Source organism: Patiria miniata, unplaced genomic scaffold (assembly GCF_015706575.1).
Source record: "Patiria miniata isolate m_02_andy unplaced genomic scaffold, ASM1570657v1 HiC_scaffold_15, whole genome shotgun sequence".
NCBI lineage: Eukaryota > Metazoa > Echinodermata > Asteroidea > Valvatida > Asterinidae > Patiria > Patiria miniata.
In genome coordinates this window covers 235,653-307,741 of record NW_024037053.1, presented here as the reverse complement: position 1 = coordinate 307,741, position 72,089 = coordinate 235,653, and the positions used below count along the sequence as shown (strand labels likewise).

Sequence of the window (72,089 nt, the reverse complement as noted above, 5' to 3'; positions counted from 1 at the left end):
GGGTTTAAACATGCTGGAAAAGTACAGGGATTTAGTGGGGGGGGGGGGAATGTGCTTTTTTGCCGCCCTCTAGAAAAAATCCTGGCGATGCCCATGCCTGGAGAATCCATGAAACCATAGAGTGCTATATTGGGTTAAAGGTAGAGCAGATCATTTGCAGCTATCCAAAAAGTAACTGTAGCCTACCTAATTGTTTATAGATATTAATGGCAATAACCTCCCTGTGAAATTATTCTTTCTGGCATGCTGTCATTTTGAAGAAAACAATAAAAAGAAGGCCATTACCAAAGATGCGTCAAGTGACGCACTTTTGGAAATTTCCGTCAGTAGTTGGTTTGTAATTCGGCGAATCTGTAAAATGGGTGCACGCAAGCGTTGACACGACGCACACACACGTTGTTACTTGTATTTTTCGTCGGTTCAGTGCGTGATAATATGTAGCTGTAATCAGCTGAATGAGAACATGTCCGGGATGCTGATTACGGGCGCAATTCAAAACATGACTGAGCAATTTTTATTTGAAATCGAAATCCTAGGATAATGTTTTAGGGAATATACAGCATTCACAGAGTTAAACCTTCACCAGATTAGTTGTTAAGCACCCGTCTTTAGATTTTGAGCACTTTTGTTGCTTCAAACGAAAAAGAAAATGCACAAATGACAAAAGATCCCTACCTTTAAGCATGTATTTTCTGTGTTTTATAGAAAATTTTGTTTTTACAAAGTTCCGTGCCTAAGCAGCGCCATGAAATTATGGCGCAAATCTGCCAGGGTGTACCACACAGTTATTGTCTGCTGTGGTGTGGTTTATGGCGTTTCGTGAACACCTGTGGGAACGTCTCCAATTAAGACGTACACCATTGATGCAATCTGGCAATTATACTGATCGCTGTCTGCAAACTCTGCTGTGATGTATGTGGCCCATAGAAATTTTGCAATTGCCTACTAGCTGTATGGGGGCAAGTTGCAAATTTAGACAGCATTAATGTAGTCTGGCTTGCAGCACTTAACCACATGTAGCTTTATGTAGTTGTCTGCTTTGATGTGGTCTATGGAGTTTGGTATGCCTGTAGGGTTACTACATGTATGCAACATGGTTAAAGGGAATATACAACATTTGCAAACATCGAAAAATAAAACTACCAAGTTTTTGCGAAATACCTTAACAGGATGTTGGTAAATGACAGTCTAAAGCATCCTGTACAATTATGGCACCTGGTATACTGTCATTTTCAAGAAAAGTGGTATTTTTGTATCAATTTCCAACGCTGATCGGCCGATCAGCGTTGGAAACAACTGGCTTTTTTTCAAATACTGGCCCCAACTGACCATTGCACTTGTTTGCAATCGATTACAAACCTATGAACGGGTACGAGCCAGCTAGACTGGTTCCCTGACCTTACAATTCCCCAATGTATGTAAACTGCTCTGTTTCTTCTTATATGGAGTCAGGGAACCAGACTACAGGAAAATGATCGTTTTTCTTGGTTTTTATAGCATTTTCGAACCCAAAACCTCCAAAAAGTCAGTGTAACTATATTTGCTTTATATTTCCAACCCCCCAATTCCATCCATTTCTGAAAATTACAGCAAAAGCAAATGATGTATATTCCCTTTAACTGTAATTCAAATCTACATGTGACTTGACTTGGACTGTAAATCTAATGGACTTATTGTAGCACTACCCTGGGGAGCATGTACAGTTGCAGCGCTGGTTCTCAATAGCATTTTTTTGGTGAAGCGAGAACCATTTACATGTGAGAAAAGTGCAACAACCAGAGAGTGAAAGCGGTGGTCGGTGGTCGGCCGACCACCGTTGGAAGAACCTAACTATTTTTTAACTACTGCTCCAAATTTACAATTTCTTTTCAGTCCAAATTTTGTTTGCTATTGGTTACATGTTCATGAATGGGTGCAGGCCAGCTAGACTGGTTCCCTTACCTTACAATTTTCTGACATCTATAAATTGATCTATTTTATCTTTAGTGGAGTCAGGGAACCAGACTACTTAAACAATTTTTGTTTTTCTTGGTTTTTCAAGTATTTTCGAACACAAAACTTCAAACATGTCACTTAAACAATATTTGATCTATCATAGTAACCCCTCATATACTTCATTTCTGAAATTTACAGCAAAAGCCAACGATGTACATTCCCTTTAAAACAGTCACAAATGCCATAAATTCCATCCACTTCCCTGCCATGCCTTCTACACAGGCTAGTCATAAACAGTCAGATCATATTTCAAGCAAGCATTCTGACTAGTCAAATTCAGTCAACAGACAATATTACAAGAAACTGGTGGGCACAGCTGTCTTATCAATCAACTACAGTCAAAGCAAAGCTGTTTCAAGTTTTATAAACAGTCACTGCCAGTCAATCCTGCTCCATCTATGTAAGCTGGGAGCTCTTCAGTGTTGAAAACAGTCATTTGATTGATTTTGACTGAAAGGGCAACTTGGCACAGAATGTATGTTTGGACAGGATGGTTAATGCAATAAGCAGACAATTAATGTGACTGTTAATTTGCAATTTGACAACAGCAGTTTGACCACAGGTTAAAGCTACAGTCCATCATTTGCAGCCATCCGAAAAGTAACTGGTGTAATTTTTGTTGAAAAACATACTTGGTTGAAAGATAATAAGTGGACTAAACTCCCTGTGAAATTATTCTTTCTGGCATGCTGCCATTTTGAAGTAATCAACGAAAGAAGGCCTTTCCAAGGGTGTGTCTTAAGACGCACCGTAGGAAATTTAAATTAGTAGTTTGTTTTGTTATTCGGCGATGCGCGCGCAAGCATTTGCACGATGCACACACGCGCGCACGGTGGCTATAATTCGTCGGATCAGTGCGCGACATCGCATATAGCTGCAATTCAAAACAATTCAAAACATGATTCAGCAACGTTTGATTTGAAATTGAGATCCTAGAATGCTGTTTTTCTTGGAATATACAGCTGAAGCTGAGCTGAAACTTCATCAGGTTAGTTGTTCAGTATCCTTCATCCTCCTGAAGCAACACTTTTGTTGCTTCAATCGAACAAAATGCACAAATTACAAATGATGGACTATATCTTTAATTGAAAGGAGAAATATAAATGTGTATAAATTATGTGCACACATTGTACATATAAAAAAGACATTAGTAATTACGGTACATGGACAGTGCCATACATTATTGATGTTTGATGTTCAAGTAGCGCTGACATGTGAGAATGTGAAATCGCGTCGTATCCTCTCGGCCACGTGCATACCCCGTCCCCGGTCATCCAACCGAAACTCGCCGCTAGGAAAAAAAAAGAAGTGCACGCGCCCGTCGTCCTCACATAATGCCTCGGTTCAAATAACCCACTTCACGTGTAATGAAGTCCGAGCAAACATATTAACGGGAGTAATTATTTGCTGGCATCGCGCCCTGGCCTTTCATGTTATTCAGTCGCGAGCCACACGTGCCTGGGGTTGTGCACGAGATGGCAATCTGGACAAAGGAAGTGCAATAATAGGATTTTTTTTTTTTATTACCGAGGTGATAATACAGCTATTTAAAAAAAAAAAAAAAAATGCTGTTGTAAACAAATGCTGTGTTGTTTGCGTGGAGGTGCTGACAGGGCATTGCTTGCTTGAATGCACTAAAATTTAATAATTTCGTTGCCGATAACCTTTTTCATTTCACTGTTTGGAGATTTATTTTGAGCGATAAACAACATCTGGTTCACACTTTATAAAGTACGATTCAAGTTGGGAAGGATGTTATTACAGGTATACAGTATGTTAATTCCGACAGCACTAAAATGGGATATGAAACACACTGGCTCCTCTTGATCCAGTGCCAATAAAAAATTATCATAAGAAAGCAGCATTTGTATAGCGCATCTTCCTCAATGCACTTTATGATAAAAAGCGAAGCAATCGTTATAACTAGCCAAATTGACGATACAAAACAGCATAGACCAGCTGTTACATAAAAATATCCAATATAAACATTTTTTATTTTACCAACACTGCAATACTAAGGTAACATACAAAATTTGCAAACATCCAGAAACAAAACTACCAAATTGTTATGAAATACCTTACATATACTTGATGACTGTAAGTGAATAATAGTCTCAAGCATTCTGTGAAATCATGGCACCTAGTATGCTGCCATTTTCAAGAAAAGTGGAATTTTGGTGTCAATTTCCAATGATGGTCAGCCGACCATCATTGGAAAAAACTGACTTTTTTTCAAATACTGCCACCCATTTACCAACTTTGTTTTGTTAGATCCACATTTTGTTTGCAATCGGTTACACATCCATGAATGGGTGCAAGCCAGCTAGTCTGGTTTCCTGACCCAACATTTCCCCTGAAGTAGGATCAGGGAACAAGACTACAAGAACAGCATTATTTTTTCTTGGTTTTTCTAGCATCTATGGACAAACAACTTTAAACAGGTCAATATAACACTATTGGCTATAAAATGCTAACCCCCAAATTCATCAAAATCTGAAAATTTGCAGTAAAAGCAAATGTTGTATATTACCTTTAAAGCCCTTTTTTGCCAGCATTTTTGGTGCAGGTCCGTGCACTATATATTACACAGAATGCTACAAAATATAGTCAAATATTGATTTTAGTATCACTTGTAAAATGCATCCGGGGTGTACATTACAATGCACCCCCAAGTTGCTTGAGGTTGTTTTCACTAAATTTCACAAACTGAAATTCCCATGGCAGACTCCCAGACTAATAGTAGCCCAGTGAGAAATTTGTCAACTTTTCACAAACAACTGAAATTTTTTGAGCTGGCCACGAAAAATTCAGAAAGGGGACCGAGGAAGATGGGGTAGAAAGGTGGGGTGGGGTTCGGGAGGAGGGGGAGGGGATTAGGATGAACTACACTTGATCAATTGGAGATGCTGTTCATGACTTAAAGGGAATGTACAACATTTGCTTTTGCTGCAATTTTCAGAAATAAATGGATTTGGAGAATTAGTATGTGATAGCGAATATTGTTAAACTGACTTGATTCACGTTTTGGGCTTGTAGATGCTGGAAAAACCCAGAAAACCTATCATGTTCTTGTAGTCTAGTTCCCTGACCCCACTTAAGATGAAACGGAGCAGATAATATTCTTTGGGGAATAGCAAGGTCAGAGAATCAGTCTAGCAGGCTTGTACCCCTTCACAGGTGTGTAATCAATTGCAAAGAAAATGCAGAATAACTAAAAATGAAAAATCAATAACAAATTTTGAAAAAAAAAAAAGTTTTCTCCAACACTGGCCGGCCAACCAGCGTTGGAAAAATGCAATTTTTCTTTAAAATGTCAGCACGCCAGGAGCCACGATTTTACAGGATGCTTTAGGCTGTCATTCCCTAACAATCCAGTAAGGTATTTCATGATAATTTGATAATTTCGTTTTTTTGATGTTTGCAAATGTTGTATCTTCCCTTTAACACATGTAATGTATGTACATTTGTAAGGGAAGATTGGAGGGTGGCGACCAAGTCCCGAAATGGTGTAGGTTAGGCTGCACCCTGGAATTGCATCTCATGTAGGGTACATTGCAGCCTTTTACATGAATGTCCCTTCCAGAAAGATTTTACTGGGTTTTTTTTTAGTGTAGGAAGTTTCCTTTGCTTTCTTTACATATGTTTGTTTCCCATTTCTTTTTCTCCCTTTTTTTTCAAAGGGTCATAAACTCATAGTGGTGGAGTCACTGTGATATAAAAAGAAAAGTTCCAAAGTTTTCATATTTTTTTTCTCGAAAATCTTGACTTTGCCACTGGTCATTGAACATCAACCACTTTCATCCCTTATTATGTAAAATGTACGCCGTAAAAAACAAACAAAAAAAATTCAGTGAATGAAGAATTTTTTTCGGTTCCTAACCAACCCACCCACTCATTACATTAACAAGCAGCATGCACAATTCAAAATTGCCTTTTATATAATTAAAGGGAATGTACATCATTGGCTTATGCTTTAATTTTCAGAAATGAACTATTTGAGGGGTTAGTATAATAGATCAAATTATTGTTACACTGACATGTTTGAAGTTTTGTTTTCGAAAATGCTGGAAAAACCAAGAAAAACAAAAATGTTCAAGTAGTTTTTTTCAAGTAGTCTGGTTCCCTGACTCCACTGAAGATGAAATGGATCAATTTACAGATGCCGGAAAATTGTACGCTAAGGGAACCAGTCTAGCTGACCTGCACCCATTCATGAACATAAAACCAATTAACAAACAAAATTGGACTGAAAAAAATGGTAAATTTGGAGCAGTAGTGAAAAATAGTTAGGTTTTTCCTAAGGTGGTCGGCCGACCACCGTTGGAAATGTAAACAAAAATATAATTTTCTTAAAAATGACTTCACACCAGGTGCCATAATTTTACAGGATGCTTTAGACTGTCATTTACCAACATCCTGTAAGGTATTTCGTAAAAACTTGGTCATTTTATTTTTCGATGTTTGCAAATGTTGTATTTTCCCTTTAATCCAGGTTTTTTAGTTTATTTTTTTGGAAACAACAACTACATGGAACTCCATAAAGAAATTACAGCTAAATGTATTAATCCCTTTGCTTCAGTGTGGATGCAGTTGTATATTTGGAAAATGACTCGGACCCTGCCACTGTAACTGCGGGCATGGTGTGGCACACTTGCGGTTAAAATCACAATTAGGGCATTCGGTCCCAATAATTGTGTTATCCCACCTTGCAACAGGGTGAAACGAGCTAACGTCATTCTTTGTTCGGCTCCAGTTTAAAAAAAAACAAACCACAGGCGTTTTCATTAATTAAGCGCTTGCATGACCCACATTTGAATTCACCTTAACAAATGGCTTTATGGTCTACAGGTGCTAATCGATCTGTCGTGACAAATTGTATTTAAATTACTGAATTAGTCTTTAATAAAAAGCGGAGAAAAATGTCAGCCTGATTTGTTTAAATTGCTCTGACATTTGATGTGAAAATTGGAAATCAATTTGTAATTTTTTTGTGAATGACAATTGCATTATTATCCAACGGATTTTTTTCTTCTAAATTACTGTCCACAAAAGTTAATTTTATACTGTAAAACCACGCGTGGGTGCTACATAAACTTGCAATGTACAGGGTAGTGCAAAAAGAAAGAAACACACTTTTGACAGCAATTTTCACCTAGTTGTGGAGCATATTTCACAAATTTTATTTAATGGTATTAAACTATATTGATCTTTAAACACAAGTGACGGAAAAAAATGACACCCAAACGCATATTTAGTCTCTGAGATATGGTAGTTTAAAAATTTCATGTGCCAAAAAAAAAAACACCTCAACGCACGGCTTTATTCCATCTGCTTGACCGAGCTCCGGAGCTTGATTTGAAGACAAAAAACACTACACTAGACTTACACGCGAACAACAGTGATTTTGGTGACTTGTATTCAAGTCGAACACGGAACACACTTCGCAAATGCAGCGCGCGGCGCATGCAGCGCGCAGAAGGCCAGGTATACGCGCACTGTTGTCAACAATATTGCAGTGGCAGCTTCAAATAGTTTGACGAAAAAGATGAAATGAAGACAGTGTCTTGAATTGTATTTCTTGCGGATCAAGTCAGTCTGATATAAATACTACTACTATTGGATGGCTTTTTTTCGGTGGATACAAGAATATATTGCACTCCCTACGATAATATTGCACTCGTCTTCGACTCGTGCTTGTTTTACATGTAGCTCGTGCAATATATTCTTGTATCCACCCCGAAGCCATCCAATATTATATAATTATAATCATACCATGAATAATTGGGAAAAAAATATGCAGAACCCCCATACCTATCAAGCAGAAAAATTTTAACAAGGAGGAAATGGTCATTAGAGAACCCTGGCCCAATGCCGAAGTAATATGGAATCTTGATTAACAAAAAAACAAAAAAAATAACGAAAACAAAAAAGAATTCAAGCCTCTTACTTGCCTCTCAACAGCCATGTGGTTGCGAAGGCCGATTTCTATAGGTTATGTAATACTTTATTTCGAATGAAACAACATGCACACATGTTGATGTTCGCGGGCGAATTCTTTGAAAATAAATTTCTCCCGTTTGGAGAAATGGCGCGATTTTGTTTCATCAAATGCCACACTTTTGTCAGCAGCCACTTTCGCGCATGATTTGCGAGCTTCCGTGAGGAACATTCGCTCCGATTTCTTCGGTCAAGTCGGTCAAATATCAGCCATTCCCCTACCTCTTCTTAGCTCTTTGTCCATTTTCGTCAAGCGCCGGCAAACGCAAATCACGTTCGGCAGCCAATTTAGGCTGAAGCATGAAAAACTTGATCAGCGCATTTCGAAATCAAATATTTGAATATTAGATCAAGTTCAAGTAAGAATAATCAAATATTGAACCTTTTCTTTTTTAAGTAGAACAAAGAAATTGACTGAAGCGGGGTTTGAACCCACAACCTCCAGACTGCTATTCCGGAGCTCTACAAACTGAGCTATTAACCCTAACCACTCCAACTCCATCAAAATCCATCCCCTCATTTTGGTGGACTTGGTCCCCTCACTTTGGTGGACTTGGTCCCCTCATTTTGGTGGACTTGGTCCCCTCATTTTGGTGGACTTGGTCCCCTCATTTTGGTGGACTTGGTCCCCTCATTTTGGTGGACTTGGTCCCCTCATTTTGGTGGACTTGGTCCCCTCATTTTGGTGGACTTGGTCCCCTCATTTTGGTGGACTTGGTCCAGAAGGCCTGGCGTGACTTAATATTGATGGAGTATGATGGACTTGGGCCTAATGGCCTGAAGCAGTGCTAGGGGTATCCGATTGATTTTGCCTGGCTTCCTGCACTGCTATTGTGATGAAAGCCATGTGTAGCAAGTCCATGAATGTCAACCAGTGCGTCAGTGGTGGATTCCATTATGTCATGTACAGTTTTGTATTGGACGCACAGTGTTTGATGGATTTTGATGGACCAGGTCCAGTTCCTAGTAAAAGATGCTAGGGAGTTCGGGCTAAGCCCTTTTAGTAGGCGGTTCCCCATTTTGTCAATGTCTTTGTTCAAGGGCGCCAGTCACAATCCATACACTCGTGAAGGCCATATAGCCAGGGATCACGCCCTAAGTCACGACGCTAGCAATATTAGCAATGCTGCAAATCCCGGGAAATAGCAAACGGGGATCACTCATATCAAATTATTAGTGCTTTCTTTAAAGAAATAATCCTATTGAGTATCGACTCGTGATTATCAGGACCTCATATTGAAAAAAATATATACAATAAAGAATCACATGCATGGCGAGTTTCTAATAATGTCTGTAGACTAGGCAGTCTCTGTGTAGTGTTCTTGACAATGCCCGAGTCGGAAGTCCAAAGTTCTGTTTGCTTTGGCTGCCGATGCCTCAACGACTCTTCAAGAACACGCACACTTCCTCCACAGTTACGCCGCAGCATTATGATGTCATTTTTAATGAGATTGATCAGCTCTTTGCTTCTTAGCGAAGGGAGTGTAACGTTTCTCCGTCTGTCTAGTTTCAGAGGTATTTTATGCGACTGTAAGTGTATGGAGGGTTCTGGAAGTCTTAACAGCCAACAGTCTGTAAACTTCTTGTGCAAACATGGTTCTTGGCTAAAATGTTGCAACCTGAGGCCACTTCAGCAGTTGTGTACAAAGTCTATGGAGAGTCAAGACAATTTTCAAAGTACTTCCAAACAAAATTGGAAATGTTTCTCCGTCCCAGATTCATGTCTTATCATCATATTTGCAATGACTGACCTTCATTGAGATGATATATGAAGGAAAAAGTGGTACCAGGTTGCAACATTTTTTTCGCAAGGTTTATCCTATAGAACATGAAGTCATTGTAAACACCGCAAAAAAGAAGAAGAAAAAAGTCCACATACATTGGAGGGGTCATAATTTTAAATCTGATCGTAAATATGATGACGTCATTTATATAGACCTTTGGGGAATTTTGTTAGCTACATTTTGATATCCTGTTTGCTACCAATGACAGTAAATCATCCAAGATTGACAATGGCTTATGACAAATGATGCAGTTTGAAAAGTTGCACATTTAAAGATTACGCGAGGAGAAATTGCTAAGCGTAGACACACATGCTTGTAATTGGCCCCTATCGACTGCACAGTGCCTGAACAAAGCTTGCATGGGTAATTCAATTTGCTTGCTCCCATGCATGCAAGCACTGTGCGATCGGTATTCCTTGCTGTTCGGTTCAGGCAGTGTGACACTGTCACCAAGGGCGGATCCAGGGGGGGGGGGCCAAAGGGGGCCATGGCCCCCCCCAAAACGAAATCAATTTTTTTTTTTTTTTATGTGACATCGCAATAACGGCAGGCAATGAGTGCACCCCCCCCCTCCCAAATTTTCACAACTTTTTTTAAGGAGGTTCCTCTTGTCTTTTCCCCGTTTTTTTCCTGCTGTCAACTGGTAATTTAATCACTAAAATGACAGAAATTCTCACCCACACAAGCAAATATATTCGCCACTTGTAACTTTGGGTTTCGCCTCCATTTTCGGCACCCCGCCCCCCCCCCCCCCTTTTCCGTAAATGCTAGATCCGCCACTGGGTCTGAACAAACCTCAATCTACAGGGTGGATAAAAAACGAAACCGAGATATTATTGCTAATTGGAACAGAAGTAGGGCAAATGTGAATCAAAAGGAGGTATCTTCTGTTAGGGTTGAATCTCCTCATTAAAATGACACCCTGGTCATGTCATTACATTCATGATTGACTGAGCAGTGACCAATTTTATGAAAGGGTCTATTTACAGGCTTGCCCCACTTTTCAATTGTGGTGTCATTTATCACAGAGTGAAAAGCTATGGTTGCCAATCAAGGCAGGTGGGGGAAAAAGAGATTTCACCATGAAAAGTGGGGCAAGCCTGTAAATAGACCCTTTCATAAAATTGGTCACTGCTCAGTCAACCGTGAATGTAAGGACATGATCAGGGTGTCATTTTAAAGAGGAGATTCAACCCTAACAGAGGATATCTCCCTTTGATTCACATGTGCCCTGCTTCTGTTCCAATTAGCAATAATATCTCGGTTTCATTTTTTTTTCCACCCTGTATATCAGATTGAGATGCAATCTTTGTTCAGTGGTGGACCACCCACATTCGATAATTCAAGGCTCATCCCATTTTGTTTGGGTACCGTTATCTTACATACATGTACATGAACATTGTGTACATGTAACTACATGCATGCATGATCCTGTATTGGACTGGCACATAGATAAGCAGACAGACAGTCCAACAGACGACAGACTTGAAGTGAGAGTGATAATTTCTCAATAAAGTGTAAAGGCATCAGCCAGGGCATAAGAGGCAATGTAACAACCCGCCCCATCAATCGACTCCTCGTAACACATCAGCCTTTCTGAAGTCTCCCCCCCCCCCCCACACCGGAGGTCTCCATCATCTCGATTTTTTCAACTCTTCTGATTGTCGCTCCCCGAGGTGTCTGCATCGCCTGCGCGCAGGAATTAAAACGAGCAAATTGAACGCAACTGCGTCCAGTGCTGCTGCGACACTCTGCGGAATACGGCCCTGACAAATTCAACTCGACAGCACTCAAGCTGTGAGCTACAAAATGTTCAAGATCCTACTGGGTTCAACGACCTCACACTTTCATGCCCTCAGTATTACTTGCTGTTAAGTCTTACTGCGCTCAATCAAACTTGTCTTTAATACCATTTTGAATGCTAGCCAGTTACATATATTGGGTTTTGTCTTTGACTGATGTAATTTCAGAGTTGTAATTTGACACTTTTATCACTGCTATACTATAAAGCGGAAACGGTGAATGTGTGTACACCATTGCAGTCACCCTGCGGACCAATGAACAACAGACGTCCACACGATGCAGGGACTTACTTAGACATTTTTCGGACTTGCACAGGTCAACACAACGTTTCTCACTTTTTGAAAAGCAATATTAGAGGCATTTTTTGGTCTGGGTATAATTTGTCGCAAAATGCTGAAGCAGAGCATTCATGGAAATCATGGTCAAAACATCAGTTTCAAAGAGTGTTAACAGTCCAAGTGGTAGCATATTTTCTCTTAAAGACAGAGTCCATCATTTGCAGCTGTCCAAAAAGTAACTGGCGTAATTATTGTTGAAAAACATACTTGGTTGAAAGATAGTAAGGGGACTAAACTCCCTGTGAAATTATTTTTTTCTGGCAAGCTGTCATTTTGAGGAAATCAACAAAAGAAGGCCTTTCCAATGGTGCGTCTTAAGAAGCACCGTTGGAAATTTCCGTTAGTGGCTGAATTCAGGCCCAATTCAAAACATGATTCAGCAACTCTTGATTTGAAATCGAGATCCTAGAATATTATTTTTCTCGAAATATACAGCTGAAGCTGAGCTGAAACTTCATCAGGTTAGTTGTTCAGCACCCTTCTTTAGATTTTGAGCACTTTTGTTGCTTCAAACAAACAAAATGTACAAATTACAAATGATGGACTATACCTTTAAAGGGGAGATACAACATTTGCGAAACATCAAAAAACGAAATGATCAAATTATCACAAAGTATCTTACTGGATTGCTAGGGAATGACAGTCTAAAGCATCTTGTAAAATCAAAAAGGGCTCCTATTTTTACATATTTAGTTATTCCACATTTTCTTTGCAATTGATTACACACCTGTGAAGGGGTACACGCCTGCTAGACTGATTCTCTGACCTTACAATTCCCCAAAGTCTATAAATTGTTCCGTTTCATCTTAAGTGGGGTCAGGGAACCAGACTACAAGAACATGGTTGGTTTTCTTGGATTTCCCAGCATCTCTGAACCCAAAACTTGAAGCAAGTCAGTTTAACAATGTTTGCTATAACATACTAATCCTCCAAATCCATTTATTTCTGAAAATTGCAGCAAAAGAAAATGTACACATTCCCACTTTAACTGCACACAAAGCGGGTGAAAGAATCCCGTTACAGATGCTTATTGCTTGTGAGCAAAAAAAACCCCCAAACCCCAAAACAATTGACAGGCTTGCTCAGTTGGGACTCGAACCCACAACCTCCTGATCAGTATAGCAGATATCTGAAAGAAAAAAAAGGTAATGATCTCTGTTCTACCGGTATTTACCATGGGGTCAAGTGTGCATCCCAATCAATGGGCTTCATACAACCAGCAAAATTCCTAAACCATATGGACATTTTAGTTTAATTAAAACTGGACGCATTGAGTGACCACATGGTGGTCATTGAATAAGGTAAAGTACTCTCACAAAACACGGACCGATGATATGGGAATATATAAGCTCGCCAGAAATTATAATCCTGGCAACTACAAATTCTAGCGGCACGTGTGGTCTAACAGAAGAGCACAGGCCCATGATCGTGGGATTGTGGGTTCGAGCCCCACCGTGGCCACGCGTGTTGTGTCCTTGAGTAAGGCGCTTTACCTCAATTACTCCTCTCAACCCAGGTGTTAAATGGGTACCAGCATTATTCAATGCTGGGAAGGTAACAGACTCGCTGTGGAGGAGGTGTGGCGATCCCCCCACAGCAGCATATGAGTCTGGCCCAAACGCTTTGAAAGAGAGATGGGCACTCCGTTCCTGTGAACACAGGTTCATCCCCTTTACTTTTTTTGTTACAGTGTAGATTAGAAAAAACAAATGTGGCCAATATAATAGAAAATTGGTTTATATTGGACAGCCAGACCAAGTCGAGAGAAGCAGTAGTTTAGATAAGCTTGGAGATTTCACATGACATGGTACTCATCACAATAGATGATCCCTACGCCAACCCCCTACATTTATTTCTGAGTTTTTGTTTCCCTCTAAACTGTTTTTGTTTAAATTTTGTTTCATGTAGAGCCTCAATTAATTTTTTTGATGAGACTTTATGTAAATTTTGACAGTTTTTATTTAAAAATTCCAACATACGTTTCTGACTCCAAAAGTTGGAGTGAAATTTCTACTAAAAAATAATTTCTCAGAGTAAATACATGTCGCACGTACATGTACTACATGTATTTCATCTGTATAATATGTTATCTCAAAGTGTATTAGTCCAAGAGTCTTCTGCTTGCTGGTCCCAGAGGGCCGGTCTAGTGTCCTCTTTGTACCTGACTTTCTGACTTTCTGACTTACTCCCCGACTGACTAACTGACTGACTCCCCCCCCCCCCCCCCCACTGATAACTAACTTTCACTTTCAATATGGGCTCCGTGCGCCAACAAAAGAGGGCGCACTTTTACCACTTCTGAGTGCCCCTTGGACGGGCCACTGCATGTGCGCACTGTAGTTCGCGCGAAGTAGGCACAACTTTTTTGTTTCATGAATTTGCACAAAGCCAAGCCACAGTATCTTCACGCATGAGCGTCAGGCGTCGTCGGCATGCGAATACGTTCCATTACATTCAAATTTATCTTGCAATGGTCTCCTCCCTGCCCCCAATAACTTTAGATACCATTTGAAATACACAGTGGATGGATTGGGAACCAGTCTAGGTCACCCCCAACTCTCCTTTTCTGGCCGTTGATGGGGTACTTGTGCACGGAGCCCATAGGGTTTTGCCCTTCACTGACGTATTCTATAAACAATGTATACTCAGTGTTGTCTGAACATGGAGCTATAATCTGAGTGCTTGAGAGATATACTTCACAAAGTACTCAGGTGAGACTCGAACCCAAGACCTCCTGCTTTCTAGTGCAGACTGCCACCTTGTGACTTAGCCTGGCTGTTGGGTTGGCTGGTGAAGGGAGCTGAGCAGTGCTATTGTATAGGATTACCCCATAATGGGCTAAATCCGGCCCATTGTGTGGGCAGGAAAAGACTTCCAGTGAATAGCCATTCTGACTCAATTTGTGAGATTCACAATGCAGTGCGCCACCAAGAGTTTGCCATGGAGAGTCCATTTTTCAAGTTTACGGTCAACAAAACATGGCCCATTTGAATGAGTATAAGTAGACAAAAAATTGAGCTAATTTGCTACAGATTGGGGCACAGCGTTCTGTCGCCCTACAAAAAAAACCCACCATATTGATTAAAAGAAAAGAAAAGGGCAAACATATACTCGAATCATACGCTTACGAAACTACTGGCCAGAAAAACCAACAATTTCAAATGTCCTGCGCTGCGAATTTCTCGACCATCTCCCACAATGCACTGAGAAAAATGAACTATCCGTGGCAAACTCTTGGTGGCGCCCTGCATTGTGAATCGCCCAAACTAAATCTAATTTTCTGTGCTCTGGAACAAGCTTTTACAAGGCTTGCCTTGTCTTATGTTCCTGTAATTTCAGGTCTAGCAGATCTCTTTGCATACACGAACTGGCTTCCTTCTTCAGTTGATTTGAATCCTGAAATTTGACACCCCAGCCAAAAAAAATTCATTTTGTTCGTCTAGGGCAGGACTTTCATATCTTGCAAAGCAAACAAACTGCTCCACAGCTGTTAGCGTTAAGCACTGGCTATCTCAAATTTCACAAAACGCTGCATGTTTTTGCATGAAAAGTGATCTGTGGTGGAGATTGCCCACTGCGATAAGACAGATGAGTGTGAACCTTCATATGACGTCAGATTTTGATATTTTCCTGGCATAATTGTGTGAAAAAAAATGTCTGGATTTGCAGGAGAATAAATAATAATAACAATAGGAAGAAGATTATTATTATTACGGGAAATGGTACCTTTGGAAGACATTCCCATAGGGTTGTGCACACAATTTTTCAAACTATAATTACCCCTAACCACAATTTTCCTTTATCCTACCCCAACGAATTTTGGTCAATTTATGTTTTGGACCGTAAACATGACAAACAATCAATCTAGCCTATTTGCGACGGTAAAATTTTGCATCTAAATAGGAGTTGTGACATTAGGGAGAAATTGAAATTCGTTGTAGCTGTAGATTCTATACATGGGGCTGATTTCACGAAACTCATCTTTATAATACATGTATCTTATGACTCATCTTAGGACATAAGACGCTTCCCTGCTCTAAGATCAATCCTAGCTCAGCCATCCTAGACTGATTTCAGTATGTACGCATCTTAAGCAAGACACATCAAAAGAAACAATTTGATGGCTGTTTTATGTTTGTGTTTAGTACTTGATGAAACAGTTGTTGAAAATGTGCAAAGCCAATTTCCCGTGCGCATGCATAGAACACAATTTTTCACCTGAAAAATTTCTCAACAGGTTAAATTTCCCACGCAATTAAAGTAGGTCTACATAAGATACAAAAGAGTTATTAATACCCTTATGACCAAAGGTCTTGCTCCCCGTCTCATCACTCTATTACGAGAACCCAAAGTATTTCATTTTAAAAAGTTGACTAGGTTTTGGCGTATATTTTAATTTTGTAAGTAAGTTATTTTTTATTAACACTATTAAATCACATATCAGAAATCTGTTTCTACAGCGGTTTTCTTTTCTTGAAACTATGGCTCCAGACCGACACTTGTCTTAAATGAGAAGACATTGCAATGGTGTCCAGATGATATACAAATTAACACAGTATTCAGAAGATAAGACAACCCTATTCCCGATCTTAAGTTAAGACAAGTTCAGCCACGTTGCTGAGGAAATTGGGACGGGTTGAACGCGTCTTAAGTTTGGTGAAATCGATCCTAGGACGAGTCCCTAGATAAGATGAGTTAACGTTCCTAAGACGCGTCTTAGCATTTCGTGAAATCGGCCCATAATGCCCGGATAAGCTGCATTCTCGTAAAATCTCGCCGCTTTTTGAGGTCAACTTGCATGCTCTATTTCCAAGAGGTCATTTTGATGAAAATTCTGGTAGCCAGTGGCGCACCCAGGGGGGGGGGGGGGGGGGGATCGGGGGTCTTTGTCAATTATTTTTGTTTGGCCCACGATAAGCCATTTGCGAGTTAAATTTGAATAAAATTTGGAACGCTGACTTAATCCAATGCTTTGCACATTTTAACTTTGCATTCTCCCGACCAAAGAGACTGTTACTACATCACGTGATTTGGGGCAAGCCTTATGCTAGCAACACCCAGCTCTGGCATGGTCTGGTGTCTTTGTGCCATTCTCACCCATTGTGAGCGATGTATTGATGCTGAGCGTCTCTTATGTAACTATGCAAGAGCTTGCCCCGAATCATGTGATTAGCAACAGTGTCTTTGGTCTGGAGAATTCAAAGTTAAAATGTGCCAAGCATTCTGAGCAAGTCAGTGTACCAGATGTTATTGAAATGTAAATCCCAAAGGGTATAGGTTACTCGCAAATGGCTTATTTGACCATGGTGATATGTATGTGGCCTATTTTCGAGTAGTATAAAAGGGGTCTAAATGGTGGCAACAATGTCAAACTAGTCCGTCCCCCCCCCAAAAAAAATTCAAGGGCCAAAAATTGTGGGCAACATTTTTTTTGAAAAAAAATCTAATTTCTAAAAAAAAAATTTGAAAAAAATTATGAGCCACTGCTGGTAGCACCTTTCTTATAACAGAATTGCACAATAGCATTTATTAAGGGAAAAACCTTCATTTTAGCGGTGTAAGGTGGAGGAAATTGCATGTGGAAGAGATAAGATATTGGTTACAGTGGTCAATTTTTTTTGGGGGGGGGGGTATATAGATATAGCTGGAACACAAAAAGGGCTGCAGCATTCGACAAAAATTGATTAATTTCTGAAAGAAAATTGCAGTACTCTAGTTGTTTACAACTGCCGCTGGATTTTTCCTGCCTTTTCAAAGCTGCTGATTGTGGTACATACGGTACATGTGTATCTCAATTTGCGAGAAACAAACCGGTCATGTTCTTCATGATGGATTACGGGCAGAGGAACAAGTGGATCGGGGAACTGAAGTAGTCGCATGCACTTTGCTAGACACTTGTACGTGCAATCTCCGGAGATAGTAGGGGGGGGGGGCGGCGAGGGGACGGAGCAAAGAACGGAGGGCACAAAGTACAACAGGCAAAGGTTTCGATAGCAAATTGGAATGGCTGAGAAACTATTAGGAGTGACCATATGGAGTTTCCAACCGACAAGATAACACTGTACTGTGGATACCAATACACCCATCTATAACTTGATTATGGAGTTCATGGTCTGGCGCCCCCTAGTGGTTTGTCGACGGATATTGATTATATATTGATTTCTTATTTAGCGTAGGTACAGGCTGATCATCCGTGCATTAGTGCGCAGTCCCATGGGGGCTTAAGGTTTTTCCCCACCAATTTCAGAAACGAGAAGAGAATTACATGTAAATCTCCATAGAACACCACTGGGAAATAAATACACACAATCCGCGGTAGTCCTGTGCATTTTCGAATAATTTAGTATTTGATTATTCTAAAATGGATTGGATTGAATATTCTAAACTTGCCAATCAAGTTTTACATGCGCCAGCCAAAACTGGCTATACCTACTGGGATTTGTGTGTTCCTGCGCTTGTCGAAAATTTACAAAGAGTTTATCAACCCTCCTCTGTGCCAAAAAAACATTCTGTGCCAAGTTGTCCTTTCAGTCAAAATCAATCAACTGACTGTTTTCAACAGGTAAGAGCTCCCGGCCTACATATAAAGCAAGACTGACTGATTCAATATGATTCAGCAACTTTCGATTTGAAATCGAGTTTCCAGAATGTTGTTTTTCTCGAGATATACAGCTGACGCTGAGCTGAAACTTCATCAGGTTAGTTGTTCAGCACCCTTCTTTAGATTTTGAGCACTTTTGTCGCTTCAAACGAACAAAATGCACAAATTGACGGACTGTATCTTTAAAGGGAATATACAACATTTGCAAACATCGAAAAATAAAACTACCAAGTTTTTGCGAAATACCTTAATAGGATGTTGGTAAATGACAGTCTAAAGCATCCTGTAAAATTATGGCACCTGGTATACTGTCATTTTCAAGAAAAGTGGTATTTTTGTATCAATTTCCAACGCTGATCGGCCGATCAGCGTTGGAAACAACTGGCTTTTTTTTCAAATACTGGCCCCAATTGACCATTGCACTTGTTTGCAATCGATTACAAACCTATGAACGGGTACGAGCCAGCTAGACTGGTTCCCTGACCTTACAATTCCCCAATGTATGTAAACTGCTCTGTTTCTTCTTATATGGAGTCAGGGAACCAGACTACAGGAAATGATCGTTTTTCTTGGTTTTTATAGCATTTTCGAACCCAAAACCTCCAAAAAGTCAGTGTAACTATATTTGCTTTATATTTCCAACCCCCCAATTCCATCCATTTCTGAAAATTACAGCAAAAGCAAATGATGTATATTCCCTTTAACCTTACAAAATTTCCAAAAAGTGGAGTCCATTTGAAATGCAAACTTAAGCTTCTGAAAACAGGGATGCATGGACTGCAGTGCCGATGACTGCCGACATGAACAAAAAAACAAAACAAACAAAAAATTGTTCCAGGTACCTGGACAATCAACTCCGCAGACGAGTACCCGCCGAGTTCCAAGGAACGACCGACTCCCCGATGCATTAATCCCCTGATCAAATGTGTATTATTCAAAAATGGGAATGAATCATTCTGAGGTAACGTTCTCCAATCTCCACAAGGGAGAGATAAGACACGGGGAAAAAAAAAACAGGGGAGCAGAGGACAACAAGAGTTAGAGTGGACAGATGAGGACGACGCAGCAAGACAGAGCCAAATGAAGGTAATCTGTAAGACTCAAGTAGGATGAAGAGGGCAGGGTGACGTCAGGTGTCTTTGGATGACAGATTCGGGCGGCGATGGTGATTACTTCATCGCAGACTGGCAATGAATTCCTTTGAAGGCTAGACAGAAGAATATGTCAATAAGGTGCAGTTCGCAATTGCTGCCAACAGCGCTGATCTTTGTTGCAGCACTGATCTTTGAATGAAAGGTTTGGGAATAATTTGAATAATTTTAACGAAGAGAATGGTTCTAAAAAGAACCAGAGGTATAGATTCAACGTTCCCGTCAGTATGCTCTGACCGTCTTCAGGAGAGTGCCTAAACTCTAAGAAAGTAAAAACACCAGGCGTGGATCCAGAGGGGGGGTTTTGGGGGTCAAACCCCCCCTCCCCAGCTCTGTCAAAAAACAAAAAAAAATTCATACAAATTCCTAAAAATAAGTCGAACCCCCCCCCCCAAAAAAAAAATACTGGTAAAATGTCCGCCTGTTCAAAATACGGTACACCATTCTGTAATCTAGTGTTAATAATCGTCAAATTTGAACAGCGCCCCCTGTTGTAATATGGTACCAGCAAAAAAAAATAGTTCTGCTTCCAGTTTCTCTACCTACCCTATTCTGACATTACCTACCCATTTTTTTAATGGGAAAAATGTCAAAAAAAAACACTCAAAACTATCAATTTCTACCTTTTACCCTTGATGATCGTCCACAAAAAAAATGGCCCCCCCCCCCAAAAAAAAATTCCCTACCTACATGTACCTACTCTATTTTCAAATGCCAGGCAATTGGAAGCAGAACTATTATTTTTGGGGGGCCTTACTCTTACAATTTAAAAATGATATCTGGAGTAGACAAAAAGAAAAAGAACAAAAACAAAATAAAGCTATAAGATGTTGAGGAACTCACAAGTTGTTGACAGAGGCATAGGTAACTATCAATCTGTGGCTATAAGATAGGAAATGCCAATAAAAGAATTAGTAGTGATATATCAATCGATATACAATCATCTCCTGAAAATATCTCACCCAGCATTATTTCTGGGATACCCTGCGGAGTGTTTGGCATGAGGACCCCCACGTCGTAGCCATCTATTTTGACAAGAACGGGACTACAATGTATTTCAGCCAAACGTTGGCTCGCAGTACAACTGGGTAATAACAAACGCATTCAAACAAAATTCCTAAGACCCCCACCGAAAAAAAATAATTACTGATATCACCAGAACAGAAAAGAAAATGTTGCTAATTAGGCTGGCACTTTATTCTCGCTGCATCCGGACATACAACAAACGACTCTGGGGACAGCACATGATGCAGGGATTCCAAATGATGAATTGCAAATTTGTCGCGGCTTTTCAAGTTGATCCTCATGTATATCGGGAAAGATAGCAACATTGAAACGCAAGATAATGCACCCGAGACAAAAGGGAATTCCTTTCTGAATACACGCCAAGCCTGCTGACAGGACAGAAAATTCCATGAAAAAAAGTAATCAAAACCCTGTGAATAATTCACATCTTCCATGTAAAGCAGTTGGCATGTTGCCAAACTTAAGCTGCAAATGGAACCTAAAGCTACTGGATGATAAAGTGGCCATCAAAATGGAGATGGTCTTTTTGATTTCATCTTTCCATATTTCATTAAGATGCTATTAGCATCGTGACCCGTCGCCACAGAATGAGCTTAAAAGGCAGAGTACATCATTTGCAGCTATCCAAAAAGAAACTGATGAAAATATTCTCGAAAAGCAGTCATGACACTAAACTCCCTGTGGAATTATTCTTTCTGGCATGCTGTCATTTTGAAGAAAAAAAAACCTGGACGCTGGATTCAGGCCCAATTCAAAACATGATTCAGCAACTTTTGATTGAAATCGAGATCCTAGAATGTTGTTTTTCTCAAAAAAAATCCAGCTGAAGCTAAGCTGAAACTTCATCAGATTGGTTGTTCAGCATCCTTCTTCAGATATTGAGCACTTTTGTTGCTTCAAACGAACAAAATGCACAAATTACAAATGATGGACTATACCTGTAAGTTTTGGGACTTTCAAGCACAGTATTGAGAGTCCCAAATTTTCAGACTAGCGGAAAAAGAACACAAAGCTGGCCCTCTGGGACCAGCAAAAATCAGAAGAGAGCCAGTCAAACGCAATACATCATAACATGACATTCTAGCCGGCGTCCGGTCTTTGCTTTTGCAAAACTCTCTTCCAGACAACCGAGCTTCACTTGTTGCTCAGCATGAAAAAGTGAACCGTCATACGCAAGACTTCGAAGAAACGATATCCATAAAAATATCAGGTCTTTGAACTGACAAACGGACAAAGAGAGAAAAGTATGAAAGAAAAGAAATGGATACACTCACTTCCACTGGAGTTATATTTTCGACTTTGTTTGGCTCTGCCACCATGGCAGACAAAAAAAAGAAAGATAATGGCTACTTAATACAATTTGATTGGCCGCAAATGTATGGATCGGATTGCAGGAAAGCCAAATATTGACAAATGCCGCACGGACGAATGTGTTAATTTCGGCGGATAAACAGAGCGTGCTGCTATCAAAAGCCAGCAGCGGGGCCAGAGAAGCTTCTCTTTCTATGGCACTGCTTACTGCGCCCGGACTCGGATTTCAAACCATTATAGCACATTCTTACAAAATACTCGTCGAGGGAGTAGGGAAAGAAGAACAATAACATAAAAAAAAGAGGAAATTAATTGAATTCTCCCATAAACAGCTCGGGAAAGTTAATCCTCCCACTCTGAATTCAACTGGTTGGCACAAAGGGCAAATTGCTTGATGACCGATGCATTGCACGCAGGCCTTTACAAACTTCACAGGGGGGGGGGGGGGAACCATTTGCCTGCTAAGATCCTGTCAATTTGGACTTCATATGAGCTTTTAATTGTGTCAACATTCTTTTCTTGTCCTTGGATGCGAAATCCCACTTGTTGTTGAGACACCGTTATTTTCTGTGGCTTCTTCAAGTTTGGCTTTTTATTGAAGTTGATGGCTTTCAATTATTATGTAGGCGTAGCCTATTACTGTTGTTACCACGGCAACAGGTGCATCACAGCGGAAGGAAGACAGACATTTAAGCGTTTGTGAGGTTTACTGCCAGTGCCATAAATCCCGGGGGATGGGGGTATATGAGCTCCGTGCGCTACCAAATGAGGGCGCCCTTTTACCTAACAACGACGTCCCATGGGCGGGACATTTCGCTGGTTGACGCGCGTACACCAGGGGATTTGTTCTATTTACACGCAGTGGCCGCGCTTCGCGGCAAATGAATTGCAGTCAGGCAAGATGGCGTCGGTCGGTCACCCCCAACTGTACTTCCTTTGCCGGTGAGGGGGTGCTTGTGAACGGAGCGGATACCAAGCTTTTTGACAAGGGGAGGGGGAGATGGGTCATGGGATCATTCTCCCTCCCCACCCCCCTCCCCTCCCCCACCCCCCAGATTTTGGCTCTGACCCAAAAAATCATTGTGGTTGTGGCAAAAACAAATTGTAAAATAAAGACAAGAACACATCCAGGCCACTCACTGATGGGAAAGAATGTAGTATCCAGACGCCACCTCAGCAGTTGTGTACAAAGTCTATGGAGAGGCAAGAGAATTTTCTAAGTATTTCCTAACAAAATTGGAAATGTTTCTCAGTCCCAGATTCACGTCTTTTCAACATTTTTGCAATGACTGACCTTTATTGAGATGATATATGAAGAAAAAAAGTGGCATCTGGTTGCAACATTCTTTTCCGCTGTTGTAATATAATGTAATTTAGTCTAAAATCGATTTCCACAAACAATTCTTCAGTCAAAAATGAAACCAACAAATCTTGTTTTGGCCAAGTAACTTTGTCAAAAACAAGTCCTAGATACTTCATTATAAAAGAAACCCTCGGTTTTGGCTGTGGTCCAACTCGTTGCGACGGTAATTGCATCTCAGCAGGCCAATTGGATGAGCCTTGACGATCCCTAACCAACCCCCCGGAGGGACTGGCTCGACTTCACCCTAAATAGCTCCGTAACTGTCTGTCTGTCTTTCGTTTGGCCTCCGACTTGGCTAATCACTTCATTTGCTTGTTAATACGGTGTGCCATGGAAGTCGGAAAGTGGATACATTTTCCACAAGATGAGTCGGAGGGACAGAGTGCAAGATTTTTTTTTTTATCCTCGCCCGAGTTCAGATACACGTACGCGACCAACCGTGCATGTTGACTTCCAAGAAATTTATCTTACGCTGGGCCGGCTATCTCCGGTCTAATTAATAGGGGCCTGTTTGTCCAACAGTGAAAGTGACACGGACGTGTTTATTTTCATTCGTTTACCTTGAAGTAACTATCCTTCAGAGAAATGCGTCTCAAAACAAAAATCGAATCTCGTTTTGTATGAGCTACCAAATACATGTAGGAGTACAATTTTTCATGTGGCAACATTTCTGCTAAAAAAAGAAGGAAAAAACACACTAGAAAACGCTTGGTCTATAGTATATTCAAATTTCAAAGCACGCTGCCAGTCACGTACGACGCAGGCTAAAAAAAAAAGGAAACGAGAAAGCCTCAACAAGTTCCAGAAATATATGATAAAAATCAATTTTTTTGTGTGATTCTAAGGGCATTGCCTACTCAAAACAACCATCTGGGAATTAAGGCCGCGGACTAGTGGACTACAGAAGAGGAGCGAAACGTGACTGATCGTGACATCCGACCGGCGCAGAGGGAAGAGAGCAAAACTCCAGCACATAATGGGACAATGCGCCATTCAAGGCTACATCAACAACTTTGGGATAGAACGAGAAAGCCACAAACTACACAAATGAACTCACACTGCTTCAGTTTTTTTTTTTTTTTTTATATTTGAAATAAATTTTGCAGAGTTTCTTTCTGTATATTCAGAAACGAGCTGTATCCTGTTGATCAAAGAAACGCTCCTCTGCTCGAAAGCAATGTTTTGTTTGGCTACTTGAAGTATCCAAAGATAAATTACCCCACTGGGGGCTTTTCAGGAGATTTTATTTCCTGCAACCGTTTTGGAATATTCTAATTACAGCTTCAAAGCAATTCAAGGGCTAAATATGTGTTATTTAAGAATCCAATTGGCCAAGTGTACATGGACCATGCATGCATTTAGCAAACAAATCAAGGAACGTATTTGTGATGGCAGTGGTGGTTGAGGGGGGGGGGGGGGGAGGGAGGTGTCAAGCATCATCTTGAGCCGCAGTAAATTGGAAAATCATGCAGAAAAAAAGTAGCACAAGCCTGCTCAACAAGTCAACAATTCTTGAACCGATTGAAATTATGTTGTCAGTATATTAAAGGGAAGATACAACATTTGCAAAAATTACAAAACGAAATGACCAAATTATCACAAAATACCTTACTGGATTGTTAGGGATTGACAGTCTAAAGCATCCTGTGAAATCGTGGCTCCTGGTGTGCTGACATTTTCAAGAAAAAAATATTTTTCCAACGCTGGTCGGCCGACCAGCGTTGGAGAAAACTGTTTTTTTTTCTCAAAACTGCTCCTAATTTTAATAATTAGTTATTCCATGTTTTCTTTGCAATTGATTACACAACTGTGAAGGGGTACAAGCCTACTAGACTGACTCTCTGATCTTACAATTCCCCAAAGTCTATAAATTCTCCGTTTCATCTTAAGTGGGTTCAGGGAACCAGACTACAAGAACATGAATGGTTTTCTTGCTGTTTCCAGCATCTACAAGCCAACAAAGTAAAACAAGTCATTTTAACAATATTTGCTATACCATGCTACTCCTCCAAATCCATTTATTTCTGAAAATTGCAGCAAAAGCAAATGTTGTACATTCATACTCCATATTGATGGAGTACGATGGACTTGGGCCTAATGGCCTCAAGCAGTGCTAGGGGTATCCGATTGATTTTGCCTGGCTTCCTGTACTGCTATTATGATAAAAGCCATGTGTAGCAAGTCCATGAATGTCCACCAGTGCATCAGTGGTGGATTCCATTATGTCATGTACAGTTTTGTATTGGACGCACAGTGATTGATGGATTTTGATGGACTTGGTCCAGTTCCTAGTAAAAGAGGCTACAGGGTTAGGGTTTCCGATGTTTTCAAAACTATTGAATTTACAAAACCTTCAAAGCACTACAATACTTGATTACATTTGGGGCACACATAGACACGTAGTTAAGGTTTTACTTTTTTTCAATGACTACCATTGTTGATTTATCATGTTATCACTCCAGTCTGCAGACATAATGAACATGAGTCAGCCTTTGTGAATGGTTTAAACGTTTAAACGGTTCTTAAAATACTTGCTAAACATTTACAAAATTTAACGCAAAGTCACATCCTTAAGTTAAAATATATATCACACTTCTTCCCCTTAGTTGAGATCTAGTGTTAAAGCTACAGTCCATCATTTGCAGCTATCCAGAAAGTAACTGACAAAATTATTGTTGAAAAGCTTACTTGGTTTAAAGATAGTAATGGCACTTAACTCCCTGTGAAATTATTCTTTCTGGCAAGCTGTCATTTTTGAAGAAAACAATGAAAGAAGGCCATTTCCAATGATGCATCTACATTCGTAGACATTTACATTAGTAGTTCATTTTTCATTCGGCGAAGCGCACGCAAGCGTTGACACGACGCACCCTTCTTTAGATTTGGGGCACTTTTGTTGCTTCAAACGAACATAATGCACAAATGGACGCTACTTTTGAATTATCTGGAAAATATGAGAAATTTTCAGTTCTAGAGCCAGCACTAACTGCCGGGTTTTTTTTATGCGTTGTCACAAATACGGACCATTTATAGAACCCCCTTCAAAGTGGATGAATCAATAAAAAAAAGCTGCCTTGATACAGATGGTCGCCATGGCGACAAATGTATCCATCTGTTGTCGAGCACCATTATGTCAACACCGACAGCCTTGACCAACTTGCATCGCTGTAAGTGGGAGGTGTGGCGGACTAATTTCATCACTAGAGGGCGTGCTTCATGAGTTCCTTCCCATGCCGAAAGAGTTAACGATGCACTGAAGACATTGAACCCGAATTAAAGGTGACTGCTCTTTCTGTGCATACTGACATTATGTCTATGTACAAAATACTGTTATTGCAAACTTTAAGCTGAATAACCTTTAATATTTTTGGCCTTCATACAGACTTGAGAACAAGTCAGTACAGTCGTGTTTTTTTCTGTAGCAGGGTGACCGTTTTAGCCGAATTTCGGCTAAATTTGACACAATTTTTCGTAAAAAAACGAGTCTGACAGAAAATTTGACAGAATGGATTTTTTTTGGCAGATTTCTGGCAGAATTCTCCAAAAATGGTTATTTAACAGAAAAACATATTAAATTTGAAAAACAAATGGTACATTTGTTTAAAAAAGCTTTAATGTATTCAAGCAAACCCTTGCATAATGGGACAGGTTGCCTGGTCTAGCTGCTGAGGTTCACTTGGAACCGGATTTTGCCTGAAATTTACGCAACTTAATAACATCTTTATGTGACTATAGATTGTTTATAAGGTCATTTGAACCTTAATTAAGGCAATACTACAACATCTGCATGCGACTTTAAGTGTTTTTTTATAGTGTATTTCAAGTGATTCTGGGGAATTTGGCAGATTTTTGATTAATCTGACAGATTTTTGAAGTGCATTTAGCAGAATTTGGGCATGACCTTACGGTCACCCTGGTCTGTAGGCGCACCCGATATTTACAAGCATGGCGCTGTGTATCATATTTATTATTACTCTTGGGGTGCCGCGCTAGCATGACGACCCCAAGTGGGCGTGGTAAAAGTTGGTGAAGCAATTTTGCCACCTTTTTCATCATCAACGTGATGTTTTGGGTAACAGTGATATGGAGTGTTGTCATAGAGATAATGTTGTAATATTTAACTACTCAAAGTCTGAAAGAAACAAACTTGCCAAAAAGCGAAACAAAACAAATAAATCATTTTTTTCACATGCCAACCGTGACTTCAGAGAACCATTTGAGGACCTGCATACAATAGCAAAGCCTCTCCATTGACCATTGCATTTTGTGCTTGCGCACTCTTTAGGCCTTTACGAAAAATGTGACGCACAGACATCAGACAGACATCAGACAGACAGACATCTGACAGACAGCGTAGGATCTTTTAATATAGGATATGGTGGGTTTGACATGTCTAGCGACTTCAAGAATATGATCGCTGACAGATAGTAATTTATGCACCCAGCGAAATGTATGCGCATTACGTTTCCATAGAGAGGGCCAATGAAAGCTCACCTGCAGTGTACATTTCTCACTTTTCCCAAAGATTCCCATTAGTACATTACACTCAATGGTATAATAATGATAAAATTAGAAAATTATATAATATGACAAGTAATTGCTCTTTCGAATAAAACAAAAATAAGATGGACTACCAAACGGCTCAGGAATGAGCTTTTGACCCCTCGAAGAATGGGACTCGCTCCGTGCTGCATCCCATTCACCACGCACAGATCACGTGTACAAAACACGGACAAACGCGTAAGCTGTAAGATGTAACATGAATATTCATATTCTCCTGATTCCTAACCAATCAGACTGCTCCGTCCAAATCTAGTAGCAATTGCCATACGTTGGGTACAAAGCAGAGAACATATTATTCAAGTCGGTAATTGGTATCGACGTACACGCATATTGGGGTTGAGGATGCACAATCCCGTCCCCGCATACCGCAAACTAGACGTGCCGTACCGTGGGATGGCGCGGTATACAGAGGCTGTCCGTGCTGGCGCAGTGCGTAATGGGGAAAAAAAACCAACTGCTAATTACCGACTTGATTTCAAGTGTAAATAGATTGAAGAATCGTTCTTTTAATGCAAGGAAGATGGGGGAGAGGTGACTACAGCCCGTCCAAAAATAACCGCAACATTTTTTGTGAGGCTCTAGCGTCACCGCGGAAACACGTACCACCATTATTTTTATACAATTTTAAAGCCTCGAATCTTAACTTTATCACTGGTAAGTATTGGTTTGATTTTCAAAAGGGTTTTGAAATGATTTGTGTTCAAATATAGGCATGTCAAAAACAAACTCAACAAATTTGACGGAAAATCAATCATGCACATTTTTTCTAATGTGGAGATGCTTCATCGTGTTTATGATGTGACGATCTCGTTGCCTTTTACTTTCTGTATTTCCTTTGCTTTTCAATCCATGTAGTCTACATCTTAATAAATGAATTCACAATATTGTTCTTCGTTTCAAGTTCAAAGTGTTTTTAATATAAATCAACTGTTTTTGTTCGTTATTTCAACAGCATGTTGACTAGAGTTTGCATCTGATGTAGGCTACCGCATCATCGATTTTTCTTGAAATCAGTTGAGTTTGTTTTCAACATGCTTTTACTTGAACACGAATAATCTTAAAATGCTTTTAAATACCAAAGATTTCAAGCTTTAAAATGGTCTAAATCTAATGGCGATACAGGTTTCCATGCCAACGCTAGAGCCTTGCATTAAAAAAGTGCGGGTATTTTGGGATGCGCTGAAGAACAGATGAAAAAGTTCACTTACCTCTTTATCACAAGTTGCTAAGTAGACGAAGCACTTGAATTGCTTGGATATGGTACATGTAGTGTCACTGCAACGAACGATATGAAAATAATGATATTCAAGCTTATAATCATTGAAAACATGACAGGCATCTTCCTGAAATCATCATAAATTTGTTAAAGCTCTGAAGGTTTCTAATTAACAATTGTTGACTGCTGTGATGTGGGATATGACGTTTTGAACACCCGAGGGGCGCAAAGCTTCGCCTCGGGTGGCGCCGTGGCGCACAGCTTGAACATGCAGTGTGGCACTGGAGAAGTGCACATGTTGAGTTGCCCATGTTTGCATTGGGTGGAGCCAAATGGTTTAGTCTATTGCCGCCCAGGTACAAATTTTCTGTAAAGCAACTCACCCAGCGACGTAGGCAAAGTACAGCAACGCATCGACCCTCCTGCCACAAGACGATATTTCAGGGTAGCAGTGCTTCATGATGATCCGATCCTCATCTGACGCCTCCCAGGTAATCAGATTGGTCTCTCCTAGCTCTAAGAACACATCCTGAAGATAAAATACCCAAGTTTTTATTAGCAAAATAATAATAAACAATTGTCGTGCTTACTGTTATATAGCGCTTTCCAGTGATGTAGGTCTCGAGGCAGGTCTCGGTATGGAGACCGGTCTCGAGACTGATTTTCATAGGTCTCGAACAATTTTAAGGTCTTGACTCAAAGAACTCGGTCTCGGCCTCGATCTCGAAGCAAAAGTCTCGAGATCTTGTGGGGTCTAGAGCATACGAAACCTTATTGTTCAGTTGGGAAGCATGACTTTATCATTGTTCAGATAATGTTTATTTTCATGGTGTTTTATTTTTTAATCTAAACAAACAATTCTTACCTTATATGTCTGTAGATTGAGCCAGAGTCAGCAAACATCATGAGGGGAAAATGGGAAAAGAAATTTGACCAAATTAAATAAGCGCAAGTACTTAATACGCTGGCAACACTAACAAACGATTTAAAGGGAATGTACAACATTTGCTTTTGCTGCATTTTTCAGAAATAAATGAATTTGGGGGATCAGTATGTTATAGCAAATATTGTTAAAATGACTTGTTTCACGTTTTGGGCTTGTAGATGCTGGAAAAACCAAGAAAACCAATCATGTTCTTGTAGTCTGGTTCCCTGACCGCACTTAAGATGAATCGGAGCAATGTATAGACTTTGGGGAATTGTAAGGTCAGAGAATCAGTCTAGAAGGCTTGTACCCCTTCACAGAAGTGTAATCAATTGCAAAGAAATAAAAAATGCAGAATAACTAATTAGGAAAAGGTAGGAGCAGGTTTTGAAGAGAAAAAAAAGTTTTCTCCAACGCTGGTCGGCCGACCAGCGTTGGAAAAATGGAATATTTCTTGAAAATGTCAGCACACCAGGAGCCACGATTTTACAGGACGCTTTAGACTGTCATTCCCTAACAATCCTGCAAGGTTTTTCGTGATAATTTGATCATTTCGTTTTGTGATGTTTGCAAATGATGTATCTTCTCTTTAAGAGTGACAGATTATCTGGACAATAGCTGGTACACTGCTTTGTCTATGAAGCAGGCTTCCATGCGTCTACAGAACTAATTATGCAGTCTTAGAAATTTGAATTTGAATATGTTCAGGTAATCAGGTATACAGGATACCAATACAAACACAAAGTTCAGGTTACTACTCATTCAAAGTTGCCTCAGACATGGGTTATTTTTCAACAAACTGAGGATATCTTATGAAATTCCTGGGTTAAAGGGAATATACATCATTTGCTTTTGCTGTAATTTTCAGAAATGGATGGAATTGGGGGGTTGGAAATATATAGCAAATATAGTTATACTGACTTTTTTTGAGGTTTTGGGTTCGAAAATGCTATAAAAACCAAGAAAAACAATCGTTTTCCTGTAGTCTGGTTCCCTGACTCTATATAAGAAGAAACAGAGCAGTTTACATACATTGGGGAATTGTAAGGTCAGGGAACCAGTCTAGCTGGCTTGTACCCGTTCATAGGTGTGTAATCGATTGCAAACAAGTGCGATGGGCAATTGGGGCCAGTATTTGAAAAAAAGCCAAGTTTTTCCCAACGCTGGTCGGCTGACCAGCGTTGGAAATTGATACAAAAATACCACTTTTCTTGAAAATGACAGTATACCAGGTGCCATGATTTTACAGGATGCTTTACACTGTCATTCACTAACAGTCCAGCAAGGTATTTCAAAATGATTTGGTAGTTTTATTTTTTGATGTTTGCAAATGTTGTATTTTCCCTTTAATACAAAAAACCAGGAAAGTCATTTTTTGGGTTAATTTTTGACTTTGAACACTTATTTTGCAGAAACTGCTTGATAAGCACTACGGTCAAGCCTTCTGTTCCTTTCCAGTTCTTCTTTGAAGGTCAATTGTGTTGTTATATCGATAACTTTCTTTTTGACCTCAACAACCATCTTCTGTTATTTTCAATGAGATTTATGTTCACTTCTTTTTTTTTTAAGATGTACCCTCCCTTTTTTATGCTTACTTGGATATAATAATAATAAGGAAATAAATATGTGCTTGACCGGTTTGAAGTATGTTTGGCTAGGGGCCTGGACACGGATAATGGCCCGAGCTGAAGGCGAGGGTGAAACAGTCAAAACAAGTCAAATTTCACAAATTTCCAATGATTTACTTCATGTTTTGTGAAACACCCCTCTCCTCTGGCGTTTTCGAATCCCTGTTCTTGACAACACGCGTGTAACACGAGAACGTGTTCTCGAGCTGGCTGTTACGAACGCGCGGGTGCGTGTCGCATCGATATAAAGCAATTCAAAATGGCCGACAATCATCTGAATTTGTACTTAGGCCTATTCCAAATGAACGAGGACGACTGTTGCAAAACCGGACATGCGGGGATGAAATTGCAGACCTGCACTACAATGGTATTCTTATTCCAATCATTAGGGTATTAGCAACAACAAAAAAACCACAAAACAATTTACAAATCTGCACAGTCCGCCATTTTGTTCAAGCTGCTCCTCGCCGAACCCTCCATCAACCGGGGAGTGAAAAAATCGATCCGCGAACGCCCTCTAGGGTCTGTTCTTCACGTTCGAGACCGCTGTTCTCGTGTCAGGTTAACCCGAGTGTTGTCAAGAACAGGGATTCGAAAACGCCCCCAATGTCTATGGTATTCACCTCACGCGTGTAGTGCTAAATATCTCCTTGTATGGAAATTGGTGTGTTCACTGCACATACCGCGCGTACTGCGCAATGTGATGCAGAACGCATGAATTATGTTTAAAACCAGCCGGTCCTTTAAAAGCGGCTTAAAACCACCCACTTGACGGGCTGTTGGCCAATAGCGATGGGTAAACTGTCTTAGGTATTTATGAATGTTGATTACAACATGGGGAAGACTATTAACCCTAACCACTCCAACTCCATCAAAATCCATCCCCCCATTTTGGTGGATTTTGGGGGACTTGGTCCAGAAGGCCTGGCGTGACTAAATATTGATGGAGTATGATGGACTTGGGCCTAATGGCCTGAAGCAGTGCTAGGGGTATCTGATTGATTTTGCCTAGCTTCCTGCACTGCTATTGTGATAAAAGCCATGTGTAGCAAGTCCATGAATGTCAACCAGTGCGTCAGTGGTGGATTCCATTATGTCATGTACAGTTTTGTATTGGAGGCACAGTGATTGATGGATTTTGATGGACTTGGTCCAGTTCCTAGTAAAAGACGCTAGGGAGTTAGGGTTAAAGGAGAAATAACAACACCTACCGTAGGGTTACGACCATGTTCTTCCAGTACTCTCAATATAGCGCTCTCAATGACGGACGTCCCACCCTCCTAAAGTAAGAAAAAGCAAACCTAGTAAAGCTCTATTCACTTGATTCAGAATGACTAAAACATATGTAGAATAAGCTTAGTGGTAATGTACTTGTTCTACATAACCCCCAAGGACAGACACACAAAGGGAGAACAACAGATCCTTTCAGTCCTCGGGAGTTGGGTCTTTTGTTGGAAACGGTCCTCTGTAGTAGGTTCGTGTGATTAGTCTATGAGAGAGTGTTATATTACAGGGACAAAGGAAAACACAAAGCAATGCCCTCGGGAGTATAGTAAAACAAGAGTGTGTGATCATATTTGTGATTCATGTCACACAATGCATTTACTGTACATTCCATTGAAATCTATTTGTAAACGGTACTCAAGCAAGCATGGATGGAAGGGATTTGCAGATTAAAGTCATTCATTAATCCTTCAAGCCCTGAATCCTTCAAAATCCTCTTTGCCAAAGTGGAGGAATTTGGAGGACTGAGGTTACATGGCAAAAGTGTGTTACTGATTTTGTAGGATGCACTTTGTCAAGCCATGCATAAATATAGGCATGAATTATGCTTGAAATCCTCTGTACTGCTCCAGGATGTCGCTGACAAAGTCTCAACATATTGACAGTCTCTGCCGAAGGATTTTGCAGGATTTAGGCAGTGGTCACCCCTCCATGGACAATATTCAAGACATAATGGAGGAATTTGCAGGATTGAGGCTATATGCTATTTTCCCATGAGGCCAACTGGAGAATTTTGCAGGATTGAGGCTACATCCTAGCAAAAAGGACAAGGGAGTTAGGGTTAAGATGGCAGGTCTTTAAAAACAAAATGAGAAGACAATTCTGATTATAAACTCACCTTGCCAACACCCGTGCATCCAACATACTTCACTTTATGAACAGAACTGAAACACACAAACAATAAACCCCGTTAAATGTAATATACAACATTTGCTTTTGCTGTAATTTTCAGAAATGAATGGATTTGGGGTTAGTATTTAATACATTGTAGCAAATATTGTCACACTGACCTGTTGAAAGTTTTGTGTTCATAGATGCTGGAAAAACCAAGAAAAACAATACTGTTCTTTTAGTCTGGTTCCCTAACCCTACTCCAGACGAAATGGAGTGATTTCAATTCCTACCTCCAGCTTTCCTGGTTTTAGTCACCCTTTGCCAAGGGTGGCTTTTATAGACTTGCTTGGGGCAATTTTGCATTAAAAAAAAATAATAAAATAATAAAAACAAGTATAGACGTCAGGGAATTGTCAGGTCAGGGAACCAGACTAGCTGGCTTTCATCCATTCCAAATGTGTAACCGATTGCAAACAAAATGTGGACCAACTACATGTAAATTTGATAAATTGGGGGCATTATTTGAAAAAAAAATCTCTTTTTTTCTCCAATGATGGTCGGTTGGCCAACCACCATTGGAAATTGATACAAAACTTCCACTTTTCTTGAAAATGACAACACACCAGGCCGGCCGGTGCCATGATTTTGCAGGATGCTTTAGACTATTTGTCAAACAAGGTATTTCATAATAATTTGGTATGTTTATTACTGAAGTGTTGAATTGTACCATTAAAAAAATTGATTATCAATAAAAAAGAAGAAAAGAATGATATTGTAAACAATAACAAGTGGCAAATTCAATTATGAGAGCAATGGTTGGTAACATGGCAATCACTTGCAAAGTCAGTAACATGATACAACACTTAAATGGAACCATGCACAAACACTATGAAAAATATCAAATTACGATCAACAATGTAGCAACCTACAAATTTTAGATAAAAAATGTCCCCTCCGACCGACCAGAACTAGGCTGGTGTACTAACAGCAAGATTGGAAATCTGTGGACACACAAGCCGTGAAAAACTTCCCGGAAAGGTCGTGGGGAGCGCGGCACGCAATCAAATTACAAAAGGGATTGCAATCTGAACCAACTCATCACCTATACGGTTACCGGCCCCGGCCGCGAGCTTGGCGACAAACTATCAATAAAGACATCGTTTGCTGTCTGTTTGGCTTTCATTACAATGGCAGCCTCGTGAACTGACCGAGATCGGATTGCTCCAATAACTGTGTCTAGAGCAATGTCTCATTTGCAAAGGGGATGGGCAGAAATTATGTCCAATTTATTTTTGTCTTTGTCTTTCTCACACTTGTTTTTAGTAAATTGCATCTTCATTGGGAATCGACTTTTGGCATTTTAAAAATGCCACAAGAAATGCCTCAAACCCGAAGTTTTTGTTTAAAAAAGGTAAAGAGGTCATTTAAACGACCTAAAAAGAATGTATGTACTGGTATGTGTGTATGCGTTTGCTTATGGAGTAAATCAAGGACACACATGTGCAACGTCAATCGAAGACAGGAACCAAATCGAGGACAACCTCGATTAGAAAACATGTACAAAACCAATGAGAGCTGTTGCGAAAAGTACAAACAAAGGAAAAGGGAACAGGAACAAAAGAAACACCTCGATTTACACCATAAACAAATGTAGGTGTCTGTGTGTGTGTTATGTTTTGGGGTAGGTTAACTCTTGTCAGCACGATAACTTGAGAAATACTTAATCATCTTGATTAAACAGACAGTTACGATATTGCCATTTCCTTACAACCAAACAAAATTGATTTTTTAAGATGTCAATGTCTGTGCATCTAATACATCAGCACAATGTACCTGTAGCTCGATTATTTTTTGGGAAAGGAGCTAGACCATCAATTGTGAGCCGAAAGCTGAAAGCTGCAAAGTGCAAATGAACACCTTAAAACCAGCCACAGGCAATTAAACTTTGCCATCAGAGGGTAGAATTACAAAAGCCCTCTGTCTAGCAAGCAAGTACATTGTAACATGACACCATAATCAATACAGTAATATAACAGACTGGTGACATTTCATACAGGGTAACTTTAAGTTGAATGTCTGTCCAGCTAAATTAAAGCAAATTTAATTTGAATACCTTTTTTTTTTTACATAATTTAAACCTAGAGCTGTCCATTTTCGAATAATTTAGTATTCAATTATTCGAATCTGCGTTTGACTGAATAATTGAATATTCGAAAATCGGCAGTCAAGTTTACTGTATAAACTAAATTCTACCATTCCTGATATGAAAGCTACTGCCAAGGTTGGCTTGACCTTAAAATCAGCCTGCAAAGATAGACTCTAAAACAGGCTTCTAGCAAAGGAGGAGTTGAACAAAAGACAGCTTGAAACAGCTATTTGACTTGAAAATAGTATAGCTTCATAAAGGCTTGAAAACAGACCACTTCCTGCACAGGATTTGAAAATAGACTACCGCCAGCAAAGAACCAGACAAGACACTTCCTCCTCCTAAAGGCTTGAAATCTCGAACCCTTGACTTGAGAAAAGACTACCCGCTGGAAATAAGACCATCTTGAGAGTGCCTTTAAATGGACTAAGCCAAAATCAGACGACTTGAAAAGAGACTAACCTTCCACTGAGTTTGTGTGAGATGTCCCGCTGATCTTTGTCCTTAGATGACTTGCTGTTATGGTTTGGATCTCTGTCGATGGGAACCTTGAAGCCCGCGTACTCGTCCCTCAATACTGCAAGGTGGTCCTTTATGTTGTAGAATACCTTTCCTGTTCTCAAATGACACTGTCGAAAAAGGGGGAAAATGAACAGGATTATAATGATGGAGCTCATTTTTCATAACGGCTATGGACTCCGTGCACAAGTACCCCCTCAACGGTTACAAAAGGAGAGTTAGGGGAGACCACTGGGAGAGACATTCAAACTAATTGCTGACGCTCCCTGACGCTCACGTGAAAATTTTTGGGTTTGTGTGTATTCAAAAGCAAAATACGTTGTGCTGACTAGGTGCAGGGTACATGTACATGCATGGTTCCTTTTGGGGCAGAAAACACAATAGACAATAAGCCAGTTCGATATTCCAACTGTGCATCAAAATGTGATGATTTTTCTTTTGGGATGAACATTTCATAGTATGCGTGCAAAAGCATAGCGGGGTACCAGCAAAATTGAAAAGATCGTCATGTTCTGAAGTAACATTTTGCAAAAAAACGTTTGGACAGTGAACTATTTTTAGGTGTCTTGGGTGTCCAAACGTTTATGCGAACAAAAGTTTCCATCTCTTTTCGATTGCGAGAAAACTTACACAAAATGCAGATTAGTTACCACGTCCCCCATAGCCTTGTGAGCATTCATCTGCCACGTTTTGGAATACTAAACTGGCTTATAGACCCCACAAGGAAGTCTTTAGAAACCTATCTGCCCCATAAGGGAAACGCTATGGAGTTTGAGATTTCAATAGGAACAGAGGAAAACAAAAGAAGGGAAACAAAGGTCTTCCCACAAGTATATGTATTGATGGCTTTGTGCGCTTCCACCTTATGAATGATTTTAAAGCTATGTGATGATCTGCAAGTTTTCAAATTTCAAAGATTTTGAAGCGAGAATTGGATTGTCGATGCATGGCTATGACGGTGCAGCTCTGAATATTTTTTATTTTGCTTAAAGTAGGTCACATATTGAATGATTTTTTTGTCAAATGAAGAACATAAGATGAAACAATGTTTTGGAATCCCAAGACAGCTCCAAATCCACCAAATAAATGATGATGTCAAGACCAATCCAAAAAAAAAAAGGTCACAAAATTAATACCCAAATAAATATCACAAAAATAAAACAAACAGATTGAAGATCTGGACTTTATCTATCATCATACCTTTATAACTGATATGTAAATTGGCCAACCCTCATGTTGTCTAAGTATAGAGGGAATCTGTAAAGATTAAAATGAAAACAAAAGAAAAACAAGAGAGAGAAAAATGAGAAATGAAAGAATGTTCTCCACATTCACACTCCAAACTAAACCTCAGAGTGAACTTTCTACCCAGAGAGTTGCCAACCAAATCATAAAGAAAATCCAAATTAAAAACAGATAGGATCTATTCAAAACAACCTGCATACCTGTCCCAATTGGAATTTTAAAGTGTGATTTATTTTCTACTTTGATCCAGATCTGGCACCCAATTGTCCCATGTGCAAAGGCGAGTCTAAACTGGCTGTTGGCTGAGCATTTTGTTTTCAAAAATGTTTTAATAAGTAATACGCTTAAAAAATAAGATTTGAAGGATTGCATGGTGAAGATACAAATAACAGTTTACGGTAGCACCATGTGGCAAATCTCCTTTATGAGTTTGTGAGGTTGTGGAAAGAACTGGGGGGAAACTCAACGTTTCGGTCAGTTACTCTGGCGATCGTCAGGAGAAATTAAGGTATTTCTCCACATGTGGAGTGCCGTGGCATCATGGTCTGGATGGATTTGTGGTCTGCGAGTAATTCTGCAGGTTGTGGGTTCGAGTCCTGCCTTCGGCTATGGTGCGTGTGCCCTTGGGCAAGGCATTTAGAGAAGATCAGTCTATGCTTGTTGCTTGGCATAATATTTGACCATTTCAAAAGATCACACAGTTTGCCTCATTTTGAAAATGATCTGGGGATACAACGCTGAGAAGAGTGCGGTCAATAAAGGCTGAGGATGGATGATGAGAACTAAAACCCTGTCCTATGTTGCTTCTTCTTTTCAGTATTGTCTTACCTTGCCCCCTTTGGCACTGCCATAGAGAGATTCTCCATACAGTTCATCCAGTATATCACCGGGCTCTAATCTATCCTGCAGAAGCAATTCGAAGAAGACACAAGTTTCAGTCGTAAATCAACTTTGCTGCGTTTTCAGAAGACACAGTGCCTCTTAACTTAGATATTTGAATATTCAATAGTTTGTTGAATACCTGAAAACCTATTGATTTGGTTATCTGTAAATAAACTGGAGTTCAACGGAAAGAAAGCAAAAATGGACTTTTTCTTATCAGAGCTGTGTTTCTCATATGGGCAATAGTGGACACAGCTGAAAAGTGGCAAATTTACACTCCACACTTACTTTTTGTGCACCTATGCACTTACTTTGTGTGCACCTACTTTGTGTGCACCTGCACACTTTAGTTTGAGTGCACCTAGACACTTTTCTTTATGTGCACCTAAACACTTACTTTGTGTGCACCCCCAAATTTACTTACTTTGTGCGCACCTACACACTTTTTCTTTATGTGCACCTACACACTAAACTTTGTTTGCACCTACACACTTTTCTTTATGTGCACCTGCACACTTACTTCGTGTGCACCTACACACTTACTTCTTGAGCACCTAGACACTTTTCTTTATGTGCACCTAAACACTTACTTTGTGTGCACCTTCACACTTACTTTGTGCGCACCTACACACTTTTTCTTTATGTGCACCTACACACTAAACTTTGTTTGCACCTACACACTTTTCTTTATGTACACCTGCACACTTACTTCGTGTGCACTTACACACTTACTTCTTAAGCACCTAGACACTTTTCTTTATGTGCACCTGCACACTTACTTCGTGTGCACCTTCACACTTACTAATTGAGCACCTAGACACTTTTCTTTATGTGCACCTAAACACTTACTTTGTGTGCACCTACACACTTACTTCTTGAGCACCTAGACACTTTTCTTTATGTGCACCTAAACACTTACTTTGTGTGCACCTATACTGTCTGGCTTCACCTCGGCCACCAGGACCCGATTCCTGATGTGTCTGATGACCACGCCTAGGTCTTTACATGGGACAAACTCATACTGGCGGTAGACGGGTAGGGTCCATGTCTCATCAAGAAAACTGGCATTCTGAATTAGAAAAAAAATCAGTGACACAGATTGTAGTTATTTAAATACAACATTAGTAAATTCAATTGTTACAAGCAAGAGACTGAGCTGTGCATTATGCATATTTTTTTTTTTGCAGCATACATGGTATTTTAACCAATCACATCACGCACCATAACATGAATATTTATCACGCTGTGTGGATGGAAGACACTTAGGTTCTCGTAGTGTTTTCCCTTCAATTAAACCGATCCCAACCAACAAAAAAATTCCATGAAAATGGAAATGGGTTCGAACCACAGATCTTGCGATCCATAGTTCATTCCACTATCCACTAGGCCACTGTGGCAGCTCGACGAAAGCCGTTCTTTGAAATGCTTTAATGTACATGCATGACCGAGTAATAGCAATGATGTGACGTCATTGTTATTGTCTTATGAATAAACATTATCCTAGCTAAATAATCATGATCCGTTGACAATGTGTGCTACAGATAAAAACATCGCACGCAGTATACAATTCATAGAAAAGTATTAACAGAGAAACATAAGATCCAATATTCAAAAAAAAAAAAATATCAATTTAAATTAACTATAAAAATATAAAACCGGCTATGATGTATACAGAGCACTATCTTTGTGAACATTCTACTGAAGAACAAAAATCGTGAGCAATCAGACGTACAAAAGGGACTTCAAAAGCAAAAATATACAACCAGTAATATACGGTACATGTACACAATGTATGGTAAAAAAAAAAAGCAACGAGATACAGAATGACATTGTGAGTAATGGAATTTTTGGGTTTTTTGTTTTATCTTTTTGTGTTCTGGAAAGAAAAATATCTTGATTGTATTCAGTCACATCGGGAAATTTGATATTTGGAGCGTCAGTCAAAACGCCAGTCACATCTCAGTGTTAGAGTCAAGACTTTGTTGAGGAGTTCAAGTGCGGCAAAACAAATTCAAGTTTGAGTACAAGTGCAAGCACAACGGCACTTTGGCTGAAATCTTGAAATATTTTGGTGCACAAGTACCATTGAAAATTTCAGAATACATTACGAGATGGAAACAAATACGGAAGTACTGCAGCACTGCTATTTCTGTAGAAAAATAAAGAAATCAAATACATCACAAACTTCTTGAAACAAGAGGTCTGCACATTCTCGGTAAAAAAAAATACGAACAAGCAGGATTCTAAACTAAGGTGAGCGGTGGTATGGAAATGTGAATAATTTTGAAAAGAATACTTCCTCTGCTAGACTGGTAGCTTACTAGTTTTCAAAAAGTGGTGGGCAGCCGTGTTAGTCATTCAGTGTAGTGATTTAAACCCGTCCGGTCATGTGACCACCTTTTGGGCGATCACATGACAGCAGATCATTGTAGATGGCGGGCAGGTCATATCCGGTGTCTCTGTTAAGAGATGGCTTTTGTGTCCTGATTTCGAATGCTTCCCGTATCTTCCTCTTCCCGAACTGATCCTCCCTGGTTAATAACTTGGACATTTTCCAAGCTGATGGAGTGCTGGTGGTCACATGACCGGAGTGGTTTAAAGCACTACGCTGAATGAAGATGTCGCGATGACATCAAAAGCTACGTTGCTACGCTAGTTTGATTCCAAAAAAGGGCATCTAATTTTTTCTTATCAACGTGATGGAATCCAAAATCAGTATACATGCTGCTACTTTTATATAATTTTCAAAAGTAATAAAAAGTACTTGCCTTAATATTGAGGTCAAACTGGATTTCCGATGCCCAGAACAGAAGTGAAGTCAGTGATTCTAGAGTGATGAGAAAATTATACAAGGAACAATCGTTTGTTTAAACCCTCCTTTTGTTTGATCAGTCACAGACAGTCAAAACTTCAATCCTATTCCCCTGCCATGCCTTTCACACAGACTAGTCACCAACAGTCGGATCATATTTCAATAGGCACTGTGACTAGTCAAATTCAATCAACAGACAAAAGCAGGCAACTGGTAGGCACGCCGGCTTATCAATCACCTACAGTCTAATCATAGCTATATCAGGTTTCATAACAGTCACAGCCAGTCAATCCTGCTTTATGATGGAAAGGAGCACTCGACTGTTAACCCTAACTCCCTAGGCCTTTTCGCTAGGATGTAGCCTCAATCCTGCAAAATCCTCCAATTGGCCTCATGGAAAAATAGCATATAGCCTCAATCCTGCAAATTCCTCCGTTATTTCTTGAATATGGTCCATGGAGGGGTGACCACTGCCTGAATCCGGAAAACCCTCCGGCTATGACTGTCAATAGGCTGAGGCAGAGGCATTGACATCCAGGAGCAGTTCGGAGGATGTCAAGTATAATCAAGGACTAAATTTATGCACGGCTGAGCAAAAACAACACAAGGTCCAGCCCAAGACCTTGACACAGTGCGTACTCCGAAATCAGCAACGCACTTTTGCTATGTAACCTCAATCCTGCAAATTCCTCCAATTTGCAAAAAGGATTTTGGAGGATTCAGGGCGGTTAGGGTTAAAAACAGTCACTTGATTTATTTTGACTGCTGGGCTGGCCTTTTTGAAGTTGCAAGCCAGAACTAAAATGAGGCCCCCCCCCCAAAAAAACCAAGAATTTGTTTGAAATGAACAATTTTGCTTTATAAATACTTTTAACGACGTAGCCTGAAACTCACCTACAAGCAGCTCGCTACCGATGATGGACAGAAGAGGGTCGTACCAGGTCTGTGCAAGAAACAAACACGTCCTTTGATTTCGTAAAAAAGTAAAGTCTGTCCCGAGCCAATGTGGCTCATCAGGCCGGCGTTTATCTCCGGTTTCAGTAGCATGAAACGACTGAGAATATTTCTACTCCCCCTGGATGGGATGCTAGTCCATCGCAGGTTACTCCCCAGCTAATGCCGGTACCCATTTATACTCCTGGGTGGAGAGGGGTAAGTGGGGTGAAGTGCCTTACCCAAGGACACAATATATGACCAGCGACTGGATTCGAACCCCGGACCCTCTGATCATGAGTCATGAACCCTAACCACTAGGCCACACACTCCCCCTTTGATTTAGTAACATTCTAGATAATTAGTCTAACTTACAAATTTGTTCATTTCGTTTTCAAGGGAGTCATGAGCCACATGCAAATCACGGTGAACTTTGACCTTTCGACCCACCCCAGACACTATAGGGTCTGATAGTTGACCCCTGGTAGCGCGCCTCCGTAACCATTGAATAGCAAAATTAACATGCAAAAAGTCCACAATTGCAAGTATCTTTCGTTCATTGATTTCTTAAGAAAATCACCGACGGAAAAGGCCTGTGTAAAATTACTACATGTACTAGCATATCCATTTATGCAAACTGATAAATCGCCTGACATGAAAGAGAAATATCGTGCCTTTTGACCTCTCACTTCCGAAAATCAAAAATTGTGCAGACTAGTGTGATTTACGGATGCACACCCCAAAGTGAACGTACAGTGTAGATGAGAATTTCTTAAATTTGTGGCGGTTGTTAGGTGAAAACTGACAGCGAAAAAGAAGACCAAGATGTCTTTTAGGGTTTTCAAATTGTGTGAATAAACTTGAAGGACTCATCAGTACTGACGAAAAAAATGAGCTAAAATTGACTTAAGAGGACTGCACCCAAGATCTGGAGCAAATTTCATGGCGCTGCTAAGCACAAAACTTTGCTTAGCACAAAAAAGTCTAGCTTAGTAAAAGCAGGTTACCAGCCAAACTTCATGTGATTTTCATGCTAAGCAAAATACCAATCACAAGCAATATACATCACATGGACATTTGGTTGGTAATCCTGTTTTTGCCAAGACATTTCATGCTAAGCAAATTTCTGTGCTTAGCAGCTCCATGAAAATGGCCCCTGATCAAACCAGTCCCACTGAATCTAGAACCCATCGGCTGTACCGGTAGGTAGGTAAATATTCGCAACGTTCTATATTCTCATTCTCATGCAATTATAAGATATGTAATCAAACATGCAATAACAAGGAGACCTAGGAACGACAATGCCAGATGTGAACGGTCGTAAATGAAATTCGGTTTTTACCCACCATCTCCGAGTGATTTTTCCTCAATTTTACTTGAAGAATACCAGAATAAAATTCAAGCATGAGAGTTTCTCGGGTTGGTTACAATTAGAAATTATTCCGCCAAAAATTACAGAAGGTGAAAGGGCTACGCAATGTAAAATACCCAAGGTGGGCCACGTGAGGGTTCCGGAAGCTGAGCTGCATGACCTTTTACTTTCATCATCATTAGCTATAATGCATGGATGACCGACCATGTCAAACCAATCTGCACTGCATTTGCACATTCTAGTGATGCCTTGTAGACTCAGTGATGCTAAATAGACATGCACTTGTGCTCTTTGTATTTACTTTGTGTGAGGATTTGCTGTTCAAATATTAATAAGAACAGATGCAGAAACAGATGTCACCGTTAAAAGCATTGGTTCCATTTTTGCCACATTTAATGCCAATGCGTGCGAATGTATACACAGTGTACATCTAGGTTTCATTTGTGTGCTAGCTACTTTGTGTAGATCGTCAGTAAAATCAAACTAAAAATCAATTGAAAAAAGTTCTGTACGTTCGCCAAAATCCAGGAATTTCGTTACACAATTGATACATTCTTTATTTTTAAACAAAATGGACATCAAGCTATGTATAGTAGGGCTGTACAGGCCTAGATGGACCATATGCATTGTAGGTATCTCGTGGTGTTTCAGTTACAGTGTACCAGCAACACTGAATGCACAAAACTGGTTTACCCATGCCTAGCAATGCTAACCCGTAGGAAGGGGTGGGGTTGGAAGAATTGGGGGTGGTGACTCGGGTGAGGGGTGGAGTAGGGTAAGGCCAAAAAAAAACTAGTTCTGCTTCCGATTACATGGCATTCGAAAATAGGGTAGGTACCGTAGGTAGGGAATTTTTTTTGTTTTGCCAATTTTTTTTGTGTACGACATATGGAGGCATCTGCGTGTAGTCAAGCCTTAAAGGTATAAAGTGATGGTTTTGGGTGATTTTTGTTCCTCATTTTCCAATAAAAAAATTAGGGTAGGGGCTGTCAGAATAGGGTAGGTAGGGAAACCGGAAGCAGAAGTATTATTTGTTTTGGCCTAATGGGGTAGAATTAGGCTGATATTTACCCTCCTGCTATTTAAGCAGTCACAGACAGTCAAAATTCACTTCCACTCCCCCTGCTATACTTTTAACAAAGGCTTAGTCACCAATAGTCAGAACATAATGTCAAGCATACTCTTTGTCTAGTCAAACTGGGTCAACAGACAAAGCAGGCAAGTTGTAGTCACAGCTGTTTTATCACTCTCCCAGAGTCAAAGCATAGCTGTATCAAGTTACTAATAAGCAGTCTAAGGCAGTCAATCCTACTCTATTTTAGCCTTTCGCCAAGGCCATCGTGGCTTATAGAAGCGGAGCTGCAAAAGCCCGAAGCGACTGGAGCGAAGATTAAGTCAGCACGCACGAGTGGCAAAGCCACGAGGCCTTTTCGAACTTGATTTTGTTGAATTATTCATAGTTTTTATGCAAATAAGAAGAGTACTGAAAGGTTAACCAATCACACAACGCGGATTTTGCCTAGTCGCTTCCATTTGTGAAAGAAGGGTGAGTAAGGAAAACGTAAGAGCAAATAACTGTATGAAAAATAAGTTCATACACTCAAATAATTTCTTGAAATATTTTTATAAATAAAATTAAAACAAGATAATGTAAAAACATTTACGCGGTCACGATCTCGTGGAAAACTAGACTCGCATTTTTTGTTTTAAATTTTTTTTCAAGCATTCGGGTGCGTCGACGCGTCAGGGTAGTAGCCACGCACGCACTAAAAGGCTGATGACTGGTTGGAATTTTGCTACCCTTTTGGGGTAGCAAAAATCGAGATTATAAAGAAAAACATAACAAATTCTTGAAAAAGAAAGAAATTCTGGAAAAGGCCCTCGTGGCTTCGCCACTCGCGTGTGTGGTCTCCCGCTCCAGTTGCTTCGCTCTTTCGCCGCTTTGTCTAATGCCGGCAAGTTAAGCCACGATGGCCTTGGCGAAAGGCTAACTCTATTTGGGCAGGGAATTCTAACATTAACAGGTTGAAAACAGTCAATTGATGGATTTTGACTACAAGGACAACTTGGCACAGACTGTTTGTTTGCATAGGAGGGTTAATATGCTAATATTTAGCTTCCTTTTTAACAGTGTCCCCTTGGCCCTGAAGTTACTATTTTTTTTTAAGTGGGGCGGAATTGGATTGCCAGAATCCTACCTCAAGCATCCTTGTGTTCTTGAGAAGTTGCTCTATAGGCACGGCAAGAATCTTTTTATGGAGGCAGATGCGAAGCAGTAGGCGACCACGCCCCTGGTGGGATCTCACCTGAGTGGTCCAGAACAAAACAAAAATGCTTTTGAGTTTAACTCAAAAAAGTACATGTAGTGAGCTGGGTCCCTGAGTGCCCAGCTGCTGATGTCAGGAACCGGTTCCACATTATGGGATCAGGTACCCGTGACCAACTTCACAATAGTAACATCTCAGACAAAAAAAAAGAAAATTTTGAATGCTATTTGTGTGGAAATAAGTACAGCGCCAACTCCTCACTCTTATGCACGGATACACTTTGAAATCTTCCTGCGCGTAGACATTTTGAATTTATGTGCATGTTTATAGAACATAATGTAATTAGATGGAGTGAATTTTGAAAGTGTACTCTAAATGCAACATACCTGTACACAAAAAACTTAAGCTCGTCATGACTGCTAAAAAAAGGTCATGGCGAAAATCGTCTGCATCAGATACGCGCATGCATAATTTGTATTGTTTGCGCAGAGCAAAATGAAACGATCATTTACTGATTGTGCGTTTCGGTTTTGAGCGTACCGGCTTCGATAACGCACCTGTGTAGAATACAAATGCGGATATGCAAACAGCCGCACAAAAGCCGTACAAAATTTCAAGTTTTCCATAGGTTTGTGTACAAATATGGATGCGCCCAGCAGGCATCACTTTGTACATCGAGTCAACGCTCTAGTGAACTAATATAGCTCTACGGCCACGCCACAATGTAGAATGAGACCAGACTGAAATTTTAACATGGGAAGATTTAAAAGCTTTTCCACCTGGAGCCTGTGTAGCATAACAGGCAAACAGTAATAAATAACCTACATGTACATGCACATGTACATGATACAGACAACTGAAATTGGTTTGTGAATTACATTGTAAGCTGCACCTGAATTATGGGGCTACGACTATCAATAAACACATTTGTCTATGGATGCGGCTGAAGCCATCTCTCATAGACTTGTGTGTTTCTTCTAGCCATAGCCCTATAATTCGAACGCGGCTTTGAGTCTACCTTGTTGGATGACTTGCAGGCTTCAATGGCTATTGGGAACATGGGATGCAGCCTGCATAATTAGTGGGGAAAAAAGAGCAACGTGACAATGTAATGCATGACTGGCCGTATTGGGAACTGCTATCGAGAGCAGCCAGAGACAAATAAAAATTGCTAGGGAATGGATGTTAGGAAAACATGCGGTTATTCCATATGGCTATACCCTCACAAAAATTGCTCACTGAAAACATTTGTGCCTTAATTTGCTCAGAAACTTTATACTGTCATGTACGCAAAAAAAAACAACTGAATCACTAAAAAAAAGAAAATTGATCACAGAAAATTGATCACAGCAGAAAATCTATTCTACTGAATGCTATATTAGGGCGACAGATTTTGCTAATCACGTCTACATTAGGGCGACACACCTTATTGGGGCGACACATAACTGTCGCCCTATTGTTAAAATGACCCTTAGGAGAAGGAATCTTTTTGTCGCAAACCATCTACATGTAGATCAATTCCTCGTGGTCCAGTTAATAAAAGTACTGAATTTCGTGGAGAAAGGATAAGGTAAACTTGGGTTAGGTGACATTTTAGGTCTGTGCACAGGTCTATGGAAAAGTCGCCCTTTTATAGCATCCAGGATAATTATTATAATTCTGGCAACTTTTGATGCCAAAGCAGCTGAAGAACTGAAGTTCCTGCCTTCAATGACATTTGATTTTGCTCATAAAATGGATTTGGCATTATAAGCTTAGCAAAGCAAATCAAAAACTCACCAAAAACCTTTGAAAATGGTAAGATGAAGCTCAGAGATAAAAGTTAAAATGGGACCAAAAGGTGCATTTTCAAGGATTACATTACAAAAAGTCATATTATATGGGCCCTTCGAGTACATGTTACATGTTCCAAATCACATCTGGACCATTGCATAATTTACAATTATTAAAACATCACTAAATCCCCGGAAATAATCCTATAAAATGTTCAATATTTACATAATTACGTGCATTTCAGCTTTATCCACCACTTCACCACCAGACACCAAACACGTTTAAATTTACATTCATAAATACCTAAGACAGTTTACGCATTCCTATTGGTCGAGAGCCCGTCACGTGGCCGGTCTTAAACAGATGATAAAGACATGACTAGCTGGTCTTTAACACTTTTCCAGTGTCACATGAAATTTGGACTCCTATGAAATCCGGTGCCTTTTAACGTTTCATTGGTTGAACATTCAAATTCCTCCCATATGCATGCGCAATGTACTACCAGTGAATCAGTATTTCATGGTACAAAATGCACACTTCACCAGTCCAGCTGCGTTTTGCGCGACATCGCGCAGTACGCGCGACGCGCACGCCAAGTCCCTATAAGGTAACGAGTTGTGGAGGGGCATTCCAAATTATAGTCAGAGGGGTGTTTCGTAAAACATGATCTAAAATGACAATGATCTAAAATTGTTGAACAAAATGGTTGGCAACGTCTAGTTTTTGACATTTTTTTTATTTTTTGGACCGAAAAGGTATTTTATGAATGGGAATAAATGTGTGTTCGGTCGGTATTAAACACTCTGTTTAAGACCGGTTTGAGTCTGGATGGGCGATAATTACACTCGGCTTCGCCTCGGGTAATTATCGCCCATCCAGACTCAAACCGGTCTTCGCCTCGGGTAATTATCGCCCATCCAGACTCAAATCAGTCTTCGCCTTGGGTAATTATCGCCCATCCAGACTCAAACCGGTCTTAAACAGAGTGTTATAATACCTCCCAAACACACATTTATTCCCTTATTGAAAAAAAGTTGGTGAGCCTAAGTTGGTGAGGAAAAAAAAAACTGAGAAAAAAAATGACAATTCATGTATAACATGCATATCCCCATTATTGCTGGACTCCAAAGGCCACAGCTTACAGTTCTCCGACTGGGCCACCAACAGATTGATTGACTGATTGACTGACTGACTGACTCCCCCAGTCACTGATTATAACTAATGTTCTTGTAAAACCGCAGAACGCTATTCCTCAATCCATGACAAATTATCTCAAGTTGTCTACTGACACCCATTCAAATGGCCATGTTTCGTAGACCGTTAACTTGGAAAATGGACTCTCCATGGCAAACTCTTGGTGGGCACTACATTGTGAATCGCCCAAATTCTTCAACACCTGACCATCATTTGCAACATTTACTCAGATTCTACTCTCATTAACTTATTTTGAGAACGAGACTAGATTTAAGGTTCATAAATTTTTAACTGTCTCATCAGTATGCCCAGACGACACTATTAAAATCAATCAAGCATGATGAAGTGTCTGCATCGATGGTAAACAACAATGCCTCAGTGCAATCGAGCACAGATATCCTGGTAGGTAGTAATCTGGGAGGAGACACTATTGTCCCTGTGCAGGGACCGCAGATGGGCTACTTGCTAGCGCTGTTTTTTTTTTATTTTTTATAAGAGCCAGTCAGGGCAATTCAGTTGCCCTTTAAACGTGAAAGGGGCCATCCAATGTAATCTTTTATTGCCATCTTCAAAAATACTGTGCACAAGTGAGACTTGCGCAATCCCCCTGGCATGCTGGCATTTTTTTCTCTGAAAAAGTCAGTGTCCCTAGAACCAAAATGGAATATGTATATTGTTTTAGCAATTTCTATTGTTTTTGCAAAAGTGACCTTGAGCAACCCACAAACCAAATTCGAAGTTCCTAAGTAAAGTATTTCTCAAGCATTCGTGCCAACAATATTTCTATTGTTTTAGCAATAGTGACCTTGACCTTTGACCTGTCGGCCCAAAAATCAACGGGCTTCTTAAGACTATCACGAACAACATACAAACCAAATTTCAAGTTTCTAAGTAAAGTATTTCCCAAGTTATGAGCTGAGAAGTGTCAACCTAACCAAATCATAACACACACATGTATACAGACATACACATAGAAGGAAGACGCTATCGCAATATCCCCTCCGGCTTACAGCCAGGGGGATAAATATGCACCTTTGTGTCCCATTTAACCTCATTTTCAATTGTCGTTTTGCCATTTTCAAGGGTATTTTGGTGCCCTTTTGGTTTTATGCCGTATTCATGAGCAAAACTCTGATGTAATTCTGGGCAGAAACCTCAATGTTACAGCTATATCAGCACCAAAAGTTGCTAGAGTTTTGGATATTTTGATGTGATAAATTTTCTTTTCTTTGGTAATTTGTTGTTGTTGTCAGTACATGGCAGTAAGCCAATGAGCAACCCTTTCTCCCAAACGTTCTCAATGAGCAAATTTTGGGTTCACAGTTTGAACACAAAACCCCGAAACTGAATAGTGTCTTCCTGAAATGACATAAAAAGGGACGCCCTAAACATGTGAAAGGCTTTTGACAAAAGTGTGTCATTTCTGACAAACAATAAAAATATGCAACTAATACGATTAATAATACGAACATAGTGACTACTCGGATATTTGGTTGATCGAATATTTGAATATTGGTATATTTGTCACAGCCCTACCAATTCATTGGGGCTAAAATCACCAATCCCATGTACATAGAATGGACTTTCTGAACAAGTAAATGCCCCCTCAACAGCTACGAAAAGAGAGTTAAGGCTGGTTCGTGCTCGGTGTGAACGTGAATGCAAATTTATGCAAATTCATGCTGAAAACATGCAAACAGTTGAACACACTTCAATCTCGCATATATTTCACAGTGAATATTTCCTGATCTCATATTCGCTTCAAATTTGCACGAACTATGAACTGGTCTTTAGGTGGGACTACTTCTGCCAGTTTGTGCTCATTCACATTTAGCGCACGTATCCACCAATGTTGGTGCTCAAGGCACTACATCATAATTACCCTGCTCATTGGGCCAATGAATCATTCCAAATACCATCTCAGCTCCCTGGGGAGTATACAGCTCAACGCTGCCATTTCGGCGCAAAGCAGCTAAAATCAATCACAATAACCATCTCTGCCTTCCCAGGTACCCATTTACTCCTGGGTGGGGAGAAGCAATGAGTGACACAGTGCCTCGCCCAAGGGCACACGCACCATAACCCCAGGCTGGGCTCAAACCCACAACCTGCGGAATTACCCGCAGACCACAAATTCAATGCTCCCGATCATGAGGCCACGGCACTCCACATAAAATTCATGGTATGTGCACACTGCATGCACAAACTAGTTCGTGCATGAAGTGTGTCCAACATATGGAGTTCTCATTAGTGCTCAGAGAGCACTATATGAATATACTGTTCATGCACAAAGTCCATGTATACACAAATGTACAGAATATTGGCAAGTCCACAAATGTGGGGTCCAAAAAAAGTGACTTTTTTTGTCCCTGTTAAACCTGACCTGTGTTATTTGCCATACAACTATCGTAAAAATTAACAAACTATTTTTGTAAGTGTTGGGCAGGTTCTTTGTTTAAAGGGAAAATACAACATACAACATCGAAAAATAAAACTACCAAGTTTTTACAAAATACCTTACTAGGATGTTGGTTAATGACAGTCTAAAGCATTCTGTAAAATTATGGGACCTGGTGTGAAGTCATTTTCAAGAAAATGGTATTTTTCAAGAAAATGGTATTTTTGTATACGGCTGACCACTGTTGGAAAGACCTAACTATTTTTCAACTACTGCTCCATCTTTATCATTTGTTTCAGTCCAAATTGTGTTTGCTATTGGTTATATGTTCATGAACGGGTGCAGGCCAGCTAGACTGGTTCCCTTACCTAACAATTTTCCGGCATCTATAAATTGATCCATTTCATCTTTAGTGGAGTCAGGGAACCAGATTACTTGAACATTTTTGTTTTTCTTGGTTTTTCCAGCATTTTCAGACACAAAACTTAAAACATGTCAGTGCAACAATAATTTGATCTATTATACTAACCCCTCAACTACTTCATTTCTGAAAATTACAGCGAAAGCCAATGATGTACATTCCTTTTAATACATAATCAATCTTGGAGATATAGAAGGCATTACAGAGCGTGTCCTGAATTTACAAAACGGGTGATTCCATAAATTTTAGGTCCACTTTTTTGTGTCCCTGTTACATCTGACATGGATACGATTTTGTAATTCAGGACACATTCTTTTTATTGAAAGGGACACTAGGTCCTAGAACAGCCCAATTGGGCTACTAAACGCGCTTTGAACGAAATGATGTTAATCTGAAAGAACATTTAAAAGTAAGATATACATGTAAACATCCACACAACTATCCTTTCAAAACTGGGTGTTTTTGTGTTATTCCTGTATTATGCGTGTGTGAACGAATTTCAGGGTCCACTTTTGCGACCCCAAAAATTCGAGCTGTTTAAGTGTTCACCTTTTGCGGACGTGTAAGAAACTATTTTGTGCGTTGGTGATTGGTCACCGGGCGCTGTTCGCGCGCACGGTGCTGTGTATATATATATCGTACGTACACTGACTGAAAGTAAAAACGACAGGAAAAGCGTATTCGTATTCTGTCGTGTCCGATGTAAACAACCGAGGTTTTTTCGTCTTTTCTTGGGAACTGTAAGACATTAGATTGGTTTCCTTTTGAACCAGATGTTTGAAATAGGATAAGTAAACGATCCAAAACATGACATTTTCGGGGATTTCAGGATCTAGTGCCCCTTTAATGCCTTCTATATCCAAGAGTCATTATGTAAAGCAAAGTACCCGCTGAACATAAAAAATAGTGTGAAGTCGATTTTAATGGTACTCGAATGGCAAATTACACAGGTCAGGTGTAACACTAACAGGGACACGCAAAAAATGTCAGACTTTTGGACCCTAAATTTGATGGAGTGACCCATGTCCATACCTGGCACTTCCTGGGGCGGTGGTCATGGACTCCATCCAACACCAGTAGTCTCGCTTGTATAAGCCAAACAAGGAGCCAGGCTCTAGTGGGGAAAATTCAATAAAATACCGAGCGGTCAAAAATCACGAATGCAGCTCCTGTTTGTTCAATGGCCCTGCCAGACATTTCAAATAGTAGCCATTTTAAAATACAATTTATGTTCAACTTTAAATTTCTCCTTTGGAAAATGCAAGTTTTATATTAAGTTGAATAATATAAATCGCTAACCTTAATTCCCAAATCCTCCAAAATCCTCTTTGCATAAGTGTAGGATTTCCAAGGATTGAGGTTGTAGGGAAAAAATGTGTCAGTTGATTTTTGGATGCATTGTGCTAAGGTCTAGGCTGAACCTCGTGTTGTTTATGCAGCCTTGCATAAATTTAGGCCTAGATTGTATCCTCCGGACTGCTTATGAAAATCATATCTGCCTCAGCGTATTAATTAACAGTGATTGTTGGAAGATTTTGCAGGATTTAGGCAGTTGTCACCCATCCAATTGTCACCCCAACTCCCTTAGCCTTTTTGCTAGGATGTAGCCTCAATCCTGCAAAATCCTCCAATTGGCCTCATGGAAAAATAGCAAATAGCCTCAATCCTGCAAATTCCTTCATTATTTCTTGAATATTGTCCGTGGAGGGGTGACCACTGCCTGAATCCTGCAAAATCTTGCGGCAGTGACTGTCAATATGTTGAGGCTTGGCCAGTGACAACCTGGAGTAGTACCGAGGATTTCAAGTATAATCCAGGCCTATATGCATGGCTGAGCAAAAACAACACAAGGTCCGGCCCAAGACCGTGACAAAGTGCATCCTACGAAATCAGTAACGCACTTTTGCCACGTAACCTCAATCCACCAAATTCCTCCACTTTGGCAAAGAGGATTTTGAAAGATTCTGGGCGGTTAGGGTTAGCAAATTCAAGAAATAACAGATGATTTTGGAGGATCGAGGCTGTATCCAATTTTAACATCTTTTTTTAGCAAAAAAGCTTAGGGGATTAGGGTTTTAAGGATATAAATGTATTTGTGGAATTGTGGTTTTCGAAAAGGGTCAAATTTCACTTTGACAAAAACTTTTGCTCACCAATTTTGATTGAATCAGCGTAGAGCGAGTCTAAGTAAATTACAGAACAACAACAACAACAACAACAACCCCCCCCCCCCCCCCCGTTTTTTTAATTTGCAGCAGCCAGGTGATGAGACAATTTTTGGCTATCTTTACCAACACAGATGATCTGTAGGCAACCTTTTTATTACCACACCCCCATTCAACGTGGTCCACAATCCGGTGGCCCTCATGACTTATGTTTTAATATCGTGATTCCGCGCAATGAGTGAGTAGCACTATACTTACTTTTCAGTCCCTTGCGCAGGATGCACTCCATTGTGTCACAAAGAATCAGAAGGTCTGGGTCGCCGTCTGTGATTGGCTGTTTGTTCTCCTTCAGCCTCAACAGCACAGCTACAATACATACATGTAGGAAACATAAAGAAAGAATGATGTCTCTGTACTTCCAGAAGTTACCAGAACTGTAAGGTTTTTACAAACCTTACAGACAGACCAATATAAGTTGCTGTGGAAGACAATATTCAATTTTTTTTTCAACCTCAAGTCAAGCAACACTCGAGTCAAGCAACACTCCGAACATTCAGAAGCCACTTTGTGGGTTGTGTACAAAGTCTATGGAGAGTCAAGAATATTTGCAAAGTGTTTTCTATTAACATAGTAACAAAATTGAAAATGTTTCTCATTCCCAGATTACTGTTTATTACTGTCTTTTAAACAATTTTACAGTAACTCACTAACTGACATGACTGACCTCTATTGACATTGACATAATACATGATCATGATGATGAAAAAAAGTGGCATCAGAATGCAACATTATTTCCCAACGCAACAATACCTTCGCCACACCACTAGTGCCTAACGTTAGTGGTAGTGGATGGGGCTAATGAAAAAAATGCAAGACAACTTGGTTAAACATAACAATATTACTAACATGACTAACATTATAATATTATTACACACACACAAAATTTGAACCGGCAAAAAAAATGACAACTTGAACTTACCTTTCAGATTGCTCAGCAAAGGATCCCTTGTTGCCATTTTGGCATGTGTTTTATAATTTTACAATTACACTAGAAACTGATCACCAAAGCACTGACATTTTGTTAAAATATTTTTAGGAAGGGTTGATTTTAGTTGTTTACAAGCGAGGCATGCATGCAACTGCAAGGCGGCGCAAAGCGAGAGAAACTTGAACAGCAGCTGGATCTGGAACGGCGAGCGCCCTCTGTTGTCGAGTTTTATCAAAGACTAAACAAGTTTCAGTCTGCTCACTTTTGGCGTTTCTCATAAAAATAATCTTCAACAGTAATATTCAGATACAAAAATCTTATTCTTCATGTTCTTTGTAAGTTGTGGACAATACAGAGTCTAGAGTATTCTATATGAGTCTGTTCAGAATCAATACAAATTGATTTGAGATAAATTTAAAAATCACTGAAGGTAGATTTTCTATCCAAATGACTGCGACTCGACTAAACTCTATGACTAAACTGGTGGCAACTTTATGTAGCGCCCTCTATCGGCCTCTTTTGCCCTTGATTCACGGAAAGGTGAGATCGATGTAAAAAAAATCTTCAAAAAATCCTGCGTCATCGTCATTTCACAACCACCCGTACGGTTATTATTGTCGGATTGTTAATAACAGATAACGAGAAAATACTTTGGTTATATTTAAATATCAATTGGTGTTCTCATTTTTGTTTATTTTCAGCCTTAAAACAGGCAAGATGGGGCGACGACCAGCAAGATGGTGAGTTGATATGATCAACATGAAAATGTTATGGGGCCCGGGGGTGGACATTGCGATTGTGTGACGACGGGCCCAAGTTATGACGATCGTGAAGTGTAGGGCCCCTGTTTTGTTTGATCAAATTAGAGTCAATAATGTTTTTTATTGCTCAAAAATCACCTTTACTTGTCTATCAAAAGCAGACTATTCTCAATTCTAACATGTCTAACATTGTCTAAGGACACCCGTTTTGCAATTTTGAATAGTCTTTTTTTTTATTTTGCCTTATTTTGGTAGAAATCACGATTTTTTTGCGCGGTTTGGGCACAATTGCAGAATTCCCCGCCACTCGATCTATGATTCCAAGTGCGTAGCCAGAGATTTAGGGGTGTATTTCCATGATTTCCGAGTGGCGGGGTATTCTGCAATCAGGCAATTACTCTTTGGTTTGTGCCTTGTGATGCAGTGCACCGTCCGTGCTCGCGTTACATCGCGCGGTGATCGCCATCTTTATTTTCGTCCCAATTTCGGGTTGCGTGTTGTCGCCGCGCTGTCATCATCATTTTACCCAAAAATTTCCCTAAAAAAATCAAAACCCTGCCCTCTATCTATGACATACCTGTTTATTGAGAATGTCGCCAACTAGTTTGGTCGGTCTGATAATTTTAAAGTGGATTTTGTTCCCTTATACTTGTTAAAGTTATACTAGGAACCGGGCCCTACACTACACGATCGCCCAAGGTTTAGTTTATTGGACTCGCCCAAGTAGTTTAGCGATATTTAAAACCAACACGAGTTTCATGGATAGAGGTCAGCAGTGGTCAGGGTTTTGATTTTTTGACCGGAGATGAAACTTGTCCGATTTTAATTGGAAAACCGACCATTTTAGCATGCCATGTTTAACCGATAGTTTTGAGTTTAACTTTTCCATCAAAATTTCCTGTTTTTCTTCGAATTGTCCCACAAATTTTTTTTGGGGGGGAGGCCATATCATATTATATTGAGAGTGAGTTAAAATCTTCATATTTGGAACTTAAAAATTGACGTTGCAAATTATTTAATAGGCTTCCACCAGTCTGCTCTGATGAAAACTTTAAAATTTGTGATTAAACATAAATTAGTCTGATGTTTTAAGCCACATTTAAAAAAAAAAAACGTAAGTGAGGCTGTAACGTTAGTGAATCAATAGTCTGGCACCACCCATTCAACACTTCACAATTTATGAAATACATTCAGGGAACCCGACAAAAATGGCCAACCTCATTTCATTTCTTCGTTTTTTTTTATAACAGTTGTAATCAGTAAGTCAATGTCATTTGTCTTTTGTTGCAGTTATCGCTACTGCAAGAACAAGCCATACCCAAAGTCAAGGTTTTGCCGTGGTGTCCCAGGTAGGTTTATTTTTTATCATCTGGTCAGTCAGTTATTTGGTTGCATTTTTAATTTGGTTGAATGAAAATCGCTTAGTAAAAGCTTCCTGTCAGAAGGTGCAAGAATGTATGTCTATAACATTTGAGCAGATTCGCTGATTAATTATGCAAGGCAACTGCATCTTGACCTCTAGATTTTGACCAATCAGCGGGCGCTTTCTATATTAGTCTTCAGTCATTCACTGTTTTCGCGTCATAGACATGGATACAAAAATACCCTAGACACAGCAACAAAGGCTGGGGTCACTCAGCCTGGCAGCTGTTGTATTGCAAAACACTGCATTCGAATTGACCAATCACACGATTAGTCCTGATTTGGGAATGAAACGACGTGACGATTGAGTAAAGTCGACTCCGATTGGCTGAGGCGCGAGATCGCTTAAATCTGCATGCTTTGACATATCAGACGTTATACAGGAGACTTAGCTCTGTGGATAACAGGTGATACTCAGACTACAAGAATGTGTGTCCTAAAATAAATTTTATCAAAAAAAATTTAACCCATGGAAATATTTAACAAGGAAGTGAAATGACTTAAGATGAACCTTTTGGGCCCCCCCCCCCCCCCCCAAAAAGCTGTGTTCCCAGTAAGCGAACCTAAATTTTTGGGGTACAAAAATAAAGCATTTTTCGCATCGCTGTGATGGATTCTGATGGACTTGGGAAGGCTCATATGGTTAATTATTAAAAAGAAATAATAATCATATTTTATTTGGTTCAGACTCCAAGCTGCGCATCTATGACTTGGGCCGCAAGAAGGCTCGCGTGGACGACTTCCCCCTGTGCATCCACCTGGTCTCTGGCGAGTTTGAGCAGCTCTCATCGGAGGCCCTGGAGGCTGGCCGCATCTGCGCCAACAAGTACATGGTCAAGCACTGCGGCAAGGACTCCTTCCACATCCGGATCCGTCTGCACCCGTTCCACGTCGTGCGCATCAACAAAATGTTGTCGTGTGCTGGGGCCGATAGGTAAGTCTCACGATCCGTTGGAAATTTTTTCACAGTTCAACCCCTTATGGCTCTCTTTGGCATTTATGCTAGGTGGCAGCCTGAATCCTTCAAACTCCAACAATTGCAGGCAACCCACAGAACAATCTTGGCACTTCATCAAAATGAGTACGGCAAGCCTGGATCCAAGTTGGTACATCAAGCCCTATTTTACCCCAATCCTCCAAAATCTAGGTGGCAGCCTGAATCCTTCAAAATCCAACAATTTGCAGGCAACCCCATACAAAAATCTTTGCACTTCATCAAAATGAGTACGCCAAGCCTGGAACCAAATTGGTACATCAAGCCCTAATTAACCCCAATACTCCAATATCAACTATGCGCTTTTGTAGGATATTGGTGGATTGAGGCTCTATGCTTGTTTACTGCTGGTTGGGTTTTTTTTGGATGATGCATTGTGTCGAGTTCTTAAGCTGTATCTTGCGTTGTTTATGCTTAGCCGTGCAAACATTTAGGCATACATTGTGCTGCATATATACGGCACTGCTGCTGGATATCATCGGAAATGCTGCATTATTACAGCAGTGATTGTTGGAGGATTTTGAAGGGGCGAGGCAGTGGTCACCCCTCCACCGAACAAAATGAAGAAAGAACGGATGATGTGGAAGATTGAGACTGTATCCAATGTTTACATGGCGGTAGCTGGAGAATTTTGAAAGAAAAAAGGCTTAGGATTAGGACCGAAGTAACAGTGGCTGGGCTATACATCAAATGCATTGCTCAGCTGATGCTCACACTAAAACAGTACAGGATTGTGAATGTTCAGAAAAAAAAAAATGTGCATACTTTGTGCCATACACGAGCTAACCAAAACGCTCATGTCTCCCTCCCACTGAGATCTCAGGAATGGTCAAGAAGCTGAGTCCGTTGGTGCAGCTGGGGTAAGGGAAGAATGCCAGATTAAACAAGTGGTAATGCGAGGTACAACCCCGAGGGCCGAGGTACACTGTAAAACCTCGAGGTAAACCTGGGGTTACCACGTGTTTAATTTCGCATTCTCTCCTTAACCCTAACCCTCCAGGGTATGTTTGCTAGAACCCTGCCAAACCTAGCGACATGCAAGACTTGACTAAGTGACATGCCTGCCAAATGTAGCGAGATCCATCCGGGGGAAAAAGTCTCGGGGCCACACTGCCTCCGAGTCCGTGGTCACTGCACGCAGCAGGATACAACTGTGGCATTGTTCAATGGGACTTAGCTCTCATTGTTTCTCAGAGCTGGCCATTCATGCAGTGGTGTTGGTCAAGCCCGGTTCATACTTCACGCGAAAGCTTGTGCGAAGCGAAATTCATGTCGTCAACAATGGTGGACGCGCTCCGAATGTATTGTTGACGCCACGAATTTCGCTTCGCTTTCGCTTTAGCTTTCACGTGAAGTATGAACCGGACTGAATGCATAAAAGTGCACCAGTTCTTTTCCACCTGATGCGCACTGTGTTGCGTCTGGCAGGATTAGGGTTAACATTCACTGTAAATAAAGCAGCTTTCCATTCCGATCCTGCTTCCCACAGGCTCCAGACTGGAATGAGGGGAGCCTTTGGCAAGCCTCAGGGCACCGTGGCCCGCGTCCGCATCGGCCAGACTATCCTGTCCATCCGCACCAAGGACAGCAACAAGGCCTCTGCCATTGAGGCCTTCCGCCGAGCCAAGTTCAAGTTCCCAGGTAGACAGAAGGTAAGATTCCAGAGTATGTTGCAAAGAGCAAACAAGGATTTTCCTCTGATTTAAAAGGTAAACAAAGGCAAGAGGTACATGCAATACTTCGGTTTCGAGTATTAGTGACAAATAGTTCAGTTTGTGTTTCTGATGGATGCGGCATCCCCAGTTTAAAATTTTGACATATGGTTTGTACCTGAAGACACAGTAATTGGCTTGTATTTGATGTTCTGAAATAAATATTAAAAACCTGTTTATAATCTATTTTGAAAAAGTTCCACCTATCTCTTGCCTTGGTTCTGGTCCTATCTAAATCATGGGCATTTCCTTTACCCCAAAAAACTGAAAGTACATGAAATAACAGATGGAGAACATTTACTAATAAGGAAATTTTCCCCGGTTTTCCAAAGAATTTTGTTACTATAAATTATGTGCGTGCAGAGCACGTGACGACTTAAATTTAACTATAATAGGTTTTTTGTCCAAGTAAATGTCACCCACTCTCAACCATCCTAAATGCTCAGTACACAATAAGGTGATGGACTATTCTCTTCAACAGATCTTCATCTCCGAGAAATGGGGTTTCACCAAGTACACCCGGGAGAAGTTCGAGGAGCTGCGCAGCGAAGGTCGCTTCATCCCAGACGGCGTCGGCGTGCAGTACCTGCCCAACTACGGTCCTCTCGCACGCTGGAAGCAGTACCAGTCATAAAAACACAGAGTTGCCAGGCACTAAAGAGGGTGCGGCGACGCCCACAATTTCCTGAACCCGGCTTTAGCACCTTCCTTCAAAAACATCCGTTTTGGTGGACTTGGTCAAAGAATTGATGTGCCAGACTTGTCTGGTGGGAGTCGACCATTTTTTTTGGTTGTCACACATTTATTCGACTAAATTTGTTTTGGGTGGACGTCTCATTGCCAAAATAATGAAAGTTGTTTAGAAATGCATCAGAAAGAAAAATCTTTATGTTCGTGAACAGAATAAAGACCTAAGTGGAACTCAAGCTTGAACTTGCCTTGCAGTGGTTTATTTATGTGTGAATGTAGCCCATTAAGTGAGTCACAGCCAATGTCCTCAGGTCGATGACAGGCATGCAACTGGGAATTAAGGGGGGGGGGAGGAAATTCCAAACCGCACAAGACTTCTTACAGCATTTTTCAATTTGTAATGGCATTCATGAGAAGTAAAAACGAAGAAATCAGCAGATCCGAGGAAAAGTTGCATGCCTGTGACGAGTCAACTTGAAAGCAAACTTTGTCTGAAAACTTGAAACATAGCTGCCGTTAGTAACAATTCTGTCTTGTGTCCGTACTCGTGCACTCTGTTGTACTTCCTGTAAAAGTGATTGCAAATAACGCAGCAATTTGCACAAAATCTCTTGAAAATCATAATACAGAAAGAATCACCAAACGATAAATGTAGTTTGTTGGCATTTTAATTCCTCTGAAGCAAACTTGGAGATGATTTTAGCAGAATTATGAAAACGGTGGAATTAAGCAGAAAATTAAAAAATACACAAGCTGTTGAATACATGTACATTCTTTTTCACCATTCTAAGCATGTTGCTTCTAAAAAATGATTTTCACTGTTATGCGACTGACAATTTAAATTGCATATGTAAACTGCATATTTTGGGGCGATTCCCTCGGCAATTGGACTACATGTACTTGAAGCAAAAGGCCGCTTAGTTTAAAATCCTAAAAATCTGGCGAGTTTGAGCGAAAAATCTAAATACAATGCACGTGTACATTTTGCGTTTACAAAGACAATTTGGAAAAAAGACATTATTGGCAAACCAGTGTGGCAGGAAAAATATCACAATACATCGCAAAATGATATATTGCCCAATATAGCACCATCATTTCAGTATGCATGTAGGCGTAGTACTGGTCAGTAAAAGTCACTCAAACATTTTAGTATTAAGCCTTTTTCTTGTTAAAAATTACTCCATCAAAATCAGTAACTCACACTATTGCAAGCTTCTTTAAGATAATTGATTGCACCATTAAAGTAACTGCACTTTCCCAAATTTCTGAGGGAAAACAATCAGAATACATAAACATGAATACTATAAGAACATCTAAAGATGCATAAAAATGTATATAATTGAAGCAAAGGCAACATGTCTTGCAGATGATAAATTGATGCAGATCTTACAGCGAGACTTTCTTCCCAGCAACGAAATAGCATCGTAAATGGCAAAACTAGCATGAGCATGTGTTTACATAAAATTCTGAGCGGATCCGGATATTTAGTGGGAAGAAAAATGATCAAAAACAAAATCCAAAACATACGACTAGATATTTCGGAGAAGAATACAATTGTACTCTATTGTTTGAACATTCTAAATACATGCAGTTTTAAAGGGAATATACATCATTTGGTTTTGCTGTAATTGTCAGATATGGATGGAATTGGGGGGTTGGAAATATATAGCAAATATAGTTACACTGACTTTTTTGAGGTTTTGGGTTCGAAAATGCTATAAAAACCAAGAAAAACAATCATTTTCATGTAGTCTGGTTCCCTGACTCCATTTAAGAAGAAACAGAGCAGTTTACATATATTGGGGAATTGTAAAGTCAGGGAACCAGTCTAGCTGGCTTGTACCCGTTCATAGGTGTGTAATCGATTGCAAACAAGTGCGATGGTCAACTGGGGCCAGTATTTGAAAAAAAAGCCAGTTTTTTCCAACGCTGATCGGCCGATCAGCGTTGGAAATTGATACAAAAATAAAACTTTTCTTGAAAATGACAGTATATCAGGTGCCATGATTCTACAGGATGCTTTACACTGTCATTCACTAACAGTCCAGCAAGGTATTTCAAAATGATTTGATAGTTTTATTTTTTGATGTTTGCAAATGTTGTATTTCCCTTTAACAACATGAAGGAATTGAACATTTTACACTCACCACCAGAGGTTACTCTAACATTTCAAGAACATGGATTGCAAATATTAATATTCAAATTCTATGGCAGCCAAAAAATTTGGAGCTTTTGCTCCTAGAGTAGGTTTCCCTTAAGCCTTTTATAAATGATAATAGTAAATCATGTGAAATTGTGCAAGTGGTTAACTTTGGTATATTACATAATCCTTTTGATTCAAGTAACCAAAGTCATTCTTTGGTTATTTGGTCCATTGATTTTACGATTTGTACTCTGTCTTGCTGTTGTCAACATCTTCAGGAGCATCTGATGCAAATTTCTCATTGCTGACTGGCTTGCCCCTCTCCATCTTCAACTTTGACTGAGACGTCTTCCTCAGTAAGGACAGTCTTCTCTGATGTGCCCGCAGGAACTTCCGTAGACCCTTCCTCTGGCTTCTCCGTAGGCGTGTCAGCATCGGGCATCCCAGATGAATCTTCTGCTGCTGCAGTATCTTCGGTAGGTTTCTCCTCTACTTGACCATCTGATAAATCTTCCCCACCTGTGGATGTTTCAGGAGCCAACTGTGGCTTTTCTTTGGTTGCCAACTGTGACGCATCCTCTTTGAACTCCAGCACCTCATCTGCTGTATCCTCATTCTTTGCTTTTGGTTCAGATGTCTCGTCAATTTCAGGGGTTGCCTCAGCAAACGGTTCCCCCTTGGGTTGGTCTTCCATCTGCTTATTTTCTGAGGATACTGAACAGGCTGTAGAGGCATCATCCTTCACATCCCTTTCTTCTGATTCCTGACCTCTGGGCTTCTTTATAGCTGTCCCGAGACTTTCAGTTGGCTTTAGGTCCTCGGATGTCTGGTCAATTTCAGAACCTGCCCGTGCTGAAGTTTCCTTGTCAGGTTGCTCTTCCACCTGCTTATCTGAAGATGCCGCAACAGCTGTAGCCTCATTTGCTGCCGCATCTGTCACGCCCCTTTCTTCTGATTTCCGACCACTGGGTCCTCTTGATGTTTGGAGACTTTCAGCAGGTACCTCCGCAGCTGCCTTTAGGTCCTCAGATGTCTGGTCAATTTCAGAACCTGCCCTTGCTGAAGCTTCCTCGTCAGGTTGCTCTTCCACCTGCATAGTTAAAGATGCCGCAACAGCTGTTTCCTCATTTGCTGCATCATCTGTCACACCCCTTTCTTCTGATTTTCGACCACTAGGTTCTTGTGATGTTTGGAGACTTTCAGCAGGTACCTCCGCATCTGCCTTTAGGTCCTCAGATGTCTGGTCAATTTCAAAACCTGCCCTTGCTGAAGCTTCCTCGTCAGGTTGCTCTTCCACCTGCTTACTATCCGAAGATGCTGCAACAGCTGTTTCCTCATTTGCTGCATCATCTGTCACGCCCCTTTCTTCTGATTTCTGACCACTTGGTTCTCTTGATGTCTGGAGACCTTCTGTAGGTACCTCCGCATCTGCCTTTGGTGATTCAGCTGTCTGTTCGATTTCAGGAGCTGCCTCTGCTGAAGCTTCCTCGTCAGGTTGCTCTTCCACCTGCTCAGTTAAAGATGCTGCAACAGCTGTTTCCTCATTTGCTGCATCATCTGTCACACCCCTTTCTTCTGATTTTCGACCACTAGGTTCTTTTGATGTTTGGAGACTTTCAGCAGGTACCTCCGCATCTGCCTTTAGGTCCTCAGATGTCTGGTCAATTTCAGAACCTGCCCTTGCTGAAGCTTCCTCGTCAGGTTGCTCTTCCACCTGCTTACTATCCGAAGATGCTGCAACAGCTGTTTCCTCATTTGCTGCATCATCTGTCACGCCCCTTTCTTCTGATTTCTGACCACTTGGTTCTCTTGATGTCTGGAGACCTTCTGTAGGTACCTCCGCATCTGCCTTTGGTGATTCAGCTGTCTGTTCGATTTCAGGAGCTGCCTCTGCTGAAGCTTCCTCGTCAGGTTGCTCTTCCACCTTCTCCGTTAAAGATGCCGCAACAGCTGTTTCCTCATTTGCTGCATCATCTGTCACACCCCTTTCTTCTGATTTTCGACCACTAGGTTCTTTTGATGTTTGGAGACTTTCAGCAGGTACCTCCGCATCTGCCTTTAGGTCCTCAGATGTCTGGTCAATTTCAGAACCTGCCCTTGCTGAAGCTTCCTCGTCAGGTTGCTCTTCCACCTGCTTACTATCCGAAGATGCTGCAACAGCTGTTTCCTCATTTGCTGCATCATCTGTCACGCCCCTTTCTTCTGATTTCTGACCACTTGGTTCTCTTGATGTCTGGAGACCTTCTGTAGGTACCTCCGCATCTGCCTTTGGTGATTCAGCTGTCTGTTCGATTTCAGGAGCTGCCTCTGCTGAAGCTTCCTCGTCAGGTTGCTCTTCCACCTGCTCAGTTATAGATGCCGCAACAGCTGTTTCCTCATTTGCTGCATCATCTGTCACACCCCTTTCATCTGATTTTCGACCACTAGGTTCTTGTGATGTTTGGAGACTTTCAGCAGGTACCTTCGCATCTGCCTTTAGGTCCTCAGATGCCTTTAGGTCCTCAGATGTCTCGGGTTGCCCTTCCATCTGCTTAATTTCTGCGGATGCTGCACCAGCTGTTCCCTCTTTAGAAGCATCGTCTATCTCCTTTGCTTGTGGTTCTTTTGATGTATTTAAACTTTCACTAGGTACCTCTGCATCTGCCTTTGGATCTTCAGATGTCTGGCCAGTTTCAGAAGACTCTTTGGATGGTTCTTCCTCAATTTGCTCAGGTGGACTGTCCTTTAACATACTTTCTTCTGATTCCTGCCTGCTTGTTTCTTCTGTCTTTACTTCTTTGGTGGGTACTTCTGCAAATGATGATTCTTTCTCTGGGTGCTCTTCTATCTGCTTCTTGTCGTAGGATGTCTCGCATTCCTTTTCGGCATCTCTGGGTGCAACTTCAGGCATCTTTTCTTCTGCACTGGCTGCACTTGAATCTTGTGGTGCCTTCGGCTTCTCAGAGGCTTCTTCTGCAGCTCCAGGGGAAGACTCTATCTCTGGTTGCTCCTCATCCTGCTTTCTCTCTAAAGATGCCTTTCCTCCTTTGGATTGGTCTCCCATCTGTTTGTCATCTGATCTCCCGTCTCTCTTCCCTGGATCATCTACAATCCTCTCTTCGACTGTCCTTGTGTCCTTGGGAATGATCAGCAGATCTGGCCTTGCTGAAGGGAAGGCTTCTTTGAGCACATCATCAGAGATGAACTGATTGAGACATCGAAGACTGTAACTCCAAAGGTCCTCCTGTTTTTTGCCATCCCTAAAGAAGAAAATTAAACCCAAGGACCCTTGAGTCTGAAATCAAAGGACCCTTATTAAAATATGATTCATTAGCTGGAAATCAAAGGTCTCTTCAGTAAAAGTCAAAACCTCATCATAGGACCCGGTCAGAGGGCTGGCCCTTCAGAAATTAAAAGATCATTGAATCAATGGACATAATAAAAATCAAGTTTGATAAAAAAAATAATAAAGGGAGCCTCGAATCAGAATCATCACAGGACCCCAGCGTCCAAATTCACATGCAGCAAATTTAGGACTACTTAAGAATCGAACTTGATGTTTTCACATTTCCTCTGAAATTTCTTGCCTGGAACTTTTTTTTCTTCTAAAAAACATCTAATAGTTTTTCCAATTTTCTATATGTGTGTGATCAGTTAAATGTGCATTTTCTCAAAGCCTTACCAACAGAAGCTTGCAGGGTTAGCAGGTCGACAATTCTTCAGGTACACTGCAGTTTTCCCACGAAGGCTTGGATCGACACAGGCCACGACACTTGTAGCAGCCCCCTGTTTCGGAGTACGTATCATACCTTTGGAAAAACACAAAGCATTCAATCATTTCAATTTTCATTAAGTCTGAAATGCAACTTACAAAGTTAAATTTTAGTCTTTGCACCCTTATTATAATTATGAAAGTCTCTAAAAACTAATTGGACCTGAAATTGAAACAGTACAGTATGAAGATCAGTGGATGATTGCCAAATGCATGTCAAATGACCAAAAAAGTTTATGCACTTCACTGGTTAACACATTTGCTCTTTTCACACTTCCACCATGGGCATGCAGAGCCTCGATCTGGCAACTTTACACAATGACTATAGCCGGTTCAGTGATTCCCGTGTCGGGGTTCAGATCACTGAACGGGCTATTTTTATTGTGTAAAGTTGCCAGATCGAGGCTGTGCATGCCCAATGGCGGAGCTTGAAAAGAGCGAATTGGCCAGGCAATGATAATATTAAATTTTCAAATGCACCAAGAAGTGTACTCACCAAATTTTTTATAAGCTCCAACGTAAAAGCTCATCAGTTTCCAATCACTGAAGTTATTCATAATATTCGTGTCCACAAATCCAGGATCAGTAGAGAAAGTGCTCACTCCAGTCCCTTCCAGTCTCCGAGCGAGAAAGTGTGCTGCCATGACCTTTTCAGGATATAACAAATCCAGAAATAAAATTCTCTTCCGACTTTGGATGAGGAACGAGCAGCTCAATACAGACTCAATGCATGATCATGAGATTACATTTTGTGAAAACTTTTTCTGAGCCCCGTGGGACACACTGAATGTGTGTACTGCATCACGCGCATAAAACTGCCAAATATCCATTGTCTCCCTCATACTCTCTCTCATCAGCGATACTTGTCGAGGCGCTTGCCAGCAACCTGGCTGAAAAAATTATACATAGCATTAATTATCTGAACCAACAAGTATCTTGAGTTAATCACTGACGACTTATACATTGTACACGCTCAGACTCTTACTAGGGGTAGACCGAAGGTGGCACTGAAGGGGGATGAACAGTGTTATACATGTATTTGCCAGACAGTGTCCTTTCCATCTGCTTTGAATAGCGCCCCCTGTGGTAAGATGGTAAATAGCTTCCCCCTCCCCCTCTCTCCCATTGCTTTTTAGAGTATAGGTGGCAGCGGGTGACTATCCGGCTACCTTCCATCACGATAGTCGGTCGGCAATTTCGTTGTCACATCCCCCATTTCAATATGGTCTGGCGACGTCATGTGTTTACTGGACTAGATCACCGACTTCATTCAATTCCTGAATTAAAAGAATCTCACCATGTAAGCCTTGGATGAGGCGTAGGCTGTATACCGACTGAAGGATTTTCGGCCCTGCATGTTGTCCAGGTCTAGTTTCCCACTACTATGCGCCTCTGATGACAGGAGAACAATGCGGGAGTCGGGGGCACCAGCCCGCAGCAGCGGCATGAGATGCAGCACAATGAGGAGCTGTGACAGGTAGTTGACTTGGAATTGCGACTCGTATTTATCCTCTGTGTATTCTATGAAAGAAATCCAACGAAAGAACCCTTTTGAACACGACAACTAGTGGAGCAAATTGAGACTTTCGATAGCAGTCCTTTCAAGCGCCATGTATAGGTCATGATGCCGGAGTCCTTACCTTGTTTGGCAAAGGCAATGCCAGCATTGCAGACCAAGATATTAAGGTACTGCATCCTCTCCTTGGTCTTCTGAATGAAGTCCATGGTGGATTGCAACGAGGCCAGATCCACTTTGATGTACTCCACATTCAGTGGCTTGATCTCAACTTCTTCACTAGTGGATGGAGATGACGCCTGGCCAGTGGCATTCATGGACAATTGTAATAAGAAAAACATTTGATTTAGGAAAATCAAAAGGGTTTAATCAGTCACAAATATTTGTAGGCCTACTGGCCCTTCCAAACTTTCCAACATCAACAGATCATCAGAAACTATAACCTCCGCTTCCACAAAAAGTCACTAACAAGTGAAGTCAGTCTCGTGTTAGTTAACACATGGTTCATTCGGCCCATTTTTGTCTCTGGTTCCCTGGTATGAAAAAGATTGATAGAAAAAACTTCATTCTGCAACATAATTATGAAATATCAGAAACAACTTAATAGTCCAGATAAGCAGCAAGATTCTTTACAGCCTTTAGAAAAAAGGCACTGCACGGACATTATATCCAAGCTTGGATGATCTTCCATTAGGAAGTGATTGACATCACACTTGCCTCATCACATACTCCAGTACTAATTTAGCCATTCAACATGGATGGCCAGTACAAACCCAAACTACCTCGACTAGAGCTCCCTGGGTCACAACAGACAATGGTCCTTCTAACCCTGAAGCAAGTCACAGTGTGGAACACATTATCCCACTCGATCATTTTTGCAATACACCATGTATCTACATCCAGTTTCCTCTCCATGAACGGTCAGATAAACGGTTTATCTAAACATGCCACCCTTATCAAGCCTACTCCTACAAGGAAGTTTGTTGAGAGGTTTACAGAGCGCTTCAACTACGCCAAGCTTCCCTACTGAAAGGCACCCCATGTCGTGACAAAAAAAACACTTGAAAAAGCCCCACTAAGACTTTTACTTCATATCAGGTAAAACCATTTTGGCCATATCAGACAAATTGTCACCATTCAAAAAAGGGTTAGTTTACCTGCCCATGACTCTTCTGCAGCATTTCATCTCGATGTTCTGTCTGCATTCGCTCGATTGCCTAAATGACCAAAAACCTGAGTCATCAATGCGTCAAAAAAAATCACTTAGAATATACATTGTATACCTAAAGTGGGCGTTCTTGGCGCTCCTAAAAAGTGCAATTTCTTTTCTTTTTTTAATTGTTTGTGACATAATCTCAGCTGCTTTTTGCCAAGTAATGAAATAAACTAAGATCTGTGTTTGTAATATATTTTAATTACTGCGTTAAAGAGATATATGTCAGGGGCTTATTCTTATTGGCCAAACTACTACTAAATATCTACCACCCTTAACCCAAGGGCGTAAATCCCGGCAGAAGATGGGATCGAGGATATACCCCCCCCCTTTTTTTTTTTACTAGGGGAGGATGGCCCCTGGATCATTCCCCACCCCCACCCGCCCCCGTTTAAAAATCTTAACATGCAATTTCAAAATTTGAAATAAATATATTCCTTTGTTGACAAATCGCTGCTTTTCATTGTTCACCAGAAATGCCGATTTTAATGTCATCTCGTAACTTTCATATAGTAAGAATGTATTACATCAAGTTCAGAAAACCGAAGAGTGCAAAAGTTAGGAAAGGACCATTTTGAGCTAGCACACAAGTCTGCATATTAAGAAACCCCACTTTCGAACTTCCCGGCTGGACATTTTAAGATCCATCAAATCCACTCGTGAGCTCATATGATACTTGAAAACAGCTACAAGTTTCGTGGTTAAGTGGACCACACATTATTTTACCGATTTACTCCCCGAAACCACACTCACCGCTTTAGCTTTGTCCTCTGAGCGACTTGTAATGCACACTCTTGCTCCCATCTTCGCAATGGACTTTGCCGTTTCATATCCAATCCCTGCATCAAAGGAATTGATAAGTGAGGTATTATAGAGAAAAGGATCTTCCAAGGACGAACAATATGAAGAAAACATAGTTGTTATTGTACTCTGAAGGTAGAAACAATGAAACCAATCCAAAGACTTGAACTTGAAGTTGCGTAAACACTTAAGATTTATTATAAAATGAATAAGTATCAAAATTTAAGATTACATTTTAGATGAATAATTGAATTAAATAATGATTTGTCCTTCTTACAGTCTCCTAGACCTTTTAAACCCACCATGAGGTTTTGGAGGATTATGCTGCATTTTGAACCAAGTCTTTCTCACTTTGATCACTTTCCACGGAGCATGAGGGATTTAAATTCTGTAGGATCCTGGTGGTTCATTGTGTAAGATTCATGTGGTTTGTGTAGGAATCTATCTGGTAAGTTGTGTAGGATTCTGGAAACTATACCCCCTCAAAAAAAGTTAAATTTTGCAAGAATGCTAAGGGATTTAGTGAAATTTGAAAAGAAAAAAATTTACCAGTGTTTCCACCTGTGACCATCACCAGCTTCTCCGGGGGAAGCTCCACAGACGGATGTTCTAATTTATTCCCCATCTTCAACCTTTCAGTCTAACCTTAACCTGTCAGGCCAAAAAGAATGCAAACAATATAATCTGTTCTCGACCGAAAATTATGTACTGAACTTTGTACTTCCAGCTACAGCATGCTTATATTTCAACTTGACTTGTATATATTGCCTGGGGGACGGGAGTGTCTCCTCTGCGTCCTTGGATCACCCAAGCGCATGCTCCTAATTTGTAACGTCCCTTTTCTCATCAAGATTGATAATGCTAGTAATAAGCTAAAAAAAAAAAGGAATTAAGTTTTATGAAGATACGTTAACATAACTGGCTCTGCAAATTATTATCTGTAGGCCTATGGTAGAATATTATGTCAGTCGCATCACCAAGTCCATCAGAATGTTGTGGACAGTTGCGACACCACAGAGTTGTGTGCACCAAGTCACAGACGATATCTGACACTTCCTAGCGTGGCAAAACTATACTTCATGGTGCACCCAACTAATAAATTGGGCACAGGCAATTTATCCCACACAAATTCCAGTGGTGTAATGCTATAGAATATGGCGGAAAGGGGCCTCCGCCCCCACCCCGAACTTTGCAAAAAGGCGCAAAATATTGTTTTGTATTGTGACAAAGTGCCTCGACCCCCTGCACTACATGTACAAATCCCCAATCAATGTCAATTTTCAACACAATATACACATTGCAAAGATTTCCATACCTGGATATTAACTGTGCACAAACCCTATATGAGGCTGGTCTGAAACTGTCTAAGTGTTTTCTCAGTAAATGCTTCAACATTTTCCCTGGATGCATACGTGTAGTATCACTTTCTGATGGCTGATAGGTCACTGCAGGGAAAATTTAGTGATGGCCATGCAGGAATGGAAATCTATCCTACACATTTCTAATGTAAAAAATCCAGTTAGAAGTTCAAGCGCGCGATCAAACTTTAAGCATATGGCAACCCACATGGAAGCAGTATCCAATTATTGCCCTACCCCTGTCTCGACGACTAATTATTCCTGTCCAATTTAAGGCATGGCAATAAACTCACACTCACCATGAACTTCTCAATCCAGATGGGCGTGGTTGAGGCTGGGAATTATTTCTGGCCGGGCTCAGTTGGCCATGTATAATAGTCAATGAATGATAGACGTAGGCCTACGTGTACTAAACTGTCTACACCCACTGCAATCAGTGTACCATCAGTATCTGGCAATGATGATTTATATTGCGATGTCGACTGATCAAAGTTCACTTGAAGTGTTGCCAAAAATGTTGCCTTGTGTTTTATAGCTCCATGCGCATGCCAGAACGAACTATGTTCATCAACAGTAGATATGGAGCTTCGCGCGCGGGTGCAGGGGAGATCTCTAGATCTAGAGAGAGACACATAGCGTGCGGAGTCCATGCAAAGAGAGGAGCCAACATCAAGAACCAAATTTTCGGGTGGGGGAATAAGCGTACTTGTAAAAAAATAATGTAGAATTACATTGAGATTTTAACTACATCGTATTCCTGATTTCAAGTGGCAACATCCACCTACAATAAGACT

At 40.5% G+C, this 72,089-nt stretch overlaps 3 protein-coding genes across 4 annotated transcripts; 1 reads left to right on the top strand and 2 right to left on the bottom strand.

Moving 5' to 3' along the window:
* Positions 1-29,023: 29,023 nt before the first annotated feature.
* On the bottom strand, positions 29,024-55,111 carry LOC119722250. The gene is made up of 16 exons (XM_038192290.1): positions 54,926-55,111; positions 54,205-54,312; positions 52,814-52,895; positions 47,014-47,065; positions 45,927-46,034; positions 42,318-42,366; positions 41,380-41,438; positions 39,531-39,680; positions 38,558-38,632; positions 37,685-37,741; positions 36,428-36,594; positions 33,824-33,869; positions 32,913-32,981; positions 30,014-30,022; positions 29,532-29,677; positions 29,024-29,207 (listed from the first exon to the last, which is right to left on the bottom strand). Exons 1-16 carry the CDS (start codon positions 54,960-54,962, stop codon positions 29,024-29,026), a joined length of 1,398 nt encoding a protein of 465 aa, XP_038048218.1. The 5' UTR covers positions 54,963-55,111.
* A 133-nt stretch (positions 55,112-55,244) lies between these two features.
* On the top strand, positions 55,245-60,756 carry LOC119722298 (60S ribosomal protein L10-like). 2 transcript variants are annotated; one of them, XM_038192341.1, is made up of 6 exons: positions 55,245-55,269; positions 55,636-55,674; positions 56,986-57,044; positions 57,805-58,051; positions 59,601-59,763; positions 60,305-60,756. In XM_038192341.1, the coding sequence occupies exons 2-6, from the start codon at positions 55,652-55,654 to the stop codon at positions 60,455-60,457; spliced, it is 645 nt and encodes a 214-aa protein (XP_038048269.1). In that variant the 5' UTR covers positions 55,245-55,269; positions 55,636-55,651; the 3' UTR covers positions 60,458-60,756. The 2 variants fall into 2 exon arrangements, with proteins under 2 accessions (XP_038048269.1, XP_038048268.1); XM_038192340.1 differs by lacking the exon at positions 55,245-55,269 and adding an exon at positions 55,383-55,474.
* A 2,198-nt stretch (positions 60,757-62,954) lies between these two features.
* Positions 62,955-71,824, bottom strand: LOC119722249 (titin homolog). The gene is made up of 10 exons (XM_038192288.1): positions 71,595-71,824; positions 70,487-70,588; positions 69,890-69,975; positions 69,081-69,140; positions 68,048-68,222; positions 67,705-67,928; positions 66,904-67,054; positions 66,318-66,444; positions 63,954-65,895; positions 62,955-63,746 (listed from the first exon to the last, which is right to left on the bottom strand). Exons 2-10 carry the CDS (start codon positions 70,560-70,562, stop codon positions 62,955-62,957), a joined length of 3,633 nt encoding a protein of 1,210 aa, XP_038048216.1. The 5' UTR covers positions 70,563-70,588; positions 71,595-71,824.
* Between the last annotated feature and the right edge of the window lie 265 nt (positions 71,825-72,089).

Excerpts from the sequence above, each read along its gene's own strand:
- LOC119722250 (XM_038192290.1), bottom strand. The coding sequence starts at position 54,962 with ATGGCAACAAGGGATCCTTTGCTGAGCAATCTGAAAG. Across the intron at positions 52,896-54,204 it reads CCTGCGCAAGGGACTGAAAA|AGCCTGGCTCCTTGTTTGGC; the intron begins GTAAGTATAGTG and ends TTTCCCCACTAG. Across the intron at positions 33,870-36,427 it reads TCACACAAACTCAGTGGAAG|TTCTGTTCATAAAGTGAAGT; the intron begins GTTAGTCTCTTT and ends TGTGTGTTTCAG.
- LOC119722298 (XM_038192341.1), top strand. The coding sequence starts at position 55,652 with ATGGGGCGACGACCAGCAAGATG. Across the intron at positions 57,045-57,804 it reads GTTTTGCCGTGGTGTCCCAG|ACTCCAAGCTGCGCATCTAT; the intron begins GTAGGTTTATTT and ends TATTTGGTTCAG. Across the intron at positions 59,764-60,304 it reads AGTTCCCAGGTAGACAGAAG|ATCTTCATCTCCGAGAAATG; the intron begins GTAAGATTCCAG and ends TCTCTTCAACAG.
- LOC119722249 (XM_038192288.1), bottom strand. The coding sequence starts at position 70,562 with ATGGGGAATAAATTAGAACATCCGTCTGTGGAGCTTCCCCCGGAGAAG. Across the intron at positions 69,141-69,889 it reads CAGAGGACAAAGCTAAAGCG|GCAATCGAGCGAATGCAGAC; the intron begins GTGAGTGTGGTT and ends TTGGTCATTTAG. Across the intron at positions 63,747-63,953 it reads CATCTTCGGATAGTAAGCAG|GTGGAAGAGCAACCTGACGA; the intron begins GTGGAAGAGCAA and ends TTAACTATGCAG.